The sequence below is a fragment of the Rutidosis leptorrhynchoides genome, chromosome 10 (genome assembly GCF_046630445.1).
Source record: "Rutidosis leptorrhynchoides isolate AG116_Rl617_1_P2 chromosome 10, CSIRO_AGI_Rlap_v1, whole genome shotgun sequence".
Classification (NCBI taxonomy): domain Eukaryota; kingdom Viridiplantae; phylum Streptophyta; class Magnoliopsida; order Asterales; family Asteraceae; genus Rutidosis; species Rutidosis leptorrhynchoides.
Genome location: NC_092342.1, coordinates 96619021 through 96691109, shown reverse-complemented (window position 1 = coordinate 96691109; position 72089 = coordinate 96619021). Strand labels below are relative to the sequence as shown.

General features: G+C 32.6%; 2 protein-coding genes across 2 annotated transcripts; both read left to right on the top strand.

Annotated features, from left to right (window-relative positions):
• The first annotated feature begins 41802 nt into the window (after positions 1 to 41802).
• LOC139873405 (ABC transporter A family member 7-like) lies at positions 41803 to 50161 on the top strand. Its single transcript, XM_071861337.1, has 18 exons — positions 41803 to 42011; positions 42712 to 43093; positions 43187 to 43257; positions 43385 to 43529; positions 43653 to 43772; positions 43856 to 43980; positions 44230 to 44388; positions 44469 to 44631; positions 44719 to 44844; positions 44959 to 45042; positions 45524 to 45894; positions 46496 to 46696; positions 47412 to 47521; positions 47619 to 47703; positions 48298 to 48426; positions 48792 to 48897; positions 49261 to 49349; positions 49609 to 50161. Exons 1-18 carry the CDS (start codon positions 41934 to 41936, stop codon positions 49906 to 49908), a joined length of 2844 nt encoding a protein of 947 aa, XP_071717438.1. The 5' UTR covers positions 41803 to 41933; the 3' UTR covers positions 49909 to 50161.
• Positions 50162 to 66061: 15900 nt separating this feature from the next.
• Positions 66062 to 68994, top strand: LOC139870472 (uncharacterized). The gene is made up of 6 exons (XM_071858271.1): positions 66062 to 66521; positions 66636 to 66968; positions 67062 to 67954; positions 68051 to 68203; positions 68701 to 68805; positions 68914 to 68994. Exons 1-6 carry the CDS (start codon positions 66062 to 66064, stop codon positions 68992 to 68994), a joined length of 2025 nt encoding a protein of 674 aa, XP_071714372.1.
• Positions 68995 to 72089: the final 3095 nt, after the last annotated feature.

Genomic DNA, 72089 nt, shown 5'->3' with positions numbered 1-72089 from the left:
CATTTAATATCATAAAGATAATATGATAGGTATTATTAAAGTAAGTTATTACACGTAGTAAAATATGTTTGTATCACATATTTATTTGATAAAATAATATCTATAATGATAGTAAGTAAAAGTTGTATTATTTTGTAATAATAATTATTATTATAAAAATATCAATATTTATAATTACTAAAATGACATTATGATAAAACGATAATTCTAATTATGATAACTTTAATATTTACGATAATTTTTAATATTATCTTTAAAATAATAATTCTATTTAAAAAAATAATAACAATGATATTTTATAGTAACAATGACATTTCTATTAAAATGATAATTTTTGTTAAAATGATATTTTAATACTAACGATACTTTTAATAATAATAGTAATGATAAAAATAATAAGAACGATAATTTTATCTAAATCAATATCTTATAATATTTTAATTTCATCATGATACTCTTACTCATTATTTCCTAATCGTTTCGTTTAATAGCTTTTAGTCGTCTTTTATATCGTGTTCATATTAATGATAATAATAGTAATCAAAATAATTAGGTGTTACAAATATTTGTTTTAATTACACTAATATTAATAATGATAGTTACTATAACATTATTAACGATAATACTAATAATTATCTTAATGATAATATAGTAATAATAATAACAATAACAATAACTATTTTTAAATAATGATATATATATTAATAATGATAATAATAATAATAATACTAATAATAATAATAATAATAATAATAATAATAATAATAATAATAATAATTGGATAATAATAATAATACTAATTATAACTTTAACGATAATAACGATAGTAATAATAAAAAAAATAACAATTTTTAATGATAAATCCCTTTTATTGATAAAGATAATAATAATCATAATAATAAGATAAAACTAGAACGACGATAAAAACGACGATAATAATAATCATTTTTAATAAAAATATCGAAAATTCAATTGATTATAACTTCTAATCCGTTCATCGAAACCATTCGATATCTAAAGAAAAAGTTCTTAATTTTTCGCTAGCTTTCCAAAGACATGCATATCTTATACCTTATCTCAACCGCAAGTGTAACTAATTCAAGATTCAACCTAACCTGTCTAAGGGCAATATCAAAAGTACAAGCATACATAATCCTAAATACTCGAGCACTAGTCAGGGATACACTATTAGTATGTAAAAGTTAAATTATGAGTACTCACGTATCAATATTGAGATTCAATATTGCAGAAAAGGTACGTAGACGCAACGGAAATGATAAACACTATATTGACCTCACGAGCATACCCATGAACCATACTCAATCACCTCCATAGCTATAACCCATAATTTCCTTAATCCTATCCTACTCAAAAAACAATTTCGAAACCACTCGGACAGCACTCCGTCGTAATATTTTATGTATACTAATAATATCTTGAAATAATACAGAGTAAATATATATATGTAAATTGATTGAGAGAGAGAGTTTAGAGAAAAATATTTTCAAGTTTCTATGAAATAATGAAACCTATTGAATTCTATTTATAATAGATTTTTGAATTATAAAAGTGAATTATTAAAGTATGAATTATTAAAGTGAATTATTAAAGTATGAATTATTAAAGTGAATTATTAAAGTATGAATTATTAAAGTGAATTATTAAAGTATGAATTATTAAAGTATGAATTATTAAAGTTAAAGTAAAGTAAAAATAAAGTAAAGGTAAAGTTTAAGTATAGTAAAAGTATAAAACTATGTACGTATAATACGCGTATAAATATATATAATATTAATTTAAATCATTATATATATTTAATAAAATAAAATATAAATATCGTTATCTTTATCATACTAGTTAAGTAATGAGTTGTCAAAAGTGGTTCTAGATATTTATAAAAGTTATATACGTTTTAATAATAAAGTTCTTTTTAAACTGAAAACGTTTTTGTACGTTTGAAACTAAATAGATCAATCGAGTCTTTATGAGATTCAATCTTCCACTATCATTTGTCTAGTTCTCAATGATTGACAATTTGTTCTTATTTATACATCACTTTATCATTTTCCGAATATTGTTAAAATGGAAAGATTTCTCAAATCAACATGGGCCTTTCTACAGAGACTTGTAATCATAATTCAATATATCTGATAATTCAATCATTTGATCTTATCTTCTAATTCCATTGATAAACATTTTGAAATAGATACAATCATATAAAGTATTTAATCTAATATTTTGTTTACGTTTCAAGTTATAATATATATACACATATACATATATAATCATATTCGTTTAATGGTTCGTAAATCGTTGGAACTTGGTCGAGGTTGAATGAATGTATGAACATAGTTTAAAATTCTTGAAATTTAACTTAACAAATATTGCTTATCGTGTCGAAAACATATAAAGATTAAAGTTTAAATTTGGTTGAAAATTTCTGGGTTGTCACACTAGTCTTGGACGAAGCTAATAAGACTAGGTACTCTATTCATCCCGGTTCCAGTAAGATGTATCACGATGTGAAGGAATGCTACTGGTGGCCTAACATGAAAGCCGACATTGCTACGTATGTTAGTAAGTGTCTCACTTGTTTGAAAGTCAAGGCTGAACATCAAAAGCCTTCTGATCTGTTGACACAACCCGATATCCCGCAGTGGAAGTGGGAATGTATCACTATGGATTTCGTTACTAAGTTGCCTAAGACTTCAAATGGTAACGATACTATTTGGGTCATAGTTGATCGTCTTACTAAATCTGCACATTTCCTACCGATTAAGGAAACCGACAAGATGGAGAAATTATCACAATTCTATATTAAAGAAATTGTCTCACGTCATGGAGTTCCTATCTCAATTATTTCTGATCGCGACAGTCGATTCGTTTCTAGATTCTGAAAAACTTTGCAGTCTGCTCTTGGAACTCAACTCGACATGAGTACAGCTTATCATCCGCAAACTGATGGTCAAAGTGAACGAACCATTCAAACAATGGAAGATATGCTACGTGCTTGTGCAATCGATTTCGGCAAAGGATGGGATAGACATCTACCTTTAGCTGAATTTTCCTACAATAACAGTTATCACTCTAGCATTAAAGCTGCACCTTTTGAAGCTTTATACAGCTGAAAATGTAGATCCCCTTTGTGCTGGGATGAATTAGAGGACGGACATTTAACTGGTCCTGAAATTATTCATGAAACTACCGAAAAGATCGTCCAGATTAAGAAACGATTAGAAACTGCTCGCAGCCGACAAAAGAGCTATGCTGATAAGCGTCGGAAGGATATAGAATTTCAAGTTGGAAATAAGGTCATGTTGAAAGTATCCCCTTGGAAAGGTGTCGTCCGCTTCGGTAAACGAAGTAAACTCAGTCCACGATCAGTCCCGTGGCGTACCGATTAGAACTACCAACTGAACTTAGCCAAGTACATGATGTGTTTCATGTCTCGAATCTTAAAAAGTGTCTTGCTGATGACACACTTGTTATTCCTTTAGATGATATCCGCATTGATGATCAAATGCACTTCGTTGAAGAACCTATAGAAATCATGAATGAAGAGGTCAAACAAACGCATAAAAGCAACATACCTATCGTTAAAGTCCTTTGGAATTCGCGTAGAGGCCCCGAATATACATGGGAACACAAAGTCCAAATGATACGAAAATATCCTCATCTCTTCTCAAACGCCGACGCATCCGAGAAGTCTCCCTAAAACTTCGGGACGAAGTTTCTAATAATGGGGAGGTACTATAACAACCCTCATTTTTCCATTCTATATTTTTTCAATATTAAATGCCCAAACAATATAATTAAAACTTAATGATGAAACTTTAATCTACAATTGTTAAGTGTTAAGAGTTATAAAACATATTAATTAACCTTGTGCAATAATTGACAAGTTAATAAAAGATGAAAATAAAGTCTTATTAACTTTCGTGAACAAAAAGTAATAACTCAAAACTTAAAGCTTTTAAACATGTAAACTTGAACTTATAAGGAACCATTTTAACCAAACCAAACTACAAGGTCTAAAACGAAAAAGTTCAACCTCTTTTCTCCTAACCCTAGCCGATTTCTACATGTAAAAAAAAGAGATGAAATGACCATTATACCCCTCTAAAAATCGGCTAGCATCACCACCTCCCTAAACCTAACTTTTCCTCCAAGTATTCTAACCTAAACCTAGTTCTAGAATGACCTAATCTCAACTATAAAAGGAGGTGCTAGGTTATCATTTTTCTCATCCCATTCTCTCATTCATAATCACCTCACAAAACAATCAATCTCCTTCCTCTTTCTCTCTTGAAATCGGCTGCTAAACCACCACCACTCCACCACCGAAACATCCAACACCACCATTGATAAGGCTAAAAAGGAACATATATTTCATAGCAAAATCCCCCAAGAAAGACAAGATTTTAGTTGCAATTGTTCCATTTTCGAGTAATATTCGTTTATTTTAAATAAGTGCGAAGACAAAAGGCGAAAACGAAGATTTGAAGACGCAAAGGTCCAAAAAGCTCAAAAGTACAAGATACAATCAAAAAGGTTCAAATTATTGATGAAGAACGTCTAAAAATGACAAGAGTACGAGTTACAAAACGCAAAGTACACGATATAAAATAGTACGCAAGGACGTTCGAAAATTCGGAACCGGGACATGAACCAACTCTCAACGCTCGACGCAACGGTGTAAAAATTACGAGTCAACTATGCACAAGAATAAAATATAATATTTAAATAATTCATAATAAGAATAATATTAAATAATAAAAAGTTGTTAATTGAGCATAGTTCAGGGGTCGTAAATGAAAATTCAATTTCATATTTTGCCTATAAGGCGATGATTTACGATCAAAATGAGGGACGACCTTTTTCTATCAATTTTCTATCGATCCATCTATCTATTATCAATATCAATTATCAATATCTATATTCTATATCTCTATCATAATGTTAACTTAATAAGATATAACAATAATCTTAATTTTAATTTTAAATTATGATAATAATAAGATTTATGATAGAGATCTTTTGAGTGTGTAAGTCGAAATTCTGTCCGTGTAACGCTACGCTATTTTTAATCATTGTAAGTTATGTTCAACCTTTTTACATTAATGTCTCGTAGCTAAGTTATTATTATGCTTATTTAAAATGAAGTAATCATGATGTTGGGCTAATTACTAAAATTGGGTAATTGGGCTTTGTACCATAATTGGGGTTTGAACAAAAGAACGACACTTGTGGAAATTAGACTATGGGCTATTAATGGGCTTTATATTTGTTTAACTAAATGATAGTTTGTTAATGTTAATATAAAGATTTACAATTGGGCATCCCTATAAATTACCATATACACTCAATCGGACACGATGGGCGGGGTATTTATATGTACGAATAATCGTTCATTTAACCGGACACGGGAATGGATTAATAGCCACTAGAATAATTAAAACAGGGGTGAAATTATGTACAAGGACACTTGGTATAATTGATAACAAAATATTAAAACCTTGGGTTACACTCAGTCGACATCCTGGTGTAATTATTAAACAAAGTATTAAAATCTTGTTACAGTTTAAGTCCCCAATTAGTTGGAATATTTAACTTCGGGTATAAGAATAATTTGACGAGGACACTCGCACTTTATGTTTATGACTGATGGACTGTTATGGACAAAAACCAAACGGACATATTAAATAATTCAGGACAAAGGACAATTAACCCATGGGCATAAAACTAAAATCAACACGTCAAACATCATGATTACGGAAGTTTAAATAAGCATAATTCTTTTATTTCATATTTAATTTCCTTTATTTTATATTTAATTGCACTTCTAATTATCGCATTTTTATTGTTATTGTATTTAATTGCACTTTTAATTATCGTACTTTTTAATTATCGCAAGTTTATTTTATCGCACTTTTATTATTCGCAATTTCATTATCGTTATTTACTTTATGCTTTAATTTAAGTCTTGTATTTATTTTTAATATTTTACATTTGGTTTTAACTGCGACTAAAGTTTTAAAATCGACAAACCGGTCATTAAACGGTAAAAACCCCCCTTTATAATAATAATATTACTTATATATATATATTTGTATTTTTACAATTATTGTGTGTAAAAAAATATAGTGTTATACTTCACGAGCTCCCTGTGGAACGAACCGGACTTACTAAAAACTATACTATAATACGATTAGGTACACTGCCTATAAGTGTTGTAGCAAGGTTTAAGTATATCCACTCGATAAATAAATAAATAACTTGTGTAAAATTGTAGCATATTTAATAGTATTTCGCACTAAAAATAATACTATTTTGTATACACCCCATACGACATCAAGTATTTTTGGCGCCGCTGCCGGGGACCGCTAAAACGCTATATTTTTAATTTAAATTTGTGAAAATATAAGTTTGTAAAAAAAAAAAACATTAAAAAAAACGTTTAAAAAAAAAAACGTAAAAAAAAAAAAACGTAAAAAAAAAAAAATTTATTAAAAAAAAATATATTTTTTTAAGATTTTGTCTATAAAAAAAATGTTTTTTTTTTAGTTTTATTACCTTTAGATTTTTAGACTATAGTCGCAACTTTTAGTATTAAGTTTAGTTTTGCCATAGTTATTTTCTTATTTTTATTTTTCGACGTCTTTTACCTATGTATCAATTACAATTCCAATTAGTAATTTCTATTTGTAGTTTTAATTTTAAGATAGTGATAGTTATAAGGTTGGATTAACCGCGTGTTTACAAACCACTCTTCGTCTTTTTCATTTTTCGACACTTTTCGACGCGCACTCTTTTTCTCTCTTATTTCTCGCCATTCTAGTTTTTAGGACTTAGAATTTTTTTCTACTTCTTCTCTAAATTTCTTAAAATTACGAAAATTTATTTTAAGCGGTTAAGTTAATAGACGTTGACATTTTTCTGGTTCATAGTAATAGTTGGATTTGTACGTGGACCGGGTTGTTGGAGCCAAACAGTCCTCAATTATATTGAGACCAAACGAATCCTGCCCCTCTGCTGCATCTTTTGGCTATTCGAAACGTGGGCAAAATTAGAAAAGTCTATTGATTGGATAACTTATATAATTTTTCTTTCCTTTTTAAAAACTAAAAGGATATTCAGTGAATGCACCGAGCAAAACGTTCACCACCTTTCATACGTTCACCACCTGTAACTCGATCAAGACATCTAGCAAATATTGTCGCCGTTGATTTTTCTTTAGAATCGTCATCTAGTCGAACAAGAACTCCAACACAAATTTCCGATAATCCATCTTTTGAACCCGACTTCACAATTAAGAACCCGGAGCATATTCAAGGACAATTCCAAGATCCTGAACCATTAATTATTCCTCCTGAACCACAAACCGTTAAATCAGAGTCCTCTAGTGATTCGTATTCAACGAATTCAATTATGGAAAATCTAGAACCTCTAAGTATGGAAGATCGAATGAGAGCCACACGCACGGGCCAAGGTCACGCCATTATTAAGCCAGAAGTTAATGCGCCGGATTATGAAATCAAAGGACAAATTCTACACATGGTAACTAACCAATGCCAATTCAGTGGTGCACCGAATGAAGATCCTAACGAACACCTTCGTACGTTTAAAAGAATTTGTACACTATTCAAAATCCGAGAAGTGGAAGATGAACAAATCTATCTCATGTTATTTCCCTGGACTTTAAAGGGAGAAGCCAAAGATTGGTTAGAATCGTTACCTGAAGGGGCGATTGACACATGGGATGTTTTAGTTGAAAAATTTCTTAAACAATTCTTTCCGGCATCCAAAGTCGTGAGACTTCAAGGAGAAATTGTTACGTTCGCGCAAAATCCAAATGAAACATTATATGAGGCGTGGACAAGATTCGGAAGGATGTTGAGAGGATGTCCTCAACACGGATTAGATACTTTTCAAATAGTACAAATCTTCTATAAAGGCGTAGATGTTGCTACACGAAAAGACATCGACATAACAGCTGGTGGTTCCATCATGAAGAAAACCGCAACTGAAGCTTACAAAATTATTGATAATACAGCCTCCCACTCGCATGAGTGGCACCAAGAAAAAGATATATTTCGATCATCTAAAGCGGCTAGAGCCGATTCTAGCCATGACTTTGATTCCGTTTCAGCAAAAATAGATGCTTTCGAAAGACGAATGGAAAAGATGAATAAAGATATTCACGCAATACGAATCAGTTGTGAGCAATGCGGTGGACCACACTTATTGAAAGATTGTCACATTGAACCAACGATGGAACAACGAGAGAATGTTTCCTATATGAACCAAAGGCCGGGAAATAATTATCAAAATAATTATCAACCGCCAAGGCTAAACTTAAATCGAAATCAAAACATTCTTTACAATCCAAAAGAACCCGAAAATAACTGGTATAGCCAACAAGGTCCGAATAACCAACCGACTCAAAACAACACTTTCAATCAACAAAGACCTAGCTTGTATAAACCATCACAACAAACCGAAGAGAAAAAGCCAAATCTAGAAGAAATGATGGCAAAGCTAATGGAATCTCAAACACAATTTATTACATCTCAAACCCAAACGAATGAGAGGTTTGATCAGTCATTAAGAACTCAACAAGCTACCATTTTGAATCTAGAAAAACACGTTGGTACTCTTGCTAGCATGATGAGTAAGAGGGAATAAGGAAAGCTACCGAGTAATACTGAAGTAAATCCTCGGAATGAGAATGTTAATATGGTCTCAACGAATTCTGAAAAACCAGCTCCAGAAAATGGGAAGGTTTTAGATGTGAGTAACAATGAAGAAGTTACACCACCACCACCCGAGTATGTAAAGCCAGTGGTGGCACCATACAAACCACCCATCCCGTTTCCAAGAAAAGGAGTGGAGTATGAGCAAGTAATAGGTAATAAAGTTGGTGATACCATTGGAAAGAAGAAGAAGAAAAAGAATAAGAAAGTGCAAGAAACAAAAGCCGTAAATATAAACCCGGTGAAGACAGTTCCACCAAAACCTCCACCTAGGGTAGGTGATCCGGGTGAATTTATTGTTCCTTGTCTACTTAGTGATTGTGTCATGTATGATGCACTAGCAGATTTAGGTGCAAGTGTAAGTGTTATGCCTCTTTCCTTATATAAGAGATTAGGTGTAGGTGAGTTAAGTCCAACGGATATGAGTGTTCGACTCTTTGATCAAACCATTAAGCACCCAGTTGGAATTGCTGACAACCTACCCGTTCAAGTAGAAAATTTAACCTTTCTAGTCGAATTTATTGTCATTGACATAGAAGAGGACCCAAACATTCCTCTAATTTTAGGTCGGCCATTCTTAGCGTCCACCAAGGCGTTATTTGATGTAGGAAATGGAAGAATGACACTTAAAAGTGGTGACAAATCAATCACCTTTATGATTCGAAAGTCTAAATCTCCACCAACCAAAACCATTGAACCAATAAAAACGATTGGTAATAACCATGTTGTTTTACCAACTCCAGCGGTAGTGCTAAACAATAATGAAACGCCTAAGTGTGGGGAAAATGAAGTAACACCTAATGATGACTTGATAATAAAGAACCCCGTTGTTGATACGAAATTAGATGACCCCGTTATTAACAGTTCAATGAAGAAACTTTTTAAACGGGTTATTGATGCTAAAAGTAAGGGGAACTTTAAGTTATGTAACCGATTAGTATCCAATCTGTCGCCTAAAGAAAAGGCGAAACTAGTTGAAATTGTGAATATTACGGGAGAAGCTAGTCAATGGCTTAAAGAAAAAGTCACAGATATGCAAGTTGATTATGGACCAAGAGAAATTGACGATGAAGTTAATCACAATTTCGACACCACAGCTACCTAAGTGTGGGGAGATTCAAGTGTTCTAAAAAGAAAATGTTGTCTAGAGTTAGTTGTTCTGTTCTCGTGTAGTTCCGAGAATGGAATCCGATTGGTCTTTTCCGCTAGCAGACACTAAAGAACTAGTTTTCTCCCTCCATTCTGATTTTTTTTTGTTTTATAGGTTTTATATGAAATTAATATGCTTTTCAAATTTAAGTTTTTGTGTGATTTTAAAAAAAAAAAAATTTACTTTATTTCATTAAGTTTAAAAAAATTGATTTCTAAAATTCGTCGTGAGTTGAAGACTAGGTCGTTGAGCCGAAATTGCTTTACCCGAGGGCGGGACGACAAATTTTGTTATCATTATTAATTTTATTGATTTAAAGTATGCCAAAAAAATATTAAATATTATAAATTTTTGAAAGTAGGGTAATATACCAAACTTCAAAAATATGTATATGTATGTTTGTATTTTATTATGTACAAAACAGGGTAAAACAATGTACTTTCAAAGACTGTCATTAAGTTCAGCAAAAACTACTAATTTTGACAACAAGACGCAAAATAATAAATGTGATATAACAAATGAAGGAATGAACGATGAGGCGCCATCAATCATTCAACGAGCTTGGTAATTACAAATTGAGTATTTTTAATCACTTTTCTACGCTAATCACCCTCATGAATTTATAATTATAGTCTGATTTCATGCAAATGAGGGCATTGCATGATCTCAAGTGTGGGGAAGGGTTATAAATTCTCTCGGGTTTACACTTGGTTTAATTGCCAAATTTTGTGAAAATTTGAAAAATTTTCAACTAAATGAATTTAAAATCATGTTTATACATATTTATGAACGATGAAAACTAGGTGATAATACCGAAATTATCGTTACCTCGAAAAGGTCATAAATTAAGAAACGAGCCAAAACGCTAGAATTCATTTAAAATGGAATAGAAGAAAATAAAAAGGCAAAGAAAGAAATTAAGTGTGGGGAGAATGTACCAAGTTATTCAATTGAAAACTATCTATCACATGTTCTGTAAAGATATTGCAGGTACTTTTGCTTTGGACGATACTAATCAGTTTTACCCAATTTACTGTAATATATTTAAAAGAAGAGATGGATCTACACGATGAATCAATTCCATCATTAAAAGGAAGTAAAGTCTTCCGAAAAAGACACGCGCTTCTTGATTTAGGTCATGAAGTTGTCGTCCAGACCAGCTGTAGGTTGACGAAAAATCTAGAAAAGTCATCTCTAAAATCAGCAGGAAATCCACGGACCTCAGCATCAAACAGGGTCGCCAAGTGGTCAGATTTATCCTAACCATGAGAAGGATTTATCTCGTACAATGGGGGGGGGGGCACCGTGCAAATTAGCTTGATAAGACTAATGAATCAGATCCCCAGAAAGGATAATCTCCTTAAAGATTAAAAATCAGCTTTTAAGCCTGATATTACTCAATCCTTGAGATTGACCTTAAAGATTGAGAATTCAAACTCATGGAATTCAATGATATCTAAACTCGAGCTTGAACGAGAAAATATTTTGATCAAAATTAAAACCGATTTGTTTTCTGAAAATCCATTTTCAATGCGTTCATTACCATTGAACGTAAAATCCTGGGAATTCAACAGAATTCATTAGGTCACCTGAACCAAATCGGGTGTCAACCGTAAGAACGGTGGTTGCATAGCATGGTCGGAGACAGGACCTTGTGCCAGACTGAAAAATCATAGGATGATCTTTACTATTGCTCCTACCAAGGATAGTACTAGCATCCGACACGTAATTAGACCATGAACAAATGCATGTCATTAGACATTGCCTTAACAGTTTCTTGTTCATCGCTTTCCTTTACAACCGGACGGTAGTTTACCGAAAGGTAATATACGGAACAAGTAAATTGGATGTGTGCTTTTCGATACCGGGATAGCAGTGGATTACACGAACCTAAAAGTTTTAGCCAAAATATTGATCCACAAACATATTTTGCAACACCGATAGTGGGTCAAATCAGAAAACTTGTCTAGGGTAAAAGCTAGATTGAATTTTCAAAAGATCAAATGTTTTCATAAAGATCCTATTTCCTAAAGGATCTAAATTTTTATAGTCATGTGGGACTGTAAACCGCCTTTCAAATGTGCACTTTGCTTTGGAAACCGAAAGTAAATCGGCTATTTGATTGCAAGTGTCGTTGACCTACACCCAAGGCAACTGTGGATGACACACCCACCTTTAACCATGGTTCTATTGTTAATATCATTGTTTATACCACTCTATCAAAATCACTGATGTACAAAGTGTGAAGAATAAATAAGTGATTCGTGTGATGTATTATATTATTTCAAGACTGTATTGCTTGAGGACAAGCAACGCTCAAGTGTGGGGATATTGATAAGGCTAAAAAGGAACATATATTTCATAGCAAAATCCCCCAAGAAAGACAAGATTTTAGTTGCAATTGTTCCATTTTCGAGTAATATTCGTTTATTTTAAATAAGTGCGAAGACAAAAGGCGAAAACGAAGATTTGAAGACGCAAAGGTCCAAAAAGCTCAAAAGTACAAGATACAATCAAAAAGGTTCAAATTATTGATGAAGAACGTCTAAAAATGACAAGAGTACGAGTTACAAAACGCAAAGTACACGATATAAAATAGTACGCAAGGACGTTCGAAAATCTGGAACCGGGACATGAACCAACTCTCAACGCTCGACGCAACGGTGTAAAAATTACGAGTCAACTATGCACAAGAATAAAATATAATATTTAAATAATTCATAATAAGAATAATATTAAATAATAAAAAGTTGTTAATTGAGCATAGTTCAGGGGTCGTAAATGAAAATTCAATTTCATATTTTGCCTATAAGGCGATGATTTACGATCAAAATGAGGGACGACCTTTTTCTATCAATTTTCTATCGATCCATCTATCTATTATCAATATCAATTATCAATATCTATATTCTATATCTCTATCATAATGTTAACTAAATAAGATATAACAATAATCTTAATTTTAATTTTAAATTATGATAATAATAAGATTTATGATAGAGATCTTTTGAGTGTGTAAGTCGAAATTCTGTCCGTGTAACGCTACGCTATTTTTAATCATTGTAAGTTATGTTCAACCTTTTTACATTAATGTCTCGTAGCTAAGTTATTATTATGCTTATTTAAAACGAAGTAATCATGATGTTGGGCTAATTACTAAAATTGGGTAATTGGGCTTTGTACCATAATTGGGGTTTGAACAAAAGAACGACACTTGTGGAAATTAGACTATGGGCTATTAATGGGCTTTATATTTGTTTAACTAAATGATAGTTTGTTAATGTTAATATAAAGATTTACAATTGGGCATCCCTATAAATTACCATATACACTCAATCGGACACGATGGGCGGGGTATTTATATGTACGAATAATCGTTCATTTAACCGGACACGGGAATGGATTAATAGCCACTAGAATAATTAAAACAGGGGTGAAATTATGTACAAGGACACTTGGTATAATTGATAACAAAATATTAAAACCTTGGGTTACACTCAGTCGACATCCTGGTGTAATTATTAAACAAAGTATTAAAATCTTGTTACAGTTTAAGTCCCCAATTAGTTGGAATATTTAACTTCGGGTATAAGAATAATTTGACGAGGACACTCGCACTTTATGTTTATGACTGATGGACTGTTATGGACAAAAACCAAACGGACATATTAAATAATTCAGGACAAAGGACAATTAACCCATGGGCATAAAACTAAAATCAACACGTCAAACATCATGATTACGGAAGTTTAAATAAGCATAATTCTTTTATTTCATATTTAATTTCCTTTATTTTATATTTAATTGCACTTCTAATTATCGCATTTTTATTGTTATTGTATTTAATTGCACTTTTAATTATCGTACTTTTTAATTATCGCAAGTTTATTTTATCGCACTTTTATTATTCGCAATTTCATTATCGTTATTTACTTTATGCTTTAATTTAAGTCTTGTATTTATTTTTAATATTTTACATTTGGTTTTAACTGCGACTAAAGTTTTAAAATCGACAAACCGGTCATTAAACGGTAAAAACCCCCCTTTATAATAATAATATTACTTATATATATATATTTGTATTTTTACAATTATTGTGTGTAAAAAAATATAGTGTTATACTTCACGAGCTCCCTGTGGAACGAACCGGACTTACTAAAAACTATACTATAATACGATTAGGTACACTGCCTATAAGTGTTGTAGCAAGGTTTAAGTATATCCACTCGATAAATAAATAAATAACTTGTGTAAAATTGTAGCATATTTAATAGTATTTCGCACTAAAAATAATACTATTTTGTATACACCCCATACGACATCAAGTATTTTTGGCGCCGCTGTGGAACCATAAAATATAACCACATCGGTCATCTCTAAAAAGGATAAGGCTATGAAATATAACCACCATACCCCACGGTTTTTAACAAAACCGAACACCACCACCACCTTTTTGTTATTTTGGTTATTTGCTTCTTGATTCCGGGTAATCTTCAAGTGATCTTCAACGTGTTCTTCAAGATCTTCAAGCGTGTTCTTCGTTATTCGGGTTATTTGATCTTCATATTCAAGTGATATTCATCTTTTCTTTGTTAATCTTCATCCATCTTCAAGGTATAAAAACTATAACCCTAACTATTTAGTTGTTCATCCAATTCTTGTTTTGATTCATGTTTTGTTCTTGATCCATATTAATCATGTTTAATTAACCTAAACATTATATATATACGTATGCAATCGACATACATATATACATATATATATGTATCGACAAAAAAAATAAAAAAAATAAAAAATATAATGTTTGATCTTTAAACCCTAATTAAGTGGAATATTATTATGTTATGATCTTGTTAACGATAAAATGTTATACATATACAAACATGCTAATATACATACATATACTTAACAAAAAAAAATATATATATGTATACATATATGGCTGAATTTAAAAAAAAAAAGAATTTTGTTGAATCTTAAAAACCCTAAAAGATTTATCAAAGATTTGTTAATGGTTAAAAATGGAAACAAATATATATACATAATATATATACATATACAATTTGTATATATATATATATATATAATTTATTTTATATATATATAAATATATACGGTTATATTTATAAAAAAATAAATAAAACTATATATATATACATATACACACGATATATACATACACATACACTACACTTATATAAACCCTAAACACTATTAAATACTTCTAAACCTTAATCATTAATTAATTATTAAAACCTAACATTTAATACTACTCTAATTAATTAAAACCCTAACACTACTATTTATACTACATACTACTACCTAACGTTTATACACTTATACTACTACTAACACTTATAATGTACTACTTATATTATAATACTTATATTATAAGAATATAACATACGATTACAATAGTCATTCACGATAACGTGAGATTACTTGAACGTCTACGCTACTTGTAGCCTAGGGTGATCCTTGGTACCATTATCAACGCTTGTGGATCTCGAATGCCAAGACTTAGATTCTGATCAAGAGATCCTGGGTCGCTCGCTAACAATAGATCATTCGAGTGACTTGCCGATGGCATAGGTGTTTGGGTATGGTGCACAATATCAAACCCGACTATAGTAATCATACACTCACTAAGTGAACAACACCTAGTCACCTACACACTTAATAAGTGGTGGAGCTATTAAGAACAACTCACTAGTGTTCAACACTAACTTACTAAACATAGAAACTTACTAAAAATGGAAAACTTACTAAGAATGGGGACTTAGTAAAACAAACTACACTTAAACACTTGCATTCTTAAGTTAAAATTGGGCAAACATTTAACTACTCTTAAATGTCATTAGGTTGATTTTCTACTCACACTCATCCAACTCTTCTTATCCGAGGAATAACAAACTCTTCTCCTACTTACTAAGGTGAACTTCATAGCCCCACTTATTATTGCGCAATTTATTTAAACTTACTGAGGTAAGACACATGCTTCTTTTAATATTTACAACTTAGACACAAGTACCAACTATTAAACTGTGCTATACCTGGCTATGTCCTGCAAGTCTCCACTGTGATATTTTTAATTGCTTTTACATAACGCATTCTTAATTATTGGGAGTAGGCCTATCGGGAGTAACGTCCCCGATACATTTGACCAAGTCATTGTATTACTTAATAATGATTCAAACCGACAAGGACAGTACAGCTTGTCACGGGGCAAACTTTGAAACTGTTTAGTCTAAATATCACAAACCTGGCACTACTTTTAGATCCCTGCGAGATCTACTTTTATAAATAAAAATCTTGTGGTCTAAGCAACGGTCAACTATTTTGTTAAACCTATGAACTTCACTCAACCTTTTTGGTTGACACTTTAGCATGTTTTGTCTCAGGTTACGATTGATCAGCTTGCTCTTATCTATGTGATGCTACTTGGACTCTAGGACTTGAAGAAAGAGTCACATTTATTATTTATGCATTTATTTACATTTCAATTCTTGTAACGACATTCTATTTCATTTCGATGCGTACTCAATAAAGTTTGTTTTTATCATATAGTGTCATTCTCATTATATAATATGTTGGTATTTTTTGATATTAATGTCACATTCACCCAGGCCCTAATTGGGGGTGTGATACCATGCCTCATACAAAGTTTCACTACTCTTTTGCTTAAAATTAGAAATTTCAGTTTGAAGACTCACAGTCTTAGAAGCTAGAAAGAACGAGTTAAAAAATTCTCAAACATTTGATCCCATGTAGTTATTTCTCCAAAAGGTAAAGATTTTAACTAATCCTTAGCATCATCTTTTAAAGACCAATGAAATAGGAGAAGGTATATAGTTTCATCTTCACCAGCGGTACCTTAAACTTATTACATATTTCATTGAATTGTCAGAGATGTTCATTGGCATCTTCCTTAGCATTTCCCCTAAATTGATTGTCCTTAATTAGGTGAATTGGACCCTTAATTTCAAAATCAGTTTCCATATCAGGCTAGGTAATTAAATTTCCTGTTCCGCAATGTTTTCCCTTTCTAAATCCACTCGACTAGATTCAATCGCTTCTCTTATTCTTCTACGACACGCAGTTATTAATCTTTCGGGGTCGGGTAATGGTTCTTCAAGTTTAGTGTTCTTGGATTGGGTAATGGTCATACAAAGAAGAATGACTTACGAAACAAAAATGAAAGATGATTTAGATTTAGAATTAGGAAAGGAATAAGATTATTTAGATTTGGAAATAGAATTAGAATTTATTAGGATGAATTCAATTAAATATATATGTATGTTAAATTATTAAAATATATATTTTATAACAACTTTTATCGAACAACAAATAATTAATAAACTTTCGATCTAACAATCTTTCAATACGTAATGGTCAGGCAACAATAAGTACGTAAGCAGGACCCTTTAAATCGGAAAATCTAGCAACCTACCCCTTAAATATTCTTAGACACCATCCGTCAAAAAGCATCGATAAACAAAAAATAAATTCAAATATTCGTTTTTACCGCATCCCCGGCAGCGGCGCCAAAAATTTGACGTGTGTAAATTTTGTGCTTGTAATGCTTAGCTTTATCTCAACTTTTAAATTTATATTATCTTAATTACTTTTTACTTTAACACCGTTACGAGTAACAAAACCCGATCAATGTAGTATAGTAATTAGTAAGTTAAGGATCGTCTAAAAAGACGCGTAGCTTTAATAGTTGTTATTTATATTTAGTCTATCTCTTAGGAAAGAAATAGAATTATTATTGTCTATTATATTTTTATTTAATTATTGGAATATTATCTCTTAGAAAAGAGACAATTATAAAGTATATTTGATCAAGGCTTTTTAATAAGACTATATTGTTAAAGATAGAATGAAGATTTAATTAAATTCAAATAATATTAAAAGATGATTAACTAGACTTAAGAATCATTAAGGATTATTTTGACATTTAATAGGTTTCAACCTATATTGATAATCAATAAAATAACAATTAAAGACCGATTGTTATTCCTATGAGCATAATAAAACTAATAATCACGTAAGTTCAATCATTATGACCCAATCATGGTTTACTTGTGATGAGGTAAACCTATCAACTAAGTGGACATACAAAGTTAATATCTCGATTTTATAGAGTTCATATAATTGCATAATCAATGTCATTTCGGTTTTGTGATGAGGACTAAAACATCGTTCAATCAGACTAACACATAGATAAGCTAATAAATCTAATCAGATTCAACATTAGTGATGTTCTAATATTTAATCTTAATCAGATTCTCATGCAATTGGATATATAAACTCACAAAAACAAAGCTTCTTTCAATCAAGCCTAATAATTTAATTACTATATAAGTCTAATTAATAATCTTCAATAAATTACTACTATTAACTCTTGACTAAATTTCATGCAATTTAAACACTTTTTCAGATATGATTAACTTTTAAAGCTGGATACATCAAGTAAACAAACAACTTAAATTAATGATGTGTTAACCTAAGCATCCATTTACTTATTAATTAAGCATTCAATTGAATATTAAATCATAGCAGCAATAAATAAATTTAAACAATCACAAAAAAAGACTTTAACAGTTCTAGAAAAATCGGAAACTGCTGAAATCTTCAGCCTCAGCCGTCTGCTTTTTGGACTACAGCCGGCAGCTGTAGTTACCTGAGCCGGCGGCTTTGGCCGCTTTAGTCCAATAATCATCTTTCGTCCAGTTAATCACCATGAACGTTTAGGTCATGGTTGGAGACGAATAAAAACAATTAAATAGATAATTAAATGTAAAGCAAGACAATATTAAATAAATGAATTGAAAAGAACTTGATTACCACTTGAAAGAAAGCTTAAAGTGTTAAATAACTCGTAACTTTTCGTAGCTAACCCTAAAAACTGAATGTACATTTTAAAATTTGTGAAATTCGACCTCTATTTATAATAATAAAAAATATGCCTTAGCCGCCGGCTCCAATAGACCTAGCCACGACTTTGGATGTCGATTAACCTCATCTGTACGTTTAACTTGTTCTTCAAGCACATGTAACCTTTTTCTGTAACTCTAGCTGGTTGCTTTATATGGTATAGCTGGCGACTCCAATGTCGGAATTCGATTAAGATCTGTTTCCTTATTTATCTCTAACTTGGGCTTCACGAACAAGAAACTGCTTAGATTAGCCGACGGCTTAATTACTTCAGCCGGCGGCTCTGATGTATTTTACTTGATCTCTAAATTCGTTGATTTCTGGCTTGATATCTGGAACATTCTGGAATTCTCCACTCTAGCCGCCATCCCATTCTGGCTTGATACCTTTTTACGTAAAATATTACCAATTTAGATAAAAACTTAAGTAAAATGACGATTAAATACCAAGATAACGATTTGAAATGCTTATGAAAATATATAAAATTTAGGCGTTATCATGTATTTAATTACCTCTTAATTTGTTCGAATTTACCTTGATATATGCTCAATGACTTGAGAACCCTTAACCAAAGATGTAAACATATTACCTTGTTGTTAACACTAATCTTAATTTATATGGTAAATGTGGATTTTATTCTTGCTTTTAGCATCTTTGTTTAAACAATAAAACAAATGCAAAAGTTCATACTTTAATTCATGTATGTCTCAATGAAAGGGGTAAGCATATTACCCTGAATTCAAGAGTCAATCCTTACAAGGTAATTGCAGATTTTTCAAACCATTCAAAATGAGATTCTTTCAGTTTCAAATATCAAATAATCTAGCATTTTACATAAACATTAACTAATCAAACACTAATTAATTAAACACGAGTGTGCTTAGCATATTCACAAGTGAGGAGCGACTCCATGAGATTTAGATGACTGAGATTTAATTTATGTTTTATGAAAAATTATTTGACATTTATATGTTTGACACATTTGCGTAGAAAATATCAATAGTAAATGTTAAGTCCATTTTTCATAAATTATCAAATGTGCTAGAGTGAATCGTGATCATCTTGTTGGTGATTTTAGTGTCATCCGACATGCATTTTAGTTAGTTGCGATTTACTTGAATGCAAGAGTTAGCTAGTTTTACTTAACAACGGGTTCGGAGAGTGTGTAGTACACCCGTAAGAGTTGGCTACTAACTGACGCGTAATTGCGGGGGTCAAGGGGGTTGCGCCCCCTTGCGGGGTCCCCTTTCATTTTTTAACTGTTTTTCTATAACAGTTTTATGAACGGATTATTGTTCGTTCTACATTCTTTTCATAACAACAGAAAACACACATTCTCTCAGATAATTTTGATTAGTGTTTTCGTTGCCAAAAACACTGATTGCGTTCTTGTCTTATCCTATAAAGATTTCGTGAAACCGAGACAATCGTTGGGTTAAAATATTTTATAGAGAAAGTGAACACACGATTCAAGAACGAATCTAGGCAGTCAATTCATACCCATTTTCTAACACATCTTAGGATACTTCACACACACGCACACGCACACGCGCGCACACACACACGCACGCACGCACGCGCGCGCGCACACACACACACACACACACACACACACACACATACATACATACATACATACATACATACATACATACATACATACATATATATATATATATATATATATATATATATATATATATATATATATATATGGGAGATCAAGGGATAAGTGACTTTTTGGGATAAGGGGATAAGTAAAATGATATTTTTATATCTTTTTCATTAGAGCTTCAATTTAAAAAAAAAAAAATTTCGTGATCTATTGACATTGTGTAGATTCAGAATTTTTTTTTTCAACAGGAGCTTAAAATGCACCTGATGCATGTTAACGTTTTTTGTGGTTTTTTTGAGTTTTTTTTTAGGATTTAGCCCGATTTAGAGTTTAGGGTTTAGGGGTTAGGGTTTAGGGTTTTCGGGTTTACTCCGTAAACCCTCAACCCTAAATCCTAACCCCTAAACCCTAAACTCTAAACCGTTAGTTTAAAAACTCGTTCTAAAACCCTAATTTCTAAACCCTAAACCCTAATTTCTAAACCCTAATTACTAAACCCTAAACACTGTTTTTTTTTAATCAAAAGTCATTTTTTCTTTGTTTTTTGTTAAGATGCATCTGCTGCATGAAAGGCAGTTAACATGCATCAAACAGCATCAAAACAGCGGTTAACATGCATCAGATGCATCTTAACGCTCCAGTTGAAAAAAAAAAATTCTGAATCTGCACACTGAAAATAGATACCAGCAATTTTTTTTTTTTTAAATCGGAGCTGTAGAACTCGAGATATAAAAATCACAAAATCACTTGTCCCCTTATCCCACCAACACCCACTTAGCGCTGGATCCTTACCCTATATATATATATATATATATATATATATATATATATATATATATATATATATATATATATATATATATATATATATATATATATATATATATATATATATATATAGTGGTAGGATCAAGAGGGAAGTAACCATTCGGGGGGAAGCGGGGGGAAGGAAAAACTTTTTTTTTTCGTTTTTTGAAAAAACTTTGTTCACGAACATTATAGATGAGATGAAAATATGAACATTTAGTAGACTATATATATATATATATATATATATATATATATATATATATATATATATATATATATATATATATATATATATATATATATAGTGGTAGGATCAAGAGGGAAGTAACCATTCGGGGGGAAGCGGGGGGAAGCAAAAACTTTTTTTTTTTCGTTTTTTGAAAAAACTTTGTTCACGAACATTATAGATGAGATGAAAATATGAACATTCAGTAGAGACACTTTGTGATAAATGTTTTTATTTTGGCGGGAAAACGCTCGAAGAAGTCATATATAACAATTATCGTATTTTGAGGTTTTAGCTATTGGGGTTTAGATATTAGGGTTTAGATATTAGGATTTATAGGGTTTAGATATTAGGGTTTAGAAATTTAGGGTTTAGGGTTTAGATTTAGGATTTAGATTGAGTTTTTAACACGAACAGTTTAGAGTTTAGGGTTTAGGGTTTAGGGTTTGGTGTTTTGGGTTTATTCCATAAACCCAAAACACCAAACCCTAAACCCTAAACCCTAAACCCCAAACTCTAAATCGGGCTAAATTTTACTTCACAAAACATGAAAAAAAAACGTTCATATTCTTCACGAACAATATTATCTTGAATGTTATTTTTGTCGATCGTTTTCCCGCCTAAATAATAACATTCATCACGAAGTGTCTCTTCTAAATGTTCATATTTTCGTGTGATATTGATGCCGAAAAAAAAAATTTCAAAAAAAACGAAAATAAAAATAAAAATTTGCTTCCCCCCGTTTCCCCCCGATTGGTTACTTCTCCATTGATCCTGCCCCTATATATATATATATATATATATATATATATATATATATATATATATATATATATATATATATATATATATATATATATATATATATATATATATATATATATATATATACATACTTTTATCAAAACATACTTATGAGATGTGGTTTAAAAGTAATATCTAATCAGACCATGTTGCGTCAACCTACGGTCAAATCGCACCTTCAACCGTAGCTTGCATATACATGGATCCTGATTAGACGTGCGTGGCCGAACCATAGTATCAGCTGCAGTGACTTATTCTCATAAACAACGACTTTATATTTAAGCATGACTTTATTGGAGAAATGTAGGTTTATAATCTTATGTGTTTACCTGTTCGTATAATTACTGAGACTTAAAATAATCATTATCAAAACAAATTTTACGATAATGTTTGAATATTAACGTTGGTATACCACAAACACATACCGTTATACCGCTCAATTTGATTATAATATTGTTTCACACATTACAACAAATCTATCATTTACTCACACATATTTGTGCACACTTTTAAAAAGTGTGAACATTTTTATTAAATTCCTAACACTCGTAAATGTGTGTAAATATATGACATTTAATTTATAAGTGTAGAATTATCTCATAGTTTCACCCATAAAATTTAAATTTAAGGAAAAAAAAAAGTTCACACTTATTGCTCTGTATACTCACAAATATAATCGCAATTAAAAGTGTTAAGTTAATTTATCACACTGGATTTGTTCACACTCTGCCTTGTGTAAAAAAAATAAGATGTAACAAATTTACTCGCATTTTTAAATGTGATTAAATTTATGTTTTTACACACATAAGTGTGAACATTTTTTTTACCTACAAATATATGTGTGCAAGTCGATATTCTACATTTATAGATGTAATAAACTTATACATGTTTATAAGTGTAAGGAATTTAACAAAAAATTTACACTTATATCACTTTGTATATAATATATATGTAAAAATATGTGTGAATCTATAGTTTCTATTATATTGCTAAAATAATGATGTCATTATTAGGCTAATTCTTTTGTTAAGAAAAAATCAATAAGAAAAAGAAAAAAATCTAAGCATGGTGGGTGATGTCATTAATCTAAATAATTTTGAATTAAAATTGTATCTTATTAATTGATTATTATTATTAAATCTTATTAATAATAATAAATATTTTAATTATTAAAATTAAATAATTTTAAATAATTTTAATTAATTATTTTAAATTGAGTACGAGAAGGTATAAAAGTTGGGAAGAAAGAAACCAATTCTACATTTATATTTTAATTTACATGTTTAAAATAAAATAACAACCAATATTATCTTTTATGATTGGATGTGGATTGTTTGATATGCATTTTAGGTGTTTGATGAAATGTTCAGCTGACGAGTTAACTTTAGCATTTACGTTCACTTAATACCTAAAACATATCATTAAACTGTTTCGTTTAAACAAACATGTGGTTCCACGGGCCATTTCACTAGTAAATACTAAATTTGTGGAAATGACACCGGGTTATTTGATGAGACTTGCGTTACTTTTGCAAGTGATGTATTGGTTTAGTTTATTACATTATATCATTATTATCATTATCATTATCATTATCATTATCATTATCATTATCATTATCATTGACAAAATATTAAGTATAATAAATTAAATTGCAAGTAAAATTACGTTCACTATACAAAATGTCATATCTTAGTTGATATGATAAAATAACACAAGAACTTTGACATTCAACGCGCCACGTAACTTGTTAATTATACTTGAGGCTTTCCTTTGTTGGTGTAAACTTCTTATCTTATTATATTATACTCCGTATTTGAGTACACTATACTTTTTTTAACGGCAATATATTATAAGAGAAACCCATAGCAATAAGCTAAAGGAAACTTCTTAGTATTTGAGTACACTTTTATTTTTGTCGGATTTATTATTTCTAAAAAAAAAATTGTTGATGCTATGATATATAGTCGTTGACAATTAACAATCTGCTAACGAATCAACTTGATTTGGTCAAATTACATAAATAATTGTAGTAGTCATTAGCAAAGTAATTTCATACCTTTAATTGTAGTAGCCATTTGTTTGCGATGAGGTGTTTTGATGAAATATTTTTTTTTATGTGTTTGACCTTAATAGCAAATGTGTTTGAAAGTAAATAATTGCATCTGATATGTGTGTTTGGTAATGTATTTATTATTGTAATTAAAAAAAATCTTTATCTTTATATTATTACCTGTATATCCATATTTATATATATACTAGTTTTATGAGCCCGTACGTTGCACGACACTTGTAAAAACTAGAGGGTGCGCATAATGCGCAATTTACCCGGCACCAAGTCTCGCGCTCGAGGTGCTTGATTACTCGAGGTTTTACCTTCTATGGGGAGCCAATGTGCTCGTTTATAGGAGGGTTTCCTCGCTTACCAAAAAAAAAAATTTAGTGATCGATAACGTTAATATTGATACTTATCAAATGTATAATACAATTGCAATAAAAAAAACTTTTATTACTCATAATATTTGTATTGAAAACATTAGTTTTGAATACTAAGGCATAGATTATGAGCTCGTCCGTTTGAATAATTTTAACTTCAATTGATAAATAATCGATAAAACACCAAACATTAGCCTATAAAAAGTTGTTTTAAAACCGATCGTTAAGAATAATATTTTATGTACATCTGTAATTATATATATGTTTTTAGTACAAACTAATTCCATTATGTCAAAATGTCAAATGAAGCTGACATGCATCTAAATATCTATAAGAATTATCAAATAACTGTTTTAACTTCAATTAACAAATATGAGCCCGTGCGTTTATAATATTCTACAAATATTATATTAACGTAATTTTTTAAATTTACGCACAAACTGTAAGTTAATTTTATATTATTAAATATCATTCATAAATAATATTATAATGTTAATAAAGAAATATCTATGTTATAATTTTTATTACAATTAAAAGAACACTATAAATGGTTTTGAATATATGACCATTTATATATATATATATATATATATATATATATATATATATATATATATATATATAGGTATTATCAATATTTATATTAAATCAATGTATCCGTTTAATATAAATTTAAAATTATTACTCATGATATTATCTATTTTGTTATAGAACTAATTTTAACCTCATTATTATAATAATATTTATTGTTTCAAAAAAAATAGTTCAAATAGTCTCTTAAATAACTTTATAAAATAATATAATATATAATATTATTAATATAATGATATCTACTGTTATTAATACTAATATAATAATATATAATTATATAATATAATATAATATTTTATTAAGTAATGGAATATGTATATTAAATTAAATTAGGAAATCTAATTATTTAATTAATATGGAAACACTGACAAGTGGCAAACATAAAGGAAGAGTTGACACGTGACAGAATTTAATCAGAAGTTGACACGTAGGATTATCATCAGGCGCTTTATATATATATATATATATATATATATATATATATCGAATAAGCTAGGAAAACTCCTATGAACGAGCACATTGGCTCCCCCATAGAGAGTAAATATCGGGTAATCAAGCTCCCCGAGCGCAAGACCTAGTACCGGGTGAATTGCGCATTATGCGCAGCCTCTGGTCACACTACCTTTCTGAACGATTTGGCGTAGTCAGGAATCGAACAAGGGTGATGTACTTCATTGGGCAACTCGGTGGTCACTCAGGCAAGCCTGTGTAGTTATATATATATATATATATATATATATATATATATATATATATATATATATATATATATATATATATATATATATATATATATATATATATATATATATATATAGTGGTAGGATCAAGAGGGAAGTAACCAATCGGGGGGAAGCGGGGGAAAGCAAAAACTTTTTTTTTCTTTCGTTTTTTGAAAAAACTTTGTTCACGAACATTATAGATGGGATGAAAATATGAACATTTAGTAGAGACACTTTGTGGTAAATGTTTTTATTTTGGCGGGAAAATGCTCGAAGAAGTAATATATAACAATTATCGTGTTTTTCGAGCGTATGTTGAGATTTTAGCTATTGGGGTTTAGATATTAGGGTTTAAATATTAGGGTTTATAGGGTTTAGATATCAGGGTTTAGAAATTTAGGGTTTAGGGTTTAGATTTAGGATTTAGATTGAGTTTTTAACACGAACGGTTTAGAGTTTAGGGTTTAGGGTTTAGGGTTTAGGGTTTGGTGTTTTGTGTTTATGGAATAAACCCAAAACACTAAACCCTAAACCCTAAACCCTAAACTCTAAATCGGGATAAATTTTACTTCACAAAACATGAAGAAAAAAACGTTCATATTCTTCACGAACAATATAATCTTGAATGTTATTTTTGTCGATCGTTTTCCCGCCTAAATAATCACATTCATCACGAAGTGTCTCTTCTAAATGTTCATATTTTCGCGTGATCTTGATGCCAGAAAAAAAAATCCAAAAAAAAGAAAAAAATTTAATTTTTTGCTTCCCCCCGCTTCCCCCCGATTGATTACTTCCCCATTGATCTTGCCCATATATATATATATATATATATATATATATATATATATATATATATATATATATATATATATATATATATATATATATATATATATATATATATTCTAGTTTTTTTCAATGATATTTATTAGTTTATTAGATAATAATATATAAAATATAAGAATATGCATAATAAATTTAAGCATATTGAAAGTAGAAAATTTTAATTTTTATAATCTTTTAAAAAAATAACTAATGATAAAAAATCAAAAATTTAATGAAAATCATTTAAACTAATTAACCTTAATCTTTTATATATTTATTTATTTTTATAACTAATTTTGTTATTTTTAAATAAAAAAAATACATGTAGTGAATTAATGTCAAGGGATAAATGAAAAAATGAAAAATGGTATGAAAAGAATGTAAAATTAAAAAAATTAAAGGGCAAGAATGCATAGCAAAAAGTTGAGTGAAAAACTGAAATATTATAAAATGGAACTGTTATAATGTTAAAAAAAAAAAAAACTAAAAATTGAGCAACGTGGGATTCAAACCCCACCTCCTCTACACGACGCTAAACCATTTAAGCTAGCATCAACTTTGTTTTAGTATTCGAATAATAATTATATATTCTATAATATTCCCGATTTACAAAAAAAGTGAAATAATAATTTAGTTCAAGATGAGCAGTAACGTACACTATGCCTTTTAGTATATTAGTAAATTAGAGGGAAACATTATAGTACGAAGAGCGCTGAAAGTTCTATTTTAGCATTCATAGTACGTCTTTGACATATAACCGGTGTTAAACGTCGAAACTTGACATTCTGGGTTGCTAAACGGCAACGTCGACATTCATACTCTATAAACTTAAAAGGGTGCCTAAAGTAGACACACCCTCTTGATTGTCATCTTATAAACTATAATTATCACAAATTTATAATTATTAATGATATAAGAGCACACCGAGTAGGGGTCAGGGACTGCGTTCAGCTACCGGAACATCAGGATGTGACGTTCAAGTTTCAACCCACTCCTTGCTAGCATTCCAAATGGCGACCGACTCCAATGTCAACATTGCGCTTTGTTTTTTTATCTTATCGTATTTCTTTCTCGTTAACCATTAAAACACTGTTTTATTCTTTTAAAATATTCACTTTTACAATTTCTTTGGTTTTTTTCTAATATTTTTCTTCTCTTATAAATACGACAACTCATGTCACAAATCAAAACGCGTTTGTGACTAGGAAAATAAAAGAAAAATACTAAAAAATGACAATATAATTAATGTATGAGGGTTTCTTTGCAATTTTAGGGTTGTTTAAAGTTTTTATTAAAATATCTTTGATTCGATCACACGATCACACAACTGCACAATACACTGCAAGTTCACCACCTTAAACAAAACAAAAAAGTAATTTACACAACACAAAACCTTAAACAAACAAAAAAAAGTAATTTACACTTCAAATCGAAGTAGATGTAAAGTAGACTACGATATTAGTTGTTAGAGCATCTTTATGTAAAAGTTTTATAAAGTTTTGTTTTTGTCATTACATATAAGTTTATTTATATTATAAAAGTATTTCAAAAAGTTTTAAGAAAATAATCTGAAAAGCATTTTTTTTAATTACAAACCTAAAAAAACCTTATTCAAAAGATCGAGAAAAAAGATTTGAAACATGTCAATGAATATTTTCACATATACAACAACAAAACCCAATACCACATAAGTGGTGTATGGGGAGGTGAGATGTAGACAATTCTTCCCCTATCCGAGAATAAAGAAAAGTCATTTCTCCACTCAGAGTGAAACACTCTCAAAAGTAGAGAAGTCATCTCTCTCTCTATTCGACGGATAGAGAGATTGCTTCCTAGTGAACCTCCGGCCAATAAGTAGATTTTAAAAAAAAAAAAAAATTAAAATAAAATTACAATAAAATAAAATTGAGACGCCATGAAAATGGTAAAATCAAATTTCCATGGGTTTTAAATCCCGCATGAAATTTACTTTAGGCTCTAAGAATCGGTCAAGTCGCCAATAAATCGACGCTTGCTGTTGACTCAATAACTAGAGCCGTTTTCACTTATATATAGAGACTTTTCAACTACAACTTTTAATGTTGTCGTTAAAAAAAAGGCTTTCACAATTCAATAAACAACATTAAAAAGTTATTTTCTGATTGCTACATACAAGTTTCCAAGTATTCTAAGTGTTGTTAAAAAAAATCCAAGAATATAAACACATAAATATGATGTATATTACATTTCATTTAGATTTTACATGATTATCTATTCTAATTAATAAATTGAAGTTTATAAAGAAGTTATCATATGCTTCTAAATGTTGTAACATCTACTATAAGAATTGTAACATTTCAATTTGACGATGTCATATATATAATAGTCTTTAAAGTTAATTAATAAATTAATAAATGATAAATGAATAATTCAAGTATGTTTTTCATATCATATGTACAATATGAGAAATATTATTTACAATTTTATGGTAAACACCCTCGTGACCATATGTAAAATATTTGAACGTTATGTATAATATGTACAAAATTATGGTAAAACATCCTCATGACCATATGTACAATATTTGAAGCATTATGTACAACTTTATGTTAAAACACCTTCATTACCATATGTACACTATTTGAAGCATTATGTACAACCTTAAGATAAAACACTTCATCACCATATATACAATTTTTGAAAACAAATTGTACAATCTTTTAGAAAAAAATACTTCATGAACACATGTACAAACTTTGAAGCATATTGTACAACAATCATATAATAATTGTATTTTAACTTAAAAAATTTCAAGAGACATTTGTTATTATTAGTAATTATTATTATTATTTAAAAAATTTCAAGGGATATTTGTTGTTGTTGTTGTTGTTATTATTATTATTATTATTATTATTATTATTATTATTATTATTATTATTATTATTATTATTATTATTATTATTATTATTATATGACCGCGCAAATTCGAATAATAACTACATAGTTTCAAATCGAATAAGTATTTAAAAATATATCTATCTATTCTGTGACGATCGCTCCAAATCCATATGGACAAACACGTCATTCATCGATTTCATTGCGAGGTATTTGACCACTATATGATACGTTTTGTAAACATTGCATTCTTTTGAAAAGGCACACCATAATGAATATTTAAATCAAAGGTTTTCGACATCTGATGATTTCTACATATAGACAATCACCGTAAATAATAGTTTACAATAGTACTTCCGTTGACAATGCAGTCAAAATAAGATACATGGTGATGATTTGGTGAATGCAACGTTTCCTTGAAAAATATGCCATGTACGACTCCATGCACATAGCTTGTCTAACATATAAGCAAACAGCGGAAGACTTCTAGGAAACCTGAGAATAAACATGCTAACAAGTGTCAACACAAAGGTTGGTGAGTTCATAGTTTTAGTGTTTCACATAATCTGTATATAAAAGGGGGTCACAAGATTTCAGTTGTTTCATCCAAAAACGTTTATCAAAAGTTTGTCAATAGATTCTACGTAACAGAGCACCCTGGTAACTAATCTTTAACGTTATAATGATAAATACCCCATTCGTTTTAATACACGCAAACCAACGTGTCCTAAACTCAAATAACACACGTCCGTTAAAAGGCTAGCGCTCTAGCTCGGACGGGGATGTCAAGCCCTATGGATCCATATACTGTTATTCGCGCCCACCAGTCCACATCCTATGTACTGGTAGTTACTAGTTACCAAAGCTAAGGGATTTTCGATTTAAACTCGGTGTAGAATTAAGTATGTACTTGTATCTATTGCGTTTAAATAGAGTGCATGTATTCTCAGCCCAAAAATGTATATTGCAAAAGCAATTAAAAAGGGATCATATGAAACTCACCTTAGCAGCATATAAAGTTGTTCACCAAAATGTGACTGAAACTCGGATTATCAAATAATCGTGGATCTCAACCTAGAGAACATATGTTGGTCAATAAATGTCTATCAAGCTAGGTCAGGTCATAGTGTATCACAATCCTAATGCTCGAGATCGACATACAAAAGTTATCCAAAGTCGTTTCAAAAAGTCAATTTTGACAATAGTTCAACAAAACGAGACGTACCTTATATAAGGATTCATTTACTCGGTTGGTAATATTCAAAAATCCAATTTATCAATCTTACAAACAAGTTGTTTAAATATTAATTGCAGATTCAAAAGTAATTTTAATTAACGTCAATCATAATTCAGTTGATCATATCTTTTAATCCGTTCATCGAAACTATTCGATATCTAAATGAAAAGTTATTGATTTTTCGCCAGCTTTCCGAAAACATGTATATCATATACCTTTTACCAGTAATATATGTATTTAATTCGTGATTTATTATAAACTGTTTAACAACAAAATTTAACATACAAACATGTATAAATATATATACTCGAGCACTAGACATGTATACACTATTAATTTATAAAAGATAAAATATAAATGCTTACGTATCAATATTGTGATTCAATATTTCAGAAAAGTACGTAGACGTAACGGAGATGATAAACACTAGGTTTGACTTTACGAGCATAACCATCGAACAATACCCATAACCTCCCTTAGTAATAACCCATAATTTCCTTAGCTTTATCCCGTATGAAAACCCATTTTAAAAGTGACACGCTCATGACCTCGTCGTAGTATTTTATGTATAATACTAATTAATAATAATCATAAGATTATTAATAATAATAATTTTAATTTTAATAATAATAATAATAATAATAATAATAATAATAATAATAATAATAATATAAGTAAAGAGGATAGAGAGAAAGATGGATAAATTCGGCCAGAAAACATCGAGCTTTATAGTACTTGGCCTGAAAATCAACCCCATGCGAGTGCATGGGATTTTAGTGCAATTCTCATGCACTTGCATGGGTTTTATGCCTATTTCTCATGCGATCGCATGGCCGTCAGATCCAGCTCACATATTTTTTGTTTTCTTGTTTGTCGACATAATTAAATATAATATATATAATATATATAATTTAAATAATTAATTATATATTATATTAAATTCATGTGCATAGTTGACTTGTAATTTTGGTTCCGATGACTCGTACGTTGTCACTCGACTTATGTCCCGGTTCCGGTTTCTCGAACGCATTTTCGTACGCTTAGAAAACTCGCAATTTACGTTTTGTGACTCATACCTTTGTCAAAATATAGCCTTAAATTATCCATAAACTATACCACTCAAAGTATATCTTAATCTTTCGAGTGTTTTTGTCATTTACTTCTATAAATCATTGTCTCGTTATTTATTAATATAATAATATTTATCAAACGTTTCATAACCAAGTTAATATCTATTCTCAATATTTATAAACACGTTTTAAAATACATATCGCATGTTATTCATATAATTAATTCTTAACAATTAATATTCTAATTATTGTATGTGTCCAAATTACGTTATTTAAACAAACACTTTATCATTTATTCCGAATACCGTTAAAAAGGAATAATTTCTCAAATCAGTGTGGTCCTCACAACAGAGACCCGTAACAATATCATAATCATTAAGAGACTTAATAAATATATTTTAATTCAATCGTTTGGCATTATCTTTTAACTCCGTAGTTAAATATATCAATCAGATAATCAAACCAATAAGTTTAATGCACAGTATCATATACTCAACACTTTGTTACGTTTTCAAGTTATAGTATATGTATCTATTTACATATAATTGTTCGCGAATCGTTGAGAACAATTGAATAGTTCAAAATTTTGAGATTCAACTTCATAGACTTTGCTTATCGTGTCGAAAACGTTAATCATACAAGATTAAGTTTAAATTTGATCAGAATTTTCCGGGTCATCACAGTACCTACCCGTTAAAGAAATTTCGTCCCGAAATTTGAGTGAGGTCGTCATGGCTAACAATAAAAATGTTTTCATGACGAATATGAGTCGATAAATATATTTTTATCACCGTTGAATAATATGGATAAAACAATCCGATTACTCGAAGCGTATGAGGGAAGTTATAGTTATAGAGTGAAATGGAGAATAGTGATTCGTCTTATCTCCTGACGTAGTAACGATTGATTTCCAAAATTTAAGGAATATAAAATCTTCATAATCTAAATAAGATTTGATTCTTCGAAATTTAAGGAAATTAAGATTTCCTTTGATTAAATGCGTAATCTGCCTCGATTGCTATGTTTGTATTTTGCTATAAATTGACCTCTTCCGTTTCATTTATTTTCACCACTCCTATAATCTTCTTTTTTATTTCATACATCCCAATAGATTTTGAAAATGCTTAATCCAGTTCTGATTCTTGATATTTTCCTGGCTATCGTATCCTTCATTCTTCTTTTTCATCTGCCAACAGAGGAAGTTATTTTCTTCTACTATTACCTTGGAATTATAGTGTTTTTCATTCTCCCGTGTCTTTATATTGCTATACGCATTGATATACACGGTTTGTAATTTTAGGGTTGTTATCGGGCTTTATATTCTCCATTATATTTCAGAGCTTCATGCTTTCGTTTTCTCTTCCCGACCTTAAGTCAAGCGGATAATGGTCCAGAATTCGTAGGTATGAAGTTTCAGATGAACATAACTAATGTTCTAAGAAAGAAATGGTAATAGTATAATCTGACTTGTCAAATTACCAGAGTACCTCGAAAAATACCGAATCATTAAGAAAATATTTTCTTGATATTTTTAGAGATTATATAGAATGAAAGAGTTATGTAACATGGTTCATGATGAGGGTATGATCTGTGAACCTTTATCACGTTCCATTAAAAACTTAGCATGACTTACTGTAATATAATTATGTTGATCAAGTGTCATTATATTATACTAATTCATGCTTCAGTTCCCAACACTACTTCAAAACATTCATATTTTAAACTTGAAGGTTTCAGAATTTAGAAACTAAAATAGTTTCTTTTATGATGTAATACAGATAGTGCGAAGAGATGAATGATTTCAGATAAGAATAGTTATGAAAATATCTTCAGAAATATCGAGGATATTTATAATGAAAGATATGATGATATCTTAGAATATTTAAGATAAGATGATGATGATGAAGAATATTATCCGTAAAGGTTTTAGAGTAAGGAGCAAGGTATTTGCTAAGGATTTCAGCAGACACTGAATCATTTGGATTCTTTGAAGGCAGGTTCAGTCTTTGTGATTTATCCATAGCCTCCTTCATACTTTGCTAAATCCGTTTTCCAGTTCCAAAACCTTCTCTTTTTCTCAGCTTTACCACCATACTATTATTTATCATCAAACTTTTGACTGTTAAAGCCGTTTACAGTTTTTGCTGCTTCATCAGCATTGTTCCAATTTCAGAGAAGTAGTTCATAGTTTGGGATGTTTTTCAGAAACTTCACATTCGAAGTATGTAAATCCGGGAGGTAGACGTTATACGTACACATATAACTATTGGAGTAGACGTGCTGCAAAATTTCAAAATACTGATTGCTAGTTCTCGATAATTCGTATGGCAATTCTCGTTACAAGATGCAGATGAGTAAATGATAGGGTTTCAATGAGTATAAAGATTTTTCGGAAGGTCAAAGATCAATGGAGTTGTTGGTAAATTTACTGCTAATGTGGTGGAACATAAAAGGTTCCCCGGTAACAAAAACATATATGTCAAGGTTATAATAAGGTTAATCTGAAAAGTCGAAGTTGACTGTTTGGAAGTGTGGTAAAACTGGATACTTTGAAAAGGAATTGCAAGGTTATTTTCGGTAAAAACAACGCTAAAGGATCTTTCACAGTTTTGAAGTCAAAGTATAGCTTTGAAAGATGTAGAGATCTAAGAATGATTTCACCGGTTCAGAGTTATGACTTGGATTCTGATCCATCAATATCAGAATATGTAATTGAATTTGTATGAAATGATTGTGTATCACTTGTGAAGATAGTGAGTATAGTTAATGATTTTTGAATCAAAGTTGAAGAATGTATATTGTAACATATTAATTGTGAACTTATATATTTTCCCCGGGTAGTACCTACCCGTTAAAGATTTCACAAGTAATATTTTGTACAAAAGAATTTTTTTATTACCGTCTCTATGAAAATATATGTATGTATATTTTCTTCAGATGTAATACAGATTTAATGAGTTAATATCATATTAAACTCATTTGATTTTCGGCTTGAATTAGAATTGAATAATCTCTAAAACATTAGAGATTACATAATCTTCGCTGAGTATTTCATTAATGAAATCAATACTTCATTATTTATTCTTATTGATATTCCTTGGTGTTGATGCTTGTGGAATTCTTGTAAATTTCGCAAGGTGCAAATGATGTTTTCTAGAAAGTTTCGAGTACATCGAGAATGAAAATGTAAAATCAATTATGTAATTGAATAATACACTTGATTTATTATGAAATGGAATTCATTAAGTTGAAACAGAGATTGTAGTTAACGAAGGTTAAGTTGTTAACGACGGATGTACATCATAGCATATTAGTAATATGAATTTAACCGAGTAATATTTACCCTTTTTCAATTCATACATAATAGCTTAGTACGAAAAGATTTATAATGGTTTTAAAATATATATATATAAGATATACACATAAATTCTTTAGAGGAATTGAGTTATTACTTCATAATTTATTGATACAATATACTCGTTGCTGACTCGTAATAATGTCCACGGTGCTTTCTTGAACTGGCGGAGTTTGTGATGTTAGAGGCGATGTTGACAACACTGACTGTGCTGGTGAGGCTAAGGGTACTGTTGATGCCTACGGAGCTTGTGGTAATTGCAGTGCTTCTGGTGCTGTAGAGGATGCTGGTACTGGGGGTGTTGGTACATCTTGTGGTACCTGCGTAGTAGATGCGAGCCTAGCTTCCAAATCGAACACCGTCACCTCCAAGGTTTCTACTTTACGCTCGAGTTTATGAATTAGTTCTACCCATTCTTCCGTAAGATTTGTCAATTCTTGATATTTAGTTCGAAGTCTTCTAACTTCTTCTAATAATCCTATCTGGTTAGGATTCGGAAGTAAAGGACGAATACTATCTTTAACTACATTGAGTCGACCTTCGAGGCGGAAAATCCTGGCGAAAAGAGTGAAAACGGTGTTGCGAACAGGTTTCTCCAGTAAGCGGATCGAGTACTCCGATGTTAGGAGGTAAGTTCGGCTCTTGGTATGGAGTACCTTCTTCATTTCTCCATAGGGTAAGTATTTCACGAACCAATCCCCATTTTCTAAAGAAATCATGGTAGTTGATCGGTCGGTGCGGTCCCGTCACGTTGTCTTCGGAGCTGGAGGGACTTGGTCTATTCGAAGAGGCCATCTTACGCGATCAATGAAAGTTATGAAATGATTCTCGATATGAATTGAGGGTTGAATACTGGATGATACCTTCGTATTCTCACATACGTATATATAGTAAAAAGATCCTTTCGAAAAACGCCAAATAAGATCCACTGTAGTAGATATGATAGGATATGATTCGTCTTTACACTATTCATGCAATCAATGCAGTAACACGTGTTTACACTTGAGATGATAGACGGGTAATTTCCGATAAGAAATGATAAGAAAAACTTTTGACATGCAGACACAGTCGAAGTCCAGACTTACGAATGCATCCTAACAACTATCAGTTAGACACACTAATGCAGGACCTGGTTCTCTAAGACCAACGCTCTGATACCAACTGTGACGATCGCTCCAAATCTATATGGACAAACACGTCATTCATCGATTTCATTGTGAGGTATTTGACCTCTATATGATACGTTTTGTAAACATTGCATTCTTTTGAAAAGGCACACCATAATGAATATTTAAATCAAAGGTTTTCGACATCTGATGATTTCTACATATAGACAATCACCGTAAATAATAGTTTACAATAGTACTTCCGTTGATAATGCAGTCAAAATAAGATACATGGTGATGATTTGGTGAATGCAACGTTTCCTTGAAAAATATGCCATGTACGACTCCATGCATAGCTTGTCTAACATATAAGCAAACAGCGGAAGACTTCTAGGAAACCTGAGAATAAACATGCTAACAAGTGTCAACACAAAGGTTAGTGAGTTCATAGTTTTAGTGTTTCACATAATCTGTATATAAAAGTGGATCACAAGATTTCAGTTGTTTCATCCAAAAACGTTTATCAAAAGTTTGTCAATAGATTCTACGTAACAGAGCACCCTGGTAACTAAGCTTTAACGTTATAATGATAAATACCCCATTCGTTTTAATACACGCAAACCAACATGTCCTAAACTCAAATAACACACGTCCGTTAAAAGGCTAGGGGGATGTCAAGCCCTATGGATCCATATACTGTTATTCGCGCCCACCAGTCCACATCCTATGTACTGGTAGTTACTAGTTACCAAAGCTAAGGGATTTTCGATTTAAACTCAGTGTAGAATTAAGTATGTACTTGTATCCATTGCGTTTAAATAAAGTGCATGTATTCTCAGCCCAAAAATGTATATTGCAAAAGCAATTAAAAAGAGATCATATGAAACTCACCTTAGCAGCATATAAAGTTGTTCACCAAAATGTGACTGAAACTCGGATTATCAAATAATCGTGGATCTCAACCTAGAGAACATATGTTGGTCAATAAATGTCTATCAAGCTAGGTCAGGTCATAGTGTATCACAATCCTAATGCTCGAGATCGACATACAAAAGTTATCCAAAGTCGTTTCAAAAAGTCAATTTTGACAATAGTTCAACAAAACGAGACGTACCTTATATAAGGATTCATTTACTCGGTTGGTAATATTCAAAAATCCAATTTATCAATCTTACAAACAAGTTGTTTAAATATTAATTGCAGATTCAAAAGTAATTTTAATTAACGTCAATCATAATTCAGTTGATCATATCTTTTAATCCGTTCATCGAAACTATTCGATATCTAAATGAAAAGTTATTGATTTTTCGCCAGCTTTCCGAAAACATGTATATCATATACCTTTTACCAGTAATATATGTATTTAATTCGTGATTTATTATAAACTGTTTAACGACAAAATTTAACATACAAACATGTATAAATATATATACTCGAGCACTAGACATGTATACACTATTAATTTATAAAAGATAAAATATAAATGCTTACGTATCAATATTGTGATTCAATATTTCATAAAAGTACGTAGACGTAACGTAGATGATAAACACTAGGTTTGACTTTACGAGCATAACCCTCGAACAATACCCATAACCTCCCTTAGTAATAACCCATAATTTCCTTAGCTTTATCCCGTATGAAAACCCATTTTAAAAGTGACACGCTCATGACCTCGTCGTAGTATTTTATGTATAATACTAATTAATAATAATCATAAGATTATTAATAATAATAATAATTTTAATAATAATAATATAAGTAAAGAGGATAGAGAGAAAGATGGATAAATTCGGCCAGAAAACATCGAGCTTTATAGTACTTGGCCTGAAAATCAACCCCATGCGAGTGCATGGGATTTTAGTGCAATTCTCATGCACTTGCATGAGCTCAAAACTTGCATGGGTTTTATGCCTATTTCCCATGCGATCGCATGGCCGTCAGATCCAGCTCACATATTTTTTTTTTCTTGTTTGTTGACATAATTAAATATAATATATATAATATATATAATTTAAATAATTAATTATATATTATATTAAATTCATGTGCATAGTTGACTTGTAATTTTCGTTCCGATGACTCGTACGTTGTCACTCGACTTATGTCCCGGTTCCAGTTTCTCGAACGCATTTTCGTACGCTTAGAAAACTCGCAATTTACGTTTTGTGACTCGTACCTTTGTCAAAATATAGCCTTAAATTATCCATAAACTATACCACTCAAAGTATATCTTAATCTTTCGAGTGTTTTGGTCATTTACTTCTATAAATCATTGTCTCGTTATTTATTAATATAATAATATTTATCAAACGTTTCATAACCAAGTTAATATCTATTCTCAATATTTATAAACACGTTTTAAAATACATATCGCAAGTTATTCATATAATTAATTCTTAACAATTAATATTCTATTTATTGTATGTGTCCAAATTACGTTATTTAAACAAACACTTTATCATTTATTCCGAATACCGTTAAAAAGGAATAATTTCTCAAATCAGTGTGGTCCTCACAACAGAGACCCGTAACAATATCATAATCATTAAGAGACTTAATAAATATCTTTTAATTCAATCGTTTGGCATTATCTTTTAACTCCGTAGTTAAATATATCAATCAGATAATCAAACCAATAAGTTTAATGCACAATATCATATACTCAACACTTTGTTACGTTTTCAAGTTATAGTATATGTATCTATTTACATATAATTGTTCGCGAATCGTTGAGAACAATTGAATAGTTCAAAATTTTGAGATTCAACTTCATAGACTTTGCTTATCGTGTCGGAAACGTTAATCATACAAGATTAAGTTTAAATTTGATCAGAATTTTTCGGGTCATCACATATTCTATCTAATAAATAAAAATTTATGGTAAGGTCATCATATGTTTCTAAATATTGTAACATTTGCTTAACATGTCAATTTGATGGTGTAATAAATATACTTTTTGAATCTCCAATGACCAATTAAATGTTAGTTGCAATGTTTTTTTTTTAGCATCTTTAAATTTGTTGTGAATTGCAATCAGAGGCGAAACTAGGATTTTTTCACCGGGGGCAAAAAAAAATTTAAACCGTAGCAATTTTTTTGGACAAAATTTAAAGATTTTAGGGCAAAAGTTGGAGATTTTGGGGCAAAAGTTGAAGAATTTGAGGCGAAATTTGAAGGATTTGGGGCAAATTTTGTAGGTTTGGGGGCAAAAAAAAAAAAAAATTCCACCGGGGCAAAGTCGAAAAACCCAAAATATTTGCACTGAAAAAAAAAAAAATCTACTGGGGGCGGCCGCCCCCCTCTGCCCCTACACACTTTCGCCCCTGATTGCAATGTTTTCTTGAGCGTCATTAAATTTGTTGTGAATCTTTATCTACATGTACTTTGAATTTCTATTTTACATTAACTCATAGCTAAACAAATAAAATATAATAATTTGAGTTGTAAAAGTACATGCACATTAAAATAATTTACGAGTGATGTTGTAATTAATGTAATAAATTATAAATACAGCATTCACTCTTTTAAGTTGTCTAATGAATATTTATTTATTAATAAACTTAGTAAGTAGTATATATTAACGCAACTTAAAAAATTAATTATATTCAAACCGGTTCACTGTAAATGAAATTTAAAAGTTATTTTTTATCACTTATACTTAGTATAACTTCTATAGATTAATTTTTAAAAATAATGTGTATTTACTTATGTACTATTAATTAATTTTTTTATATTTTTCTTAAATTTAACGGTAATTTCACAGATTACTAGTTAAAAATCAAAAACGTGTTTTTATATACTCAAAGCAATATGACCATAATAATTAAATGAAATTACATGGGTAGGGGGTGTTTGGGGTTTGTGTGTGTGTTTGTGTATATATGTCAGGACACGCTAACCCTGTGTGCCGTAGCACCCACCAATCCCACCCCGAAAGAGACCTGTGCCGGAAAAGTACCTTCTCCCAGTACCCACAGTGGCGGCAAGAGCAATTTTTACCCCAGCTAGCTAGACCCCCGAAAACACTTCACAAATTCCCCCCGGAGGAGAAATAATTCCATGCGGAGCGCCCAGACTGAGAATCGAACTTGCGCCTTCAAAGCTTCCCCCACTGTGGGCCCATGGATCAAAGGCATCGGGTACCACCGAGCTAGAAGCTCGTTGGTTGTGTGTTTGAATACTATGAAAAGGTATATTTTAATTTTAATTTTAATTTTAATTTTAAATATACTATATTAGAGGTGGTCTTTTTGGTCGTTCCCATATTTTTTTTGTCGTTTAAAAGTCCCCATTCACACTACGAATTTTTAGTACCTCCCTCAACTATTTTAGAGTCTTAAGTTATGCAGAGGTTAAAAACGTAACTTCAGTTTTTAATTTAAATAAAAAAATAAAACCCCCCCTTAAACTTGAATGGCTCATACCTTCCTACTTATCACGAATTAATTTTCACCGCTACTACCATTAAACTTAAAATAAATTTACGAACAAAACGAGACTAACTACGTTCGAAATGGATACCTTTTTAAAAACGCTAACCACACTGATATCTAAACGGGTCTTAATACATGGGTCGTTTCTCTCTCTATACATACACAACGCTACGTAAAATACGAACATGCAGTTCGAAAGCCCCCGTCGCATCGCGCGGGCTGCTCCGGACTAGTTTTGTCGATTAAACAAAACATAAAATTAGAAGTTGTGATGTGGTCTAGCGGTTGGTGGCCTGCCTCTTTTAGGTGAGGTCAGGAGTTCGACCCCGGTTGGCTACATTATTTTTTTTTGGGTAAAGGGTTTTACCCGGTAAAAAGTATTTTGTTTAAATTTAGAGATTTCAGTGGCTGTTTTTACTTTTTTTTTTAACCTGGGTATCCAACATTTTTTTTAACTGACTAATCCCAGGACGACAACCCGCTTTGCGAGCAGCCCGGAGTCATTGCAGGCGAACCTCTGTGGCCATGAGGGAGAATAACTTTGTGGGTGCAAGGAATAACTTTAGAGATTTCCGTTGGCTACATATTAAAAACACAATTTCATAGTCGAAACGGGAGATGATCGCAACGGGTGATTTAGTCCCCCTCGGGTGATCCCAATCGCAGTTAAAAAAAAATCAAAACATTAAATTAAATTAAATTAAATATAATTAAATAAATTAAATTTACTGTATTCGTATAAGGACAAGATCGTAATTACACATCTCATCTCTACTTGGCCAGAATATAATAGTACGATATACCCATCCGTAGAACAGTCGAAGCAAAGCATCTATTCGCTTATTTTCTCACCTTCTAAAATTCTCTCCCAAAAAAATATCTTATTTGCCTTTTTTTTTTTGGCGCCATATATCAAAATTAAACGGTCACGATTTCATTACAGTTGTTACTGAGTTGTATGTGTTAGTGTCCGAGTCGGAGTATCAATGGCGGATTCAACAAACGGTTCGTCTAGTTTCTGGACTCAGGCCAATGCTCTGTTCAGAAAGAATTTAACATTTCAGGTTCTTTTTTTTTTATATTTTTTTAATTTGATTTTATAATTTTAAACTTTGTTCTGTTTGAATTCCTTTTGTTTTACCTCTAGAAATGTGTCATTTTCTTTGATGCAAATTATTCAATTAAATATTTGTAATTCGTTTTCTCGATTTTTACACCTTTTATATGATTAAAACATGATAATAGTCAGTGAATTACGTTTAACATCTTTGGATGCAATTTGTTTATATAAATGTTTGTAGCTAATTCAAATTAGAGGCTTAAAATAATCGAATTTCTATAGTTTTTTGTTAAAATCATAGCTTATTAATATATAAGATTTGAAGTATGATTATTATAGTATTTTTTTTTTTTTTTTTTTTTTTTTTTTTTTTTTTAAGAACAGCAAATAGTATGATTATTATATTATAGTAGGATTAGCTATTTGGAGAGATTGGAGTATAACGTTCTGCAAACAATTCAATTAATTGATCAAAGTTTTGTTTATTCACATTATATGAAATTAAAAAATTATTAAATTTCATAGATGATTTATTCGGTCAAATAGGAGGTGTATCATTTCAATGTATTTCTCTAAATTATCATTTCATAAAAAATGATGTAACGATCGGATGAGTTATGTGTACAAGTTGGAGAAAATGACGTATGTTGCTTATAATCTTACAATGTTTTTATTAATTAATTAAGTTATTTTGTTGAAATCAGAGAAGGAACTATAAGACAAATCTCAGGCTGATATTATTCCCGATCGGTCTTTGTTTGTTGCTCGTTTTACTGCAATCATTAATCAACAAGGAGTTAGATAAACCTTCAAATAAATGTGGTTGTACATGTATTGATCAAAACGGTGATGGTCAATGCGAGAAAGTTTGTGGCATTCAGTACTCAGATTCATCCCAAGTGGCCACATGTGCTATTTCTGATCCACCCGAATGGCCTCCGATAATGCAATTACCAGACTCTAAGTTTCGTGCAGTTAAAACTGATTTTACTCCCTTTAATGATCTCCCTAGTGATTCATGTAGAACTACAGGTTCATGTCCTGCAACTGTGCTTATAACTGGGAATAATCAATCTCTTGCAGAGGGTACGTTTGTAATTTCTTATTTATTTAAGACGATATTCAGTATTCATATGATGATAATTATTTATAATTTATTGGTTGATTTGTATTTGACAGGTTTGGGTAGATATATGTTTCCAAGTGCATCTAATTTCAGTTCATCTAATGGCTTGGCTGGTGTTGTTTTGGTTAGTTTGTGTTCATCATCACATGTTTTTAGTTTAGCGATTCAGGCTTATGCGATAGGATCTATATTAACGTTTCTTTTTTTTTTCTTTTCTTTTTTTTTTTGACATGACTCATTGAATATTTTAGGGGTCAGCTTCACAGACTGATATATATAGCTTTTTTGAGCCGGCTTTCTTCTCGAGTTATCCTATCCACTATATTCAATCTCAGTGTACAGGCAACTCAACATTTACGATATCGGTCCCAGTAGCATCCATTACAATCGACAAAGGTCTGAATTCTTTAGATGACGTTAGATTGATGAATATGGAATCTTGAAAAAAACAATTAAAACAAGTTTAAGCATTATGGATTTTTCTTGTTAATGTCTAACTAATGTTGAATTTTACTGTAGAAATTAGATGTGTTCAGGGTCAACTTCTATGGCGCAACAGCTCTTCTGATATCAACAATGAACTATATGCGGGATTTAAGAAGGGTAATTCTGAGGAGAAAATAAATGAGATATTAGCAGGTTGGTTGATCCAAATAAAATTTGATTAACTTAGTAAATGATCTAAGGTTTGATTTTAATATTGTATTCTACCTTTTTTACAGGCTATGATTTCTTGAATTCAAACACCAATAATTATAACGTAACCATATGGTACAACTCTACCTATAAGAATGACACAGGAAATGGTCCCCTTGGAATGGTCCGCGTTCCTCGATCGATAAATTTGGTACACATTCTAAACTCGAAACATCATATAATTCTCTATTCTACATTACTCTTCATTTTTTAGTTAATGTTGTGGCTCGCGTTAGTGCTTATTAACTTATATAATTTAGTCTGTCGGTTTTTGTCGTTGCAAAACATACAATTATTTATTTATTTCCGTATGGACTTACCTCTCATATATGAAATGATAGAAAATATTCGAATAAAAACATTATGAAAATCTTAAAATTTGTGTCCCATATGTTTACAGGTATCAAATGCTTTTCTACAATCTTTGCTTGGGCCATCGACACAAATGCTTTTTGATTTTGTAAAAGAGATGCCCAAACCCGAAACAGAACTCAGGCTGGACTTCTCGTCTCTTCTTGGACCATTATTCTTTACATGGGTCATCTTGCAACTATTCCCTGTAAGTGCAACTTTAAATATGTATAATAATATAGATATAAGTGGCAATAAAGTTAGGTATAATTACTATACTTGTTGCAGATTGTATTAACAGCCCTTGTGTATGAGAAACAACAAAACTTAAGGATCATGATGAAAATGCATGGGCTTGGAGATGGTCCTTATTGGATGATTTCTTATACATATTTCCTTGCCGTATCTATGGTGTATATGTTCTGTTTTGTGATCTTTGGGTCACTCGTAGGTACATATTAGCAACAAGTGTTTTAATTTTTTTATTCTAATATTTTCTAAATCAGTTTTGTTAACTAACATCCTATAATTTTTGCAGGATTAAAATTCTTTACATTAAATAGCTACGGCATCCAATTTGTGTTCTATGTCCTCTATGTGAACTTACAAATATCTCTAGCGTTTCTAGTGGCTGCACTTTTTTCGAATGTGAAGACTGCTGCAGGTATGCTGTCATTTTGTCTTTATATAATGGAGTATTTTTTTTTTTTTTTTTTTTTTTTTTTTTTTTTTTTTTTTTTTGTAATAATGATGACACATATGCATATGATTATGATAGTTGTCGGGTATATCACCGTCTTTGCAACTGGTCTGCTGGGAGGATTCTTCTTCCAATTCTTTCTTCAAGATAAATCATTTTCAAGTAAGTATAGATGCGAAGTATGTACTCTTTGATTAGATCATGTAGCATAAATGTGTAGAAATCATATTTAGTGGTGTTGATCACCAACTTGTTTAGACTAGGTGGCAATTACGACCCGTTACAGGTCAAACAAGTACAGTAAAAATAATATATAAATGAAATGGGTCAAAGGGTATGAAAGTGGCCGAAGTGTATCAGAAAATCTTTGAATTTTTTTTACTTAATTTTTTTTATAGAGTATTATCAAACTAATCTAGTTATTATAAGCATGCCTAATACATATACTTGTCAAAGTGTTATAAAGTAACACTACCTGTTTCATTTTCAACAAAAATTTACCAAAAACCTGTGACTCAAGTTGCTCAAACCACCCACTTTGCCAAGTTTAATACATAGCTCCATTAAAGATTGATTTATTTTGAGCTACTTATTATACCGTGAGCATGTCATTAGGTCTGAATTTCTTTATTTTCCTTTGTAGGAGTTTGGATTGTCGTGATGGAGTTGTATCCAGGGTTCAGTTTATACGCTGGTTTATATGAGTTTTCCCAGTATGCGTTTCTTGGGAACTATATGGGGACTAGTGGAATGCGTTGGGGAGATTTGGGTGACAGCGATAATGAGATGCGACATGTCTTGATAATAATGCTTGTCGAATGGGTGGTCGTTTTCTTTATCGCATACTACGTTGACCAGGTTCTAACCTCGGGAAGCGGGGTCCGTAAAAGTCCACTTTTTTTCTTGAAGAAAAATAAACAGAATCCTACTGCAAGTTCATTCAGGAGACCCAGTTTACAAAGGCAGGGTTCAAAAGTATATGTACAGATGGAGAAAGTTGATGTTGTCCAAGAGGTAGACATAACATCTTTTCATGGCTATACATTGTTAAAAAGTATATATAGTAACAAAATGCATAGGACATTGATCTAGGAAAGGTGAAAAATTTAGTCCTTCTGGCTATAAATGGGATTGTTAGGCCAATTGGGTTATGTTTCATCTCTAAGTGGCAAATGGGTTAAGCGTAAGTATATAACTAAAAAATGAATTGGGTTGACTGGGTTTTAAGTCACTCAAGTTGTATTGAAATGCGTAAAACCTTGCATGTTGTTGTAATAAAACTAGTAAGATATTTTTGTAATCACACTCTAAACATCAGTAAAAGAAAATGATAAGTTATCTTCTATTGGCCTTGTATTTATAATTCATTGCAGCCCATTACTCATCCTGCCATTTTCCATACCTTTAATATGCAGTAGCTGTTAGTTGCAACCATTTTAAATATCTGTGCACTTGCTTTCTTGGTGCCAGAAAATTATAGTGTCAATGGTATAGATCATATGGTCTGCTGTTATATGACTGTTAAATTGTATTCTGAGTTCGTCTACATTATACGAATTCAGTTAGAGTAAGGTTATAATCGTTTCATGATAAAATTTACATTTACTTTTAACAGAGAGAGAGGGTAGAGCAATTACTACTGGAACAAGATGCAAGTCATACAATTGTATGTGATAATCTCAAAAAGGTATATCCAGGACGGGACGGTAACCCCGAAAAATTTGCAGTTAGAGGTTTGTCGCTTTCGTTATCTCAAGGCGAATGCTTTGGTATGCTTGGTCCAAATGGTGCTGGCAAAACTTCCTTCATTAATATGGTCAGTGTAAAATCATAACTTGTTCATAGTTGACATATGTAGTTTATTTGAATATATAATAGACCGGTTCATCTTATGTTATTTAGTGTGATACATGATTAAAACATTGCTTTGTGTGATGTGGCATGTTTGACCCTTTTACTTATGAATCGGTCAATTTGGATTACATTTTATTTTAAATTGGGTCAAATGGGCATACAACTGTTTCCGTTCAACCTGACAAGTATCGTTTCGAACCTTTTTAAAAAATTACCCATTTTGACTCTAGCTTATTTGACAAGTTACCCATCCTGTTTGACTCACCCGTTTTGCTAACTCTTCTGTGACATCTCACTTTTTTTCAATGTTCTTTATTACGGAATGTGTTATTCTGATTTACTCTTTAACCAATAAAATGTGTTGTTGTTGACAGATAATAAAATTCTTGCTTTATGTCTCATTTGTCTCCATATAATAGATGTGGCATGTTTGATCCATTTACTTGTGAATCGGTCAATTTGGGTTACGTTTTATTTTAAATGGGTCAAATCGGCATGGAAAGGTTTATGGTTCAACCTGACCAGTATCGTTTTAAATCTTATTATAAAATTACCTATTTTGACCCACTCATTTTGTCAATTCTTCTGTAACATCTTACTATTTTTCAATGTTCTTTATTACGGAACGTGTAATTCTGATTTACTCTTTAACCAATAAAATGTGTCGTTATTGACAGATGATTGGGCTTGCTAAGCCAAGTTCTGGCACAGCATACGTTCAGGGTCTGGATATAAGAACTGACATGGATGGAATATATGCAAACATGGGCGTATGCCCTCAGCATGAGTACGTATCAACATCAAATTTGACTTTAAAAGTCTGATTATTCATGTTGGTCAACAATGTTAATTAACTGTCATAGTACTAACATTTGTTTATATAGCCTGCTTTGGGAAACCCTAACAGGTAGGGAGCATCTTCTTTTTTATGGAAGGCTTAAGAACCTCAAAGGTTCTGCTTTGACACAAGTAAGTTTTCATTCACTTTCATAGTTGACCAATTTATCAGTTAATGGGTCAATATGGGTTATATTATAATCTCCAACAGTTGAATGAGTCAATTATACAAAATAACCTAGAAAGAAATGGGTCTAAAGGGTAACCTAAAATATTAGTGTAAAAGAAAACATGTCAAATGTGGGAAATATAAAGGGTCCTATTAGTTAGTAAGGACTTTTTTAATGACAATCCCAAGGGCTGTCGTTAAGGTACATAAAAGGATTGTACGTAGCGGTTTTTTTATTTAATTAAAACTGGTGGTTATGGAATTGTACAAGACTTATATGCACCTTAACAACACACGTTAGAAGAATTCTAGTTATAAATATGAATGGGTTCAGAGTCACCCAAAGTGATAATCATATTGACACACCAATGATCTATAAAGAGTTTGTGGAAAAATATTTCGGTCAACTTGACCCATTTTTATGATTCACAAAAGTTACTTTAACCTGGTATATTGCAGATGAAACAGCATTTTATGAATTACTTATCTGATACTTACTGTTTTTAATTTTGAATTTTGAATTCTTGAACTGATTTACTTTTATATGTTGTTTTTAGGCAGTTGAAGAATCTCTTAAAAATGTCAATCTGTTTAATGGTGGCGTTGCCGACAAGCAAGCTGGGAAGTACAGTGGAGGCATGAAAAGGAGGCTTAGTGTTGCCATTTCTTTAATTGGTGATCCCAAGGTGGCAACTTGAACCAATTTCATCAATTTTTTGAACTAGTTGATTTAGATCATGTGTTATCTCTAATGGGTCAATCGGGTAGAACAAAAGAAAAGGATAGTTTGAAGGGAAATGGGTCAAATGTAGCCTAAAGTGCATTATGAACACATAAAAACACTAAATCAAAATTTTTAATTTGTATTGAAACGATTACCTTTAGTTATATATAACACACTGATTATATATCCAAAAAGTAAAGTTTCCTGAACAAATAGTCAACCCAACCTACTTTGACTCAGTGAGCCCATTTTGCTACATGTATGCAAAAACCTTCTGTAGCATGCCATATTAATATTGGTTTCTGACAACATGTCAACATATGCCAGGTTGTGTACATGGATGAGCCCAGTACTGGATTGGACCCAGCTTCAAGAAACAATCTATGGAATGTGGTGAAGCGGGCTAAACAAAACCGTGCAATTATTCTCACTAGTAATCATCAATTACCTTTCTTTTACTTTACGTTGTGAAGCACCTGTATTTGTAGTAGTGGCAGCAATTTCTTTCATTTACTTGCAAATTTGTCCATTTGGGTAATGTTATCTAATGAGTCAAACTGGTAATAAAAAGTCAATTAAAAAGGTACAGTTACATGGGTCAAAAAGTCAAATTGTAGTTTATGCAAGAAAATCGAACTATTTATCGAACGATATAGTTTTGTACTCATTTTTAGTAGGGTTTGGCTAACTTATGCCCTAAGGGCATAAGATAAAGAAGATTAAATACACTTAATATTTCCATTTATAAATTAAAATTTACTTGGCAATAGTACTAATTATAATGTTAATGTATCAGCACATTCTATGGAGGAAGCTGAACATTTATGTGATCGGCTAGGAATTTTTGTCGATGGCAGCTTGCAGTGTATCGGAAATCCTAAAGAGGTAGTATCATTAATTTTAAATTTTTCATAACATTAAAAACTTGCACCTCGATACACCTACTAAGTTTTTTTATTATTGTGATACTACATGCATACATATGTTACAAATCAAGATAGATTTATATTCGATTAAAAATGACCCATTTGAGCCTAACACTTAGGCCTGTGTTCGTGCGTGTGTGGATATAAGCTATATTAGCGTATGCTTGTTTATTTTAGTATCATTTTTTCTTATTATATTCATTTTTGATAAATGATAGTTGAAGGGTAGATACGGAGGTTCATACGTATTCACAATGACAACATCCTCAAATCACGAAACAGACGTAGAAAACCTTGTAAAGGGTCTCTCACCAGATGCTAATAAGATATACCAAATATCCGGGACACAAAAGTTTGAGTTACCAAAACAAGACATCAAAATAGCAAATGTTTTTCGTGCAGTCGAGAGCGCTAAAAGTAGGTTCACTGTTCAGGCTTGGGGGCTTGCAGACACAACTCTAGAGGACGTATTTATCAAAGTTGCTCGAGAGGCTCAACCATTTGATGTTCTCTCATGATATCGTCAGTTAATCGTCACATACTGAAACCGTGATCTCTTCCTAGCAGGTTAAAAGAGAGTATATATATTTTATATTTTACAGTTGTAAAAAAATTTGAGTTTGGCCGTTCATTTATTGCTCAAAATTCAGCCACATGTGGTTTTGTGGTATAGTACTTGTATTTAAAAACTTTCTACTTTTGCGCTATGTTTATTGGTTTAGCTTTGAGCATTGAATTTGATATTTGTTTTGTTCAACAGAATTGTATCCTAGTTTTCAAGAAATTGCCTTTTTCTGTTAATGTTTTTTCCGTTAATGTTTTTTCCGTTCAGATTACCCGTCAGGATATATTGTTAGTGAGGTTTGATCATGAGATGATATTTGAATGCATTACTATTGTATCAGATGTCATTGATTTCCTTTTTGTGAACCAGTCTTATATATCACAACAATTGATCTTACTTCTAATTAATCTTGTGAAGCATTATTTATGTACTAGAGCGAGCTTGTTTTCATGAAGTTTGTCAGGTAGGATATACAGATTGTTATTGTAGGACATAGGTGACTGCAGTCAAGTTTGAAATATATATAAAATTTTGGTGAATATACAAGGGAAGGGATGTATTGACGATGTATTGAGTCGACAGCAAGCGTCGATGTATTGACGACTTGATTGACTCTTTGAGCTTATATTAAATTTTCAGGCAGAATTTAAAACCCATGGAAATTTGATTTTACCATTTTCATGGCGTCTCAATTTTACTTTATTTTTTAAAACTTTTTCCTACTTATTGGCCGGAGGTCCACTCGGAAGCAATTTTTCTATCCGCCGAATATATATATATATATATATATAGATGACTTTCTATACTTTTGAGAGTGTTTCACTCTGGGAATTGACTTGTCTTTATTCTCGGATAGCGGAAAGATTGTCTACATCTCACCTTCCCCCATACACCAGGTATTGGGTTTTGTTGTTGTTGTTGTTGTTGTTGTATACTAGTACAAGGGAAGGGATGGTTATGCATGTTTTGATCAGTCAGTTCAGGCATACCTTAAAATTCCTATCATAGCAAAAAAAAAAAAAAAAAAAAAAAAAAAAAAAAACAAAAAATGGAATTAAATGTAGGAGTATTTAAGATTATTAAATAGGAACCCAGAATGGAATCTCAACTGTCTAGAGGTCTTTGCCCTAAACCACTTCATGAAGGACCGGTTGAGACAGATCACACAAAAGGTAAAGAATTTTGATTGATTTTGTGTGTGGAAACGGCTAAGAATCACACACTTGTTCAAACTCACTTTAATGAACATGAGATTGTAATATTTCCAAATCAGTTATATATATGGACATTATTACATATGACATCTGTGTTTTGAGCACTTGCACCATGGTGGTGTAAAGTAGGAGTAGCAATTCATAGTTAAAGCCAAAAATAGGCTACAAACTTACACAAATGTACCGATGTCGCCCACAAACTCATTTACGTCATACTGTCGCCTACAAACTTTGAAAAAATGTGCTAATATCAACATTTTGGCGTTTTGACCTGTTACATGCTAATTTTGACTTGATAAATTTTTTTTTTTTAAGAATTAAGATCCAATCCACGAAGGACACGTGTTAATTTTGACCAGTTTAGCCGGTAGCAAGTCATTTTTGTTTACATTGGTACACTTTTTGAAAGTTTTTGTTTACATTGGTACATTTTTTGAAAGTTTGTAGGCGACAGTAGGACGAATATGAGTTTGTGGGCGACATCGGTATATTTGTGTAAATTTGTAGCCTATTTTTAGCTTTAACCCCAATTCGTAACATGCCAAGAACCCGACACAAAAATTTCGAATTGATGGCCAATTTCGGTTAGGGTCATAAACAAGTCTAGAAAGCTAACCGTACAAGTGTTTACACTCCCCGGTTACCTTCATATATTATTCTCAATCTTTTATTTATTAAATAAATAAATTAAGTTAAACTTAACCTGAATATAAGGGTAAAACACATATTTTTCAAGTTTTATCATAAAATCCAATAAAAATTCTCAGGGGACATTTTTTTAGACGATGAAGTATCATACTCTCTCCATCTCAAAATAAGTTTACAAAGCTAACTCTTTTCTAATTAATTGGATTAGGGTCTTTCAGTAATGTTTCATAACCTTCCAGAAATGGACCACACAAAACATGAAGGTTCGTAATTGACAAACAAACATAGATATCTTATCTGAGAAAGGATTCAATATAATGCAATCAATCCTCTAGTTTTAATTTAATAAGCTTCCACATATGTTACCTAATCACACCCAAATCACTTAAAGATAAGAAGAAAAATAATACTAAAACGTCTTTAATCATTTCTTATGCTTTCCGTGGCCCTCTAAGATGTTTACCTAGTGAGTTTCTAACTTGAGACTTACTTTAAGGATATTGGAAAGTCTTACCACTAGATCACCTTGGTGATATGGTTGGAAAAAAAACAAAAACTATTATCACATTAAAAGTTTTACAATGAAGATATGCTTGTACTTTTTGAGCTAGAACTCTGAGGTGTTTGAAGTGTTAAGGATGGTTACGAAGATACTATTACGTCAGTCAATTACAGTAAATAGAGGTGGTTAACACTACAGCTCAACCACCTTCACAAAGTTTTGTTTGTACAAAGGATTATTAAACTCTTGGCATCACCTCACTACAAAATATAATAAAGAGGTATAATCTAAATGAAGAGTTAGATCATTCTTGATACATTGAGGTCATTGTTGAAGAGAAAAAGCAAATCTATTAACGTATCATAGGCAAATCATGACCATGAAACGTCACCTAAAGCACAAGTCAAATAATGTAGATATATTAGGATAATCTACATTATTTGACAAGTCAAATCATGGCCACGTTATATCGTGAAGTTGAACGAACCACATAATTCTGCTAGGTAATCAGCAAGTATTTGACCCTTAACCGCACTGCGCGAAGAAAAATTTATTTCATGTTCACCTAATTCAACTGTCCACTTAGCCATTCGGCCAGAAATCTCAGGCTTGTATAACACCTGAAAGAAAAATGATTGCGTTAGTCAATGCGGTAACCCCGGTCATTGCCGCAAAGTAGGCGTTTACCAACCTGTTTGATTGGTTGATCAGTTAGGACCACGATTGGATGTGCTTGAAAATATCGGCGCAAACGCCGCGCCGTATGGACCAGCGCATATACAAGCTTTTCTATCGGTGAGTAGTTTACTTCGCTTGATGTCAGCGTCTTGCTTACGAAGTAGACCGGCATTTGCGTCTGAGAAAAATCTCAGTCGTTAAGTTTCTGCGATATAAATAAAGCATGTAAATTAATGGATTACCTTTCCGCGATCCGCGATGAGGACTGAGCTGACAGCTTCCTTCGATGCCGCGAGGTACAGTGTTAGCGTTTCTCCTGATACTGGCGCAGTAAGTGTTGGTAATTCTGCAAGCACCTTTTTCATCTCCTGAAAGGCTGACTCTGCTTCCTGAGTCCATACGAAGTCTTTTTTCTTCAAACAATTTTTCAAAGTATTGAAGAATGGTAACTGTCGTTCTGCGGCTTTCGACAGAAATCGCGTGATAGCCGCAAGCTTCCCCGTTAGACTCTGCACATCTTTCTTTGTCTTCGGAGATGGCAAATTATCAATGGCTTCAATCTTTTTGGGATTGGCCTTGATACCCCGCGCTGTCACCACATGACCTAAAAACTTGCCTTCCTCTTCCCCAAAACTACATTTAAGCGGGTTAAACTTCATGTTGATCCTGCGCAGAGTGCAAACGTTTCTAGGGTGTCGGTGAGCATGTCTTCTTCGGTGTTACTTTTAATTACCAAGTCGTCGACGTACGCTTCAAGATTTCTACCGATTTGGTGCTTGAATGCTGCGTCAATTACACGCTGATAGGTCGCGCCAGCATTCTTTAAACCGAAAGGCATCTTCGTGTAACAATAAATACCTTGCGGCGTATGAAAAGCAGTCTTGTCCTCATCTTCCGCAGCCATTAAGATTTGGTGATAACCCTTGTATACGTCCAGAAAACACTTGTACCTAAATCCCGATAGTGATTCTACCTTCCAGTCTATCTCCGGGAGAGGGTAATTGTCCTTGGGACATGCCTTATTAATATCTTTGAAATCAACGCACATCCTCCAGTTACCGTCAGCCTTTTTTACCAATACAGGATTTGCAACCCATGTCTGATAACGCACTTCCCGCAGAATGCCTGCTTTGACAAGGTTGTCCACCTCTGCGCACAACCAATCACTGCGGTCTAGAGCCATATGCCGCTTCTTTTGCCTAACGGGTGTCAATGATGGATTAACATTTAACTTATGTTCCGCAATATCACGCGGAACCCCAGTCATGTCTGACTCACGCCACGCGAAAACATCTGCGTTTGCGGACAAAATTCCATGCAATTTGGCCTTTGTTTCGGCTGACAAGCCTTCGCCGATTTTAATTCGCTTATCCGGATGCAAGCGATTTGCTATGACTGCATAATTTGCCAGTTGTTCTCCCACGCTAGGAGTGCTTATAGGCGCAACTGAGCAACACAACTCGGTTGTGTGATGTGACGCAACCGTGGCAACGCCTCCTACTGTGGGAAACTTGATCAAACCATGCACTACCGATGGTATGATGTTGACACGCCGTATGAAGTTTCTCCCTAGCAGTGCGTTATATCGTGAAGTTGAACGAACCACATAAAAATCGACCAATTCATGCCTGATCATCTGCGGGTTCCTGTCATCCGCAAGCTCTACCATTAATTCTATTCGGCCTAGCGGCCACGAGTTTTCTCCGGAAAACCCTGATAGCGTAATATCAGGCTGGCGTAACTGCGCTTTGACTTCTGCCGGAAGGAAAAGATAACAATGCTCATACATAATATCGACACCGCTGCCAGTGTCAACATGCATGCGCTTAACCTGGATTCCGCAATCAGGGATGCGACACTTGATGATAATGGGCTCATTAATAGAATCAATTGACATTACAGGAGGGAAAGTGATTGGGAGAAGCTCCCAATCTTGGTGATCATTGTACTTTCTCCGCTGGCTGATTTTCTCTGCGTCAACCATGTTAATGGTTAAGTCGGCATTTTTCGCTTTGTCAACTTTCTGCCACGCGAAAGTCTTAGACTTCGAAGCCTCTTCTGCGGCCTTTCCCTTGTCCTTTTTAGGTGATTTTAGATGATCCAATTTGCCCGCGCGAAGCGCCTCCAGAACCCGTTCCATCAAGTTTTTACACCGATTGGTGTCGTGACCATAATCGTCATGAAATTCACAATACTTTGTTTTGTCCCGCTTACCAAATTCCGTAAGCGGAGTTGGGACCGCAAAGGTCGCGCACACTGGTTCGGTTGCCAAAATTTCTTTTGGCGTTTTGGACAAACTTTTAAGCAGCGCATAGTTCTGATTATTGATACCGCGCTGATTATTGTTTCGATAATTGCCACTTGATTTCCCTTTATCGTTCCTGATGGGACCACCGCTAGGATACCTTCCACGAGAGTTGTTACCACGATTTTGATCGCGCGAATGATCATCATCGTCCTTCCTCTCGTTGCGTGAGCTAGCTGTTGGAATGTCATTATCTTCGCCACTCCGCATATAGTCGTGGCATTCATTAAGCGCCTCAGCATAAGTTGTTGGGACTGTATGGCGCAAACGCCTTACCAGTGTTGGATGACGTTCTGAGTTTATACCATGTATGAGTCCGGAAATCTGTTGCTCTGGTTTGAGATCTGGTATACGCAGGCACTCATTAGTATACCTTGTGAGAAATTAGCCCAAAGATTCCTTGGACTTCTGCACGATGTCATGGCATTCAATGTGAGTACGCTTGCGTGGTCTCTGATTCTAATATTGCAGCAAAAACTTTGTCCGCAGATCCATAAACCCGGCAATACTACCCGCCGACAACTTATTAAACCACTCACGAGCAATACCCTGTAGTGTCATAGGAAATATCTGACACGCAACCGGATCCACCCAGCCTTGAGTGCGCATTGCGCCTTCGAAACGCTGTAAAAAATCATCTGGATCGGTCAGGCCATTGTAAGTACCCAACGTGCTAGGTATCTTTGGTGCTGATGGAAACGGGTATGCGGATATATGCGGAGGAAACTTGTCAAAGGTAGTCGGTAGCTCGAAGGGTGGTTTAACAGGATCCCCTTTCAAGTTTGCAAAGAAACGCTTCATCATGTCCTGAACAAAGTCAGGTTGTGAAAATAAGTGAACCATATCAGGAGGTGCGGCCTGCATGAATTGACTTGCAAGATTTGCCTGCCCTTGAACATTTTGCCAAGGTTGACCCTGCGTCTGCGGATATAACCAAGGCTGCTGCGTTGGAAAAGAGGGATAACTTGAAGACGCAGAGTACACAGGTGGCTGTAAAGGAAGCGAAACCTGTGGCGCAACTTGAGGATACACACTTAAAAGCCCAACTGTATGCGCTGTGCTTTGCTGCTGCGCTGTTATCGGCGCCCAATGAGAGTTTGCATCTGGGATGATACCAAATCCCCAACTATTAAGTAACGCCTGCGCATCCGCAGGAGTTAAAAATTGTGAAACTGGGCGCGGTGGTTGCCAAGGTTGCAACGGTGTAAATGACGAATTCTGCTGAATGCTCTGCGTATGCAGAGGTATTGAAACAGTGGTACTGTAAATAGGTACCTGGCCGCAGCAAACCACATGCGGCCCCGTTGTTCCACCGCTAGTGCCTGCAAAGATGACCCTTGGATCCACTGACGAAAAGTCCAGCCGCGTGGTTGTGACTGGTGAGTTTGCTCTTGGCGGTGTAACCCCGTCTGAATATATCGGCTTGTACCTCTGAAAGGGTTCGCCGGATATAGGTGGAGGGTATATCGTGCACCCCGCCTGAATAGCGGCCCCCGTAGTCATAACCGGTGTATGTTGACTACCAGACGGTGCGTTCTGAACATCTGTTTGGGTATGTTCCGATGATTCCTCGGAAGTCATGATACTGTTAAAGAAAAAATTCAAAATTTTTGTAAATAACGAGTCATACAATTCAAAACCTTAAAAGAAAAAGCAATTAAATAGTCTTGAATTAATTCGACTCTCAATGAAAGCACCACTTGATCATGCATATTTTAACCGTGGGGTTTAATATGCCTGCTCAATACATAAGGAGGGGTTTAAGGATCTTAGAATGTGGCTCTCCAGTCCGGCTACCGTGAATAACCCTGGCCGACATGATGATGTCGGCGGGGTGGCCAAGTGATTAAGTCCACCTCTGATAACGGTCGTCAATCAAGAGGCCCCAAATAAGGTCGTAGGTACTAGCTTACGAAAGACTAACCTGTTAACCTTGAAGAGATGCTGAATGATGCTGTTTTGCGTAATGTATCTTGTGTGTGATAGTTACGTAATATGCCGTGTCTGGTAAATGATGATTAGGGTTTGTATTTATAGGCAAACCCTAATTCTAGAACCGTCCCAGGTCACGTTAATCTTATCCATAACTGACTCCCCCAAATCACGGATATAATTATGGAAAAGATATTTACTTGACAGCTAAGCAACCGCCGTACCGGGAACAAAGGCATTCGCACGCCGCATACCGCACACAAGAACACGCATACGCACAATAGTGATTGTCCGCATACATTTGAGGTGCGCCTGCGGGTTGCGGTATCATTAGTTATACTTTGTATTTATCCATAATTTAGATATTCTGGAAAATCTGTAATCCTCTAGATGTATTAATAAAATCATTCCCACAAGTGTGTGGAGAATCAATCCTTACATGGTATCAAAGCAAAACTAACGATCCAAACCTAAACTCTCCCTGTTGTTCTTCTTATTCTTCCTCTCTTAACCCTCATTCTGATCCTCACGATCATCTAATATACGTTTTCCTCTTTTCTTATAACGATTGGTGGTTGAGTTTTTGTTCCACACAATGCGATCTCGAATAATAATTCAAAAATATTAAATTCCATTAAAATCACATCATTAGACGCCAAAGATAAATTCCATTACAGATCTTAATTTGTATTCTTCCTCTTCTCGATAATGTCTTTCTCAGCTATTTATTCAACAGATCGAAGTTTTGGTCGCCATGCCCCTCTTTGTCAACTCTGCATAATTAAAGGACATTATGCATCTTCTTGCCCTAAATTGTCATCATATGCTCGTCATGGCAATGATGCGAACCTGATACAATTTTTTCATTCAGGTTATCATGTTACAAACACAATTGATAACGCCCAAATTATATATAATTTTACAAGCAATTTATGGCGCTATCTTGGTATTTAAAGCAACATTTCTAATACTTTTATATTCAAAAGTTAACAATTCTTGTAAAAAGGTATTTTGATGTGTTTGTCTAGTAAATGTGATTAAACATGATAATAATAAGAAAAAGCAGGAAATCAACAGAGCCGCCGGCTAGGAGTCATCAAAGCCGCCAGCTAGAGTAAGATTCCAGAAAGTTCCAGAAAATCAAGCCAGAAATCAAGAACTTGGAGCCCAAGAAAAATGCAAAAAGCCGCCGGTTGGATTCCTTATAGCCGCCGGCTGGGAAGCTGTTTCTTGTACGTAACTCCCAATTCAAGATAAATAAGGAAGTGAATCTGTATCGGATTACAAGAGTTAGAGCCGCCGACTGGATCCCTTTAGCCGCCGGCTAGAATCACAGAAAGGCGGTTTCTTGAGCTTGAAGAACAAGTTAAACACGTAAAAATTATCCAACCGACTTATCTGGCTGCCGGCTAGACCTATCCTAGCCGCCGGCTAGACTGTATTCTGGAGTCCTATAAATAGATGTCGAATTTTGCAGTTTTAGATATACATACAGTTTTAAGGTTTAGCCACGAAAAGTTATGAATTATTTAGGGTTTTAGTCTTTCCTTCAAGTTGTAATCTTGATATTTTCAATACAATTCAAGTTTATTTCATTCAATTTAAGGTACTTTTACTTTTCTATTCCCGTTTCTCTTTAATTATGTTTCAATTAATGCTCTTTTGTTTCTGTTCATCTACCATTATGAACTAAACGTTCATAATTGTTACTGAGACGAAAACTACAATTTATCTGAGATCTATGATGAAGCCACCGGCTGAGACTACCCTAGCCACCGACTGGGTTGCTCAGAGACGCCGGCTTCGTGCTTCAATTTGTACAGTTTCTGGTTTTTTCAGAAATGTATAATTATGTTTCTGTGATTGCTGTTTTATCTGTTTATTGCTGCCATGTTCTAGATCTTTATTTGCATGCTTAATGATTAGGTAATAAGAACTAGGATTAACTAGTAATTAATTCTAAGTAGTCTTTTACTCGATTCATCTAACTTTTGAGATTAATCACATCAATAAAGTATTTGCATTGCATGAAGTTTAGCTAAAGATCATGTGTAGTAATGAATCAGGTAAACATTAATTATGTTCATATAATAAACTCACTATTGTTAGGCTTAATCGAAGAACCCTTGTTTATATGGATTCAATTGTTAATTGCATGAAAACTTAGTCAAAAGATTGATTAGTAGCTAGTAACTTTAGTTGATCTGATTAAGTTTATCAGCTTATCTATTTGTCAGCCTGATTGAATGTTGCCTTACTCTACACCACAAGATTAAGAAGACATTTATCATGTGATTATCTGAATACTATAAGTTAGGATATTAACTTTGAACACGCACTTAGTTAATATATGCTTTAACTCATACTTTGTGATTTTTTTGTGATAATTAGCTTAACCACTAGGGATAATAATTGGTCCATGATTGTTGTTTTGCTATTTATTAATATGCGTAATGAAACTATTCAATATTAAATATCTCATAATCTAACAGTCCAAGTAACCATTTTCTTTTAATCTGTTTTAATTTAATTTAATTCATATTATATCTTTTTTGAGATAGTCCTATTAAAGTCAAAACAAAGACAATATATATTTATAATATTAAATAACTTTTAAAAAATAATTGGATTAAAAGTAACTTACATTACTACATTTCGGCTCATTTAGAACCCTTCATTTAGACGTGTTCACTATATAACACGTTTAATTTATCACACGGAACACGTCTAATTAAGGTTTCTACAAAAAAAAAAAAAAAAACACGGAACACGTCTAATTAATATTCGCAACACGTCTAATTTGAAATCTGCAACACGTCTAAGTAAGTTTAACACATCTATTTGGTAACCACGTCTAATTACTTTTACCGGGAACACCTCTAATTGACAACACGTCTAACAAATATTCCAAAGAACACGTCCAATTAACAACGCGTCTAATTATGTTTACCAGGAACACGTCTGAATGAAACAACAACACGTCTAATTGGCAACACATCTTATTAGATTTCCCGGGAACACGTCTAAATAACTAACACATCTAATAAGTTTCAAAACACACGTCTAATTAGTTTGTAACAAACGCCTTTTAACTGGAACACGTCTAAATAAGTTAACGGGATATATAAGTTAACGATCTCCGTTTAATCAACCTAACCCTTACAGTTCTGTTAATATTAGTCTACTGAAATTACTGAACATGTCTAATTAAACAAACAGTCCAATATAATTTGATTTATATGTAACGGGTTATTTACGGTTCCATATTTAACGGGTTATTAAACACGTCTAATTAGGAATGGATTTTGATAAGTATATATAATATAATTATAATAATATAAAAATTTATATACCTTAAATAAGATTATTATTAAACTTATAAATAATATAAAATATAAAAAATCTGTTCAGAAATATAAATACACACGTTTTTTAGTTTTTTTTTGTTTCGGCTTGTTCTTGTTTGCTTGTTTAGCTTCGTACTTAAAGTATATAGTGCGATTATAATAGTTGGTTCGCACGTAAAGTGGTCTGATTCAAAGTTAACAATGGAGACTTCAAAATCATCAGAGGTAATTCAATCTTTCTTTTTCTTTATATCTTGCGTCGTTTGTTATGAAAGTTTGTATAAATTTGGTTTACATGAACGTTAATAATATCACATGATTCACACATGTTTGAATCAGGTTTATAACACATGTTTGATTCGATCTATAGCACAACAATTTGACTATATAACACACCATGATTCACACGATTACCCAACACGATTGTAGACATGTAGTGCAGACTTGGAGCAGACCATGATTCACACGATTACCCAACGATTACCCAACACGATTGTAGACATGTAGTGCAGACCTGGAGCAGAACTGGACATACAAACGACACACAACCATCTTACTGTTTTAACACACCATGATTGACACGATTACACAACACGATTCTAAACATCATACAACACAATATTAACAACATATAAACTTTATTAACATCATATAAACACACTATATATAACCTATAACATATAAACCCTTATTATGCAATGAAAGAGAGTTATACTATATAGTAACAATAGGCAAACACAACCTGATAGTAGTAGCAGAACCAACCGGGTCAGCTTAAGTAAAACCTGGATAACAACTCAACGCTATGTTTGGTGAAGTAATAACAACTCAAAACCTGGATAACAAAACCTGCTGCACACTATGACAACAAAAAGAAAACCAAACATATAAACATAGTCTATTATATATATGCCTAATTCAGAAACCAAACTATGTTTGGTGAAGTAATAACAACTCAACGCTCACTCCAATTTAGGAAAAAACCCATGAGGTAGTATACATGTCAAATCAGACCCAATAACCAATATGATAAGTAATGTTGACCTTATAACCACCTTCAGTGGCAATCATAACCCAAAGTACAATCATTACCATAATCATAACCCTAAGTACAGTTGCATTGGCAAATTACCATAAACAAAGACAGTTATGTTACCATAACAAAACTTTATACAAAAGGAGCATCACAAATATTCATTAACTTCAATAAAAAGTAGCATCACAAATATACATTAACAAACATAGTTATAGTAGCATCAATAATATTCATCACAAATTACAATTGGATTGGATTGTTCTCACTCATACCTTTGCCATCTTTGACGAAAATAGTTTTTGAAAGCTTCTGTAATAAGATTCTTTCAGACTTCCTTCTTCTTGGTGGAGGACTGGGTTTCATTCTGAAATTTGTTAGCTCTGCATCAATATGTTTAATCATTGGATCTTGCTCTGTATTAACTTCTTCATTAACATCTTCATCAAGGTGTTCTTTTTTGTCGTCTTCCATCAACATTTCTTCATCAACATCGTCAGAAAACTCTGCATCTTTTTTTGCTTCATTAACTTTTTTAAACACTCCATCTTTTATTTCTCGAACCATATAATCTTCTTCTTTATCCACATTTTCTTCTTCATCTTCGTTCATCACCATTTGGACATCATCATATGGAATAAACTATGCATCTGTTTCTGGTTCATTCACTTCTTCAATCACTGCATCTTCTTTTTCATTGATGTCGTCATGAACATTTACATTTTCATCAGGCTTTTCTTTTTCAACATCCTGTTCATTAACAAACATGAAAAACTAAATGTAGTAAGTACTTTAAAAGTCTAGAAAAAAACAACATTTAGTTAAATCAGTTACCTTTATGTGTTTCGATTGTTTCACTCTCTTTTTGGTGAATTTCTGATGTTGAACCATCGGTTCACGTTTTCTCAACACATCTTCATCATCATCCTCCTCACTAACATCCTTTACATCATCAACATCCTCTTCATCATCAAGATCCTTTTCATTATCACCTTCCCCTTCATCAGCACCTTCCACTAAATTATCAACTTCCCATTCATCAGCACCTTCCACTTCATTATCATCTTCATCTTCATCATCAGCCTTCTCATCAACATCCTTTTCATCTTCATCATTCTCTTCATCATCAACATCTTCATCATCATCATCATCATCATCATCATCATCATCATCATCATCATCATTCTCTTCATCATAAACATCCTCTTCATCATCACGATTTTCCTTTTCCTGAGACTTCTCATTAGCACCTTCCACTTCATTATCACCTTCATCTTCATCATCAGACTTCTCATCAACATCCTCTTCATCATCATCATTCTCTTCATCATCTACATCTTCTTCATCATCATCATTCTCTTCATCATCATCATCATTATCTTCATCAACAATATCCTCTTCATCATCATGCTTTTGGTTTTCCTGAGACTTCTCATTAGCAAATATGAAATATAAAATGTAGTAAGTAAGTATTTAAATATTGTAAGAAAATAACATCAGTTAAATCAGTTACCCTCGTTCCTTTATCGTCTACTTTCTGTTTCTTTCTGATTTTGCTGTAGCCTATTGTGCTACTTAAACCCCTTTTTCAACCACCGTGTTCCTTCCCCACATGAGTTAACAAGGCATCCCCGCCTTCTTTATCTGTCCTAACCTAGAAAAAAACAACACAAGTAATCAATTATAGAAAAATTATGAGTTGGTTAGTCTAAAAATTCAAATATAAATATATTACAATTTTCTCTATAAGCGGCGCAATTGTTTCTGGGCATACTGCCGTCTTCCCTGCGTCATCCGGCTTCATCCTGCCCAGCATGTAATACCTCGTAGCAGGATCTTTGATATTGTGGTATGGTTTACATTTATGAGGATCATTTGCTTCTGTATCCCATTGTGCTTTTTTCCCACGATATCCCGAACGACCAACTCGAGCATACTTTTCTTTTTCTTTTTTCAAAGAGTTTTTCCTGCCTTTTTCTCTTAGAGCCTACACAGTGTAAATGCGATTAAATGCCTTTTTCAAAGCGTTACAATAAGACAATGTACCTCCATACCTGTTACAAATCAAATGAATATCACTTACTCGTCTAGCAGGCGTATCTTCGATTTCACAAATTTTTTTCCATTTTTCTGGAGTTATGAAATCGTAATCTTTTACTTCCTCATAAGGAAGCTTGCCTTCATCCATAAACGTTCTTAACTTGCGCTTGAATCTCGTAAACGCTGTGTTGCATTTTTGAAGTGTTGTTTTTCGTGCAAAATCGTCTTTAATATTATGAAGTTCCTGTATAACTTAAACTAATGTAAGTGGTGACTGTTGTAACATATATATATAAAAAGTAATTAAACAAAATCTTAGATTTTAATACCTTTATTTTTAGCCATAAACTTTGTTTCTGATCAGGAGACACATGATTCCAATCCTTTACAAGAAAATCACAAGTGCTCCTAGTTAAAACGCCTATGTTGCTCGAAAAAATAGCTTGGTTTTTTTCAATAGCTTGGCCAAACTCGTCAAATTCAATCTTCAACTGAACAACTGACTTATTTTTCAGTTTGTTTACACTTCTTTTTTTATTTTTTTGTTGCATCTGTACACAAAATGCAATACAAAAGATACACATCTAAGCACATGCATATACAAATTAAGATCATAGTACATCCAACACAGGCTTATACACCTTAATATCATTTCAAACACATACAGTCTTATTATTGTGTTATGAATAATAAAGCAAACATATCACACATACACAATATGCAATAACAAGGAAATTGACCGAACTCATAACCAAACCCATTTCAAAGTCTAATTGCGCGACAATAATATTCATATTTTTTTCTGAACAAAAAAAAGTAATAAATTTAGATTATCAAATATACAAAATTAATTATTAATTATAATTACTGATAGGAACTAACCTTAAAAATAAACTCTCTTGAAATACGTTGCTTTGTGTAACCCATGGTAGCAAAGTAGAATCGTGCAGAGACCGAATCTAAAATAGAATAGGAATCGAATTGGGTATCAAACAATTAGGGTTTACAGATTCAATTGATTTGGGTTACTTCGGGGTTTTTTTTTAGAACACAGATAGATAACAAAAGAGAAATGATAAAGAGGTTATGGATTATGATCGATAAAACTCAATTGATTTTGATTTGGGGGTTTTTTTTTACAATAGACCATACGTGATGTTTTTATAGAAAATAAATGTAAAGTTGTCAGGTTAACACAATTGCTTAGATGGTTAGGATGTTGCTTGGTAGAGAGGAGGTCGTGGGTTCTAGTCCCTTTTCCAACTTTTTACATTCTTTATTATTAATAATGTATTAACTTTTTCAATGTTGATTGTAGATGGATCGGAATACTTGGATGTACGAGATAGGTCACGCTACCTCTGAGTTTATTGATAGTTTTGATGAATTTATTACAACCGAGACTAATCAACTAGAAAAAGGAAACACCACAATTAGTTGTCCTTGTAAGAAATGCAAAAATGCACGGTGGTATGCTGATTCAACCGATATCAAAAATCATCTAATTGCACACGGATTTATGAGAGGGTACACATGTTGGTCTTTTCATGGTGAGTCATTAGGTGACCTTAACCCGTCTGTTTCGGATAACGATACCAATAATGAAGAAGATTCATACAATAGTGACAATAATGTTAATTTTGATGACATGTTTGACGATTTGGATATGGAGGATAATGTTGCTGATAAGTATCATGACAGATTACAATAACTATTTGTTGACGCTGAAAAACCTTTATATACCGGTTGTATGAATTTTACAAAACTTTCCGCCATTATACAACTGGTTAACTTAAAATCAAACAATGGTTGGAGCGACACAAGTTTCACTAGCCTGTTAGAGTTGTTGAACAAAATGCTACCAGAAGGTAATGAGTTGCCGGTTTCAACATACCAAGCAAAGAAATTAATGTGCCCAATGGGATTGGAAATACAGAGAATACATGCTTGTCCAAATGATTGTATGTTATACAAGAATGAAGACAAAGACCTTCATCAATGTAAAGTATGTTGTACATCTAGGTATAAATGTGAAAAACCAACTGATAACGTTGATAGTGATGTGTCGAAAAATGGACCTCCTGCAAAATTATTGTGGTACTTGCCTATCATACCAAGATTAAAGAGATTATTTGTGAATGAGAAAGATGCAAAATTATTACGTTGGCATGCTGAAGATCGTAAAAATGATGGAAAAATGCGACATGTGGCCGATTCACTTCAATGAAAAAATATTGATAAAGATTTTGGAGAATTTGGGGATGAGATACGTAATATAAGGTCCGGACTCAATTCAGATGGAATTAATCCTTTCGGAGATTTGAGTAGCCGTCACAGCACGTGGCCTGTTCTTTTATGCATTTATAACCTACCACCTTGGCTATGTATGAAAAGAAAATACATAATGATGTCTCTTTTGATTCAAGGCCCAAAGCAACCTGGAAACGACATTGATATTTATTTGCAACTATTAGTTGATGACATGATGGAATTACGGAGTACCGGCATACACGTTTATGATGCATACAAGAAAGAATACTTCCAACTACGGGCAATGCTTTTTTGCACCATTAATGATTTTCATGCTTATGGTAATTTGTCTGGATATAGTACGAAGGGGAAAAGGCATGTCCTATTTTGTGAGGAAAATACTCACTCGATATGGCTCACAAATTTTAAGAAACCGGCATTTATGGGGCATCGGAGAGCGCTTACTGAGAATCACCCGTATCGTAAAAAGTCGGATTTATTTGATGGTACTATAGACGATAGAAAACTACCACCACCATTGGATGGAGAAACTACACTCTCCAAAGTTGCTAATATAAATGTTGTGTTGGGAAAAAAAGGTTTTGATCCTCCCAAAGGTATTTGGAAGAAAAAGTCTATTTTTTGAAAATTACCCTACTGGAAGCATTTACGAGTCTGACATTGTCTTGATGTTATGCATATTGAGAAAAATGTTTGTGAAAGTTTGATAGGGTTACTGTTGAACATTCTTGGAAAAACAAAAGATGGAATTAAAGTTAGAAGGGACATGGAATTAATGAATATCATACCAGAGCTACAACCTAAAGATATTGATGGAAGGTCCACCAAGTTTCTTCCTACGGCCTGTTATACTATGTCGAAGGTCGAGAAAACTAAATTTTATCAATGTTTAAATGGTATTAAGGTTCCATCAGGATACTCTGCTAACATTAGGAAGTTGGTTTCGATGAAAGATTTGAAGTTACTTGGTATGAAGTTACATGATTGTCATGTACTAATGACTCAGATGATTCCTATCGCAATTCGTGGAATTCTACCCAACCGTATTCGACACACAATAACAAAACTATGCTTATTTTTCAACATGATTCATTCAAAGGTGATTAATCCTGATGTGCTGGATTAATATCAAATAGATATCATACTTACTCTTTGCGAACTCGAGATGTACTTTCCACCTTCTTTCTTTGATGTCATGGTTCACTTGGTATCTCATATTGTAGGAGAAATAAAGGCATGTGGTCCAGTTTTCTTATTTTATATGTATCCATTTGAAAGATATATGGATATCTTAAAAGGTTATGTAAGGAACCTTAATCGACCAGAAGGCAGTATCGTTGAAGGATATGCATCCGAAGAGGTGATCGAATTCTGCACAAACTATATGGATGGGTTTAAAAGTGTCTGGATTCCACAAAGTCATCATGAAGGAAGACTTTCAGGTCAAGGGATACTTGGGTGCAAGACGGGCTATTCAAATGTTGTCGATTATCAAGAGGCACATTTTAATGTCTTACAACACACTACATCTATCGATCCGTACATACAAGAACACATGTCGTTGTTGAGACAACAAAACCGTAAAAAGAGTGCAAAATGGTTAGCAAATCAACATAAAAAAACATTTTCAGAATGGTTGAAAGATAAAGTTAGGAGGACACTTCCAAATATTGATAAAACGGTCGACGCTTTGGGATTCGCCCATAAACATGTGTTCCAATATCAAGGATATGACATCAATGGGTATACCTTTTACACTAAAGATCAAGATAAGAAGAGTAAAACGCAAAATAGCGGTGTCACGGTGATAGCCTCGTCGACGGAATTCACCATGGTCAATCGTGAGGAAAGATCAAGGATCGCTAAAAAATCTTATTATGGTGTCATTCAAGAAATATGGGAATTAGATTATGGTAATTCGTACACTATACCCTTGTTCAAGTGTAAGTGGGTTGATAATGATCGCGGTGTTCAAGTTGATAAAGATGGTTTTACAACTGTTAATCTTTCCACCAATGGATATAAAGAAGTACCATTCATTCTAGCAAAAATAGTTACTCAAGTATTCTTTATCAAAGACCCAAAGGATTGTAGATGTCTTGTGGTTCAGTATGGAAAATGATAGATTGTTGGTGTCGAGAACGTTGTTGATGAGGATGAGTACGACCAATATGATGAGTTACCGCCATTTTCAGTTGGTGTTCAACCTTTGAATGAAGTTGTTGTTGGAAATAATAATACAATCTACTTTAGAGAAGACCATGAGGAAGGAGACAAGGTTGCAGCCACATAAAAATTGTTAAAACATATGATTAATTACCTTTTTTTTTGTTCAAACATGATTATATTTTTTAATAACTTATGCAACATGTCTTTTATGTCTTTTGTTATTTTTTTACCATGAAAAATTTACTTTATGTTATTACCTTTTAAATTAATAATAACAATCTATACAATACAAATTCAAATACAAATAATTCTAAAAAAACATATATATATAAAAACATATATATGCACAGTTTTCAATCTTAATACCAGAAACAAACCGCGATCACAAAACCATCCAACTTCTTCGTATACCCTAAACCATCCCAGTTCATTATCAAACCACCAGAAATACCCGAATCCTTTGCAATGGAATGTAGTTAAGGTTAGTCATCCTAGCTGTCTACAAACAGTCCTCCAAGTTATCCATCCATGTTTTCATGTTCATGTTAATGTTACGTGTTACATGTTAAATTAATACATGTGTATAAACGTGTGGTTATAATGCAGTGCAATCAACAACCCGACAGTTGGGAGTGTGGATATTATGTGCTCACTTGGATGCATTCGATCGTACATAGTCGTATAAAAAAGGAAGTTATTAATATTGACGAAGTAAGTATTTTAAGTTATGAATGATTAAATTTTATCTTTAGTATATGTTACAAAAAGCTTATATTTTATATGTATATGTATATTTGTATACATATTTAAAATTTACAGCTTTCATGGGATGAACGTTGTTTATCTACAATCGATCTCGACAATATTATGGAAAAATGGCATTTGTGGTCTCCTTTTTGATGTCTGGTATGTGTAACCTTTATGTGATCTGATATTGCGTGTCAACGGTCTTGGTGATTTGGTATTATTGTTAAAGTCCATATATTCATGCATGTTCAAAATACTTTTCTTTCAAAACAGGTAAAGCAAATCAAGGAATTTTTTGAAGAGCAGGTGGATTTTTTGAGCTGCAGGATGCTTTGCTTTGAAATGGAGTAGTAGGTAGCTTTTTTCATTTGTAATAACTAGATGATTTAGATTTATGACTTTTTTCATTTGCAAATGTTATGAAGATAATTTATATGTATATTTGGGTTTTCTTTATTAATAAAATTAATTATTGTTTTATTCTTGTTGATCTATTACATTTACCAGTATTTACCAGTTCTGCAATTCAACACGTCTACTAGCACAACCAATTCAACACGTCTAATTGCTTTTTAAATTTCTGTTATAATACAACACGTCTACTCGCAGAAGTCTGTTATATTTGGTGACAATTTGAAATATTTATTTTTTAAATTTTTAAAAATTTAAAATTTTAAATATTTTAAGAATTTTGGCGGGTTTAAAAAAATATCCCGGAACATGTCTAATTGCAAATAGATGAACACGTCTAATTGCAACTACAAGAACACGTCTAATTGCAACTAGATGAACACGTCTTATTGAATCTAGATGAACACGTCTAATAGTGACTAACGGAATGTACAGGAACACGTCTAATAGTAACTAATGGAACACGTTTAATTGCAACTAACGAAACACGTCTAAATGAAACTAACGGAACACGTCTAATTGAAGATAACGGAACACGTCTAAAAGACATAAACAGAACAGCCAAACCTACCAATTTGACAATACGTCTAATTATTAGTTTTTAGAGCAGTTCCTTGAACCGCACTATATGAGTACACTCATTTGGAGCCGTCACATGTAGATGTGTTGCGGAACACGTCTAAAAGCCTTTTTCCACACGTCTAAAAGAGTCAGAATATAGTAGTGTTATTTATATCTGCTACCCGTAATCTCATGGGACGATCCTTATCTTACTAATTACTATACCGCTTTGGTCGGGTTTTGTTGCTTGTTAGGATGTTAAAGTGATAGGTAAATTAAGCTAAGCACTACTTTGCACACACTTTACACATGTCAACACTCTTAGTTAGTGTGTGGACTCTGGTGCTACTGTTCCTATCACACCATCATCATCTATATTAGATTCTCATACTTCTTACACAAGTACTGATAAAGTCACTATAGGTGATGGTACAAACCTGACTATTACTCATCATCGTTTTACTACTATTTCTAATGTTTGATCTACTTGTGGTACCGTTTATGACCAAAAACATGCTTTCTGTAAGCAAACTTACTAATGATAATCCTGCGGACATATTGTTTTCAAATGAATCATTTTAAATTCAGAATAGGTACACAACAGCGGTTCTAGCCGCGGGTAGAAAACATCACGAGTTATACATACTTGAGCGTGGTCACAAAGAGTTCATGTCTTATCTTCATTCGAAAACTCTTCAAAGGTACTCTATCTTACGGCTTGACATTTCATCACTCACCCAAATTCTTCTTGGTTATTTAGATGGGGATTGGGCTAGATGTATTGAGACACGTAAATCCACATATGGTTCTTCAATATTTTTGGGTGGAAATCTCGTTTCTTGGAGTGAAAAGAAGAAACCGACCGTTGCTCGATCTAGTTGTGAATTCGAATACCCGGTAGTGGCTAACACGATTGTTGGAATTATATAGATTACTCATCCACATATGGTTATTCAATATTTTTGGGTGGAAATCGTGTTTCTTGGAGTGAAAAGTAGCAACCGACTGTTGCTCGATCTAGTTGTGAATTCGAATACCCAGCATTGGCTATCACGACTGCTGGAATTATATGGATTACTCATTTGCTCCCAGAGCTTCATGTCCTACCTCCTAATCGACCTACTATCCTCTGTGATAATAAGAGTGCTTTGTTTCTTAGTCAAAACCCAGTCTCCAACAAGCAGTTGAAGCACATAGATATCGACTATCACTTTATTTAAGAGCTTGTCTCATCCGGCAAGTTGTATACATGGTTTGTACCTACTGCACAACAGGTCGCCAATATCTTCACGAAGAGTCTTCCTTGAACACATTTTGAGATGTTTCGAGCCAAGATTTTTGTTGGACCACCACCTCTTCGCGTGAGGGGAGTACTAATGTATCACTGGAAAATCATGACCGTGATACTTCACTTGGAGAATAAGTCAAATAATGTAGATATATATTAGAAAAAGATATATGTTTGTTATCCTTTGTTATACTTTGTATATATCTCTAAATTAGATATTAGAATGATCTGTGTTTTCCTACATATTAATTAAATCAATCCCACAAGTGTGTGGAGAATCATTCCTTACAAAGTCAAAAGAATTCTAGGTACAATATATGTTGTAATTATGTGCATAACTGACGTCTTTAATATGTGAAGTTGGCGAATTAAATACCATAAGGCACTTGCAGCGGAATCCATTAAATAATAAACTTCGCAACTTAAAGTGTTCGATAATTAGATTTCACACACATGTATTTGATCACTTAAGGAACAAACTCAAAATAAAAGCAAGAAGTATGTGTCTAACGCAAACAAAGTGCGTTTCACTACGCGATTTCCTTACCCCATCTAAGTATACACTTATTCGTGTGTACAGTTTACGAAGTAATAAGTACCACAGTATGTAGCAGTGAGGCTGTCAAACCTAACATATCCGTCCCTAGATTCGCGCTTACAAAAGTGACTAAAGTATTCAAGCTAATGGCTTTCTGAACAGAACTCATATGTATAAGTTTTTTGTACTCATGTCTAACTTGTAAAATAGTTTAAAAGCAGCATGTTATCTCATCCCAAAAGTAAAAACTGGAAATAGGACTGTAGACTCACCTTGTGTGCTTGGTAAAGTATGTGGTAAGCACAAGTAAACAAGACAGTTACAACCGTGTAAAGCAACCTAGATACATATATAGGTTGTCACATAAGCCTATTCCAAATGGTAGCTGATCCATAGTATTAGTTCTCCTATTGCTCAGTCCAACTGGATTAAGTAGTAAAAGTAACACAA

Coding starts and splice junctions, on each gene's coding strand:
- LOC139873405 (XM_071861337.1), top strand. CDS start 41,934: ATGGCGGATTCAACAAACGGTTCGTCTAGTTTCTGGACTCAGGCCAAT. Junction 43,258..43,384: donor GCTTGGCTGGTGTTGTTTTG/GTTAGTTTGTGT, acceptor TGAATATTTTAG/GGGTCAGCTTCACAGACTGA. Junction 45,043..45,523: donor TCAAGATAAATCATTTTCAA/GTAAGTATAGAT, acceptor TTTCCTTTGTAG/GAGTTTGGATTGTCGTGATG.
- LOC139870472 (XM_071858271.1), top strand. CDS start 66,062: ATGTCTCTTTTGATTCAAGGCCCAAAGCAACCTGGAAACGACATTGAT. Junction 66,969..67,061: donor TCGTGGAATTCTACCCAACC/GTATTCGACACA, acceptor AATATCAAATAG/ATATCATACTTACTCTTTGC. Junction 68,806..68,913: donor AAGTTATTAATATTGACGAA/GTAAGTATTTTA, acceptor TAAAATTTACAG/CTTTCATGGGATGAACGTTG.